This window comes from Helianthus annuus, chromosome 15 (assembly GCF_002127325.2).
Source record: "Helianthus annuus cultivar XRQ/B chromosome 15, HanXRQr2.0-SUNRISE, whole genome shotgun sequence".
Classification (NCBI taxonomy): Eukaryota; Viridiplantae; Streptophyta; class Magnoliopsida; order Asterales; family Asteraceae; genus Helianthus; species Helianthus annuus.
In genome coordinates, this window is record NC_035447.2 from 31,034,794 (window position 1) to 31,106,882 (window position 72,089).

Below are 72,089 nucleotides of genomic sequence, written 5' to 3' on the forward strand. Positions count from 1 at the left end.
GGTGTGAGTGAGGAGGAAGTCCAAGACATGGCGATTCTTCTGAGGTGTAGGCAAGGTACGTTTCCATTCAAACATCTCGGTTTGTCGATTGGAGCTAATATGAATCTAGCACGGAATTGGAAACCCGTTATTGAAATTTTTAAGAGCAGGCTATCTATATGGAAAGCCAAAACACTTTCATATGGCGGGAGAATTACATTAATTAAGTCAGTGTTAAATTCACTTCCCACGTACTATTTTTCTTTGTTTAAAGCACCTATGAAAGTCCTCGAAGCGCTGGATAAGATTAGGAGGGTATTCTTTGGGGGCGGGTCGGAAGAAAAGGCGAAAATGAACTGGGTTGCGTGGGATAAAACAATCGCTCCTGTTGAATATGGTGGGTTGGGTTTTGGATCGCTTAGGGATGCTAACTTAGCCATGTTGGCTAAGTGGTGGTGGAGATTCAAAGCAGAAAAAATAGGACTGTGGCGTCGGGTTATATGGGCTATACATCATAGATCGAGGGCGTGGAATGACATACCAATGAAGGCTTCTGTGGCGGGGCCATGGAAAAATATTCATAATATATGGCAGCAAATATTGATCTGAAAGTTGATTTTTCAGCAGTGGTTGGTAATGGGAAGAACACACTTTTTTGGCTGGATTGCTGGGTTGAACAGGTGTCGTTATACATTAAATTCCCAGAATTGTTCAAAGAGGAAATGGTAAAGGACTGTTTGGTTGCAGATCGCTCGCTGGAGACTAACTGATTCTGGGCCTCTCTTCAGTTGGGCCTGGGCTCGGCCTGGACTCGGTAATGCTGCTGCAAATCAATTACAGCAGCTGTTGTCTGTATTAGATGGTTGCTCCTTGACACTTGGTGCGGACGTGTGGAAGTGGAAGCATGAAACGGATGGAATGCTCACAGTCGCGAGTATTAAGAGGATCCTTAGTTCAGTTAACCGTGTTAGTCCGAGCCGAGTATTTGAATGGAACAATTGGGTCCCGAAGAAGGTCGGAATCGTGGCGTGGAGAGCGGATATGGAGAGGTTACCGACCAAGTGCGCTTTGGCAAGGCGGAATATTCCGGTTCAGAATCATATGTGCGTGTTCTGTGGGGATTATGAGGAGACATGTGATCATATTTTTGTCTCGTGTCATTACGCACAATCGATATGGCAGAATTTGGCGGTTTGGTGTAGGATCCCACCGGTTATTGCGTTTCGAGTTGGTGACTTACTAACAATACATCAGTCAAGCTCGGGACTGAGAAAGAGAAGGAAGGTTATACATGCTCTAATCTTGGTGACCTTTTGGAGCATTTGGAAATCTAGAAATGAAGCCGTATTCAGACAGGTAATACCAAACATGACGAGGAGCCTGGACGAGATCAAATCAATGGCATATCAGTGGGTTAAAAGTAGAGCAAAAGTGGAGACATTATCATGGGAGGATTGGAGTCGCTTTAACTTGGGCGCTATGTGTTAATGTAATTTAGTTTTTGTTTGGTGTTGAATTATGTATCCGGGTGTCAAACATTGTATATGTTGGTGGGTAGCACCTTGCTACAATTGAATAAAATTTCTGTCGGCCGTTCAAAAAAAAAAAAGGGATTCTACGAGTGTTATTTCAACAATTTCAGCACTTCCTTCCTGATGAACCTGCAAAAAAAGAACAAAGATATACATCAGTATTAAAAAGGTTAAAATAAAAGAAGAGACTGCTCAGATTTAGTAGATAGCAATAAATAATCTTTCAAAAACTATAAATACATGTACAACATGAGCATGGATGATAACGTAACTTAAAATAGAAAATAAAAATGAAAACATACTAAATGGTTTGTAGATTTAAAAATCATTAAAAAGTTATACCGAAATATTGTTATCATTATAATGTAATTTGTTAAATAATATTTTCATTATTTCATCCGATCATACTTATTTTTATGATATATATATATATATATATAGAGGTCGATTATTGTATAAATGCCTTAATGTACGATGCGTACGATATGCAGTATCAACGTGCGATTTTGGTTTTGAACATGCGATTTTGGTTTTTGTAAAACAACATGCGACTTCTTTACAACATGCGAAATTTGTATTTTTTAAACATGCGATTTTGGTTTTTTTACAACATGCGATTTTGGTTTTTTTCAACATCCGAGATTTTCCTTTCTGAGTTTATAACGTGCGAACTTGCCATAGCGTATGCTCGTACGTTAAGGCGAATTGTACGATACACTTTCACTATATATATAAAAGTGGGGAACCGATGAACAGTGCATTTAGCATGTTCAATATATCTTATAAAATCAACTTAACATGCTAAAAACTATTTTTTCGGCGTTTTTCCTTATAAAAATGTGTAGAAGTTAATCCAAAAAAAAATCATTTTTGTAAAAAAAAAAAATTAACCGTTTTTTATCCGTTTTTAAACATTTTTTTTACTATTTTTAGTTTTTGAATTTTTTTTTTATTAAAAATAGTTCTACATGTATTTGTAAGGAAAAGCGCTGAAAAATTAAAAAAAAAATTGAATTTTAATATGTTAAATACATGGTTCCCAGTTCCTAGTTTTTAGTGTTCCCCAATGAACATATAAATATTAAAGGACTTTTATGAGACCGGAGGGTATGGGGAGGGTCATCCCCATGAGAATGGGCCGTCACATAGGATGCCACGTCATCGAGAGTAAGGATGGGCCTAAAAAGGATGAACCAAGGGGGTGGAGGATGAGACCCCACACTATTTATAAAAACAATTAAAAAAATAAACTGATTTGATTTTAGAGAGAGAGATGAGAGAGAACGAAGAGAGAGGAGAGAGAAAGAGGCACGTCGCACACGGCCTTGGGGCGACGGAGAAGACGGGACAAGGCATAGGGGGGCGGTGTGGGGGTCCGGCGCCAGGGCTCGCCGGGGCAGGGTTGGCCCCCATACCCTCCAGTATGATTAGGGTTGTAAACGAGCCGAGTCGAGCCAAGCTCGACCCGGCTCGAGCTCGGCTCGAACTCAATTCGAGCCGGCTCGGCTCGAGCTCGGCTCAAACTCAATTCGAGCCGGCTCGGCTCGGCTCGAGCTCGAATTTCAAATCGAGCTGAGATTTGAGGCTCGAGCTCGACTCGATTAAAATTCGAGCTAGCTCGGCTCGGCTGGATCTAGCTCGAACTAACAAAGAACTGCAAAATTTACTACTTAAAAAGCCATAAAAATGAATCTTTTCATAGCCTAAGGGCCATAATTCCAATTATATTTAACTAAATGGCTAAATATGCAAGTATAAATAGTTATATCATTTTGTACATTTTCCTTACATTCTTTTATAGGGGAGATACTCCCTTATTTTTTGTCTTTTGAGCGATGTGGGACAAAAAAAATGAATGATGTAAACCTTATCGACCTGGCTCACGAGCTCGACTCGTTTACAAACCGAGCCGAGCTGGCTCGTTTACAACCGAGCCAATTTCGAGCCGAGCTCTTTTTGAACTTTTTTCGAGCGAGTTTCAAGCGAGCTGCAAGCCACGAGTTTTTTGAACACCCCTAGGTATGATAGAATAATAGAAAGTATATTGGTTTTATATTGCAAAAATTGTTAAAACAAGAAAAATAAAAGTATATGTTGAATTTTTTGAGATAAGAGGTATACCTGAGAATCTTTCTGAGGGGGTTGATTGTACTTGCAATTCTTGCCAAACTTACATATAGCATACTCAACAAAAAAGCAGTCCTTTTTCTGCATGGGACAGACTTCGATTTTATCATTTGTAGAACTAGCCATTAATCATAAACAATGATTGATAGGAGCTCTACCGATGGTCTGATCCGATGATGATCGGATATGGATTAATTGCGGTAGGGATCAGAGGGAGAAGAAGTTTGTTAGACTGGAGGGTATGGCGGTCGGCCCTGCCCCGGCAAGCCCCGGCGTCGGACCCCCACACCGTCCCCCTATGCTTCGTCCCGTCTTCCCCGTCCTCCAGCCGACGCCCAAGCCGGGCCACCTCCTTCACACACATACCTATACATACATACATATACATATACATATACACATACAGATACATATACATATGCATATACATATACATATACATATACATATACATATACATATACATATACATATACATATACATATACATATACATATACATATACATATACATATACATATACATATACATATACATATACATATACATATACATATACATATACATATACATATACATATACATATACATATACATATACATATAGGGTAGGGATATGGTAAAAAGTGTCTAAAATGTAAGAAGGGTAAGAAGTGTTTTAAACCATTGGATATTTGATCTAATGGTTGAGATCAATAGGGTATAAAATGTAAATTGTGTTTTAATTAGAAGGACCTTATGTAAAAATTGAAGGGCAATAGTGACTTTTCCAACATTTCAAATATGGTAACCGTTTCAAAACCACCCATCAAACTCCTAAAGATCAGCGAATTATATGTAACCGCCATCAATCTCCAAAAAAAATCAGCGAATTTCTTCATACTTTAAAACATTCCCAGATTTTTAAAACGTAATCGCAGATTCAAGTCATGGTGTTTTATCTGGAGACATTGTTGATGGCGTGGTGTTTTATCTGGAGACATTGTTCATGGCGTAGTGTTTTATAAATACAAAACATTCCCAGATTTTAAAACACCAAGACTAGGATTCAAGTCATGGTGTTTTATCTGGAGACCTTGTTCATAGTGTGGTGTTTTAAACATCTATGATTCAAGTCATGGTGTTTTATCAGGAGACATTATTCATGGCGTGGTGTTTTATCTGGAGACATTGTTCCTAGTGTGGTGTTTTATCTGGAGACATTGTTCATGGTGTGGTGTTTTATCTGGAGACATTATTCATGCCGTGGTGTTTTATCTGGAGACATTGTTCATGGCGTGGTGTTTTGTCTCCAGATGTTTAAAACACTATGCCATGAACAATGTCACCAGATAAAACACCACGCCATGATTCAAGTCATGGTGTTTTATCTGGAATCCCCAGCAACCTTCTATAATATAACACCATACAACTTAATAGAACACCAGAATAAAACACTATGATACACATTAACCTGCATCGCTGGACTTCATTGAAATTGATATAAAACACCAGAATCGAAAAAAGGCGCAGACGTTAAACAACTGGAATGGGGATATCGATTTGATAATCCTTTATGTATTTATAATTAATGATGATTGAAAGATACGTATAACACAATCGTATTGTATCTTGCAGGAAATTACAAAATTCGTTCAAATCCCTAAACAATCTCATGGACGGTTATTTTTGGATCAGTTATGTTGAATTTGAATTAAATGACAAAAATGTACAATTACAAAACTACCCTTTTGAATTAATTAAGAGGATGGACACTTGTCATTCCAGGAATATTTCTTACACTTCTTACAAATTAAGCACTTTGTACAGGATCCTAAACCTATATATATATATATATATATATATATATATATATATATATATATATATAGGGGAAGGATCCACTAAAGTGGATTTTGCCTAAGTAGCCTAAGAAGAATTGTGATGATAACATGTAGCACTCCTAATAAGTAGGAATGAAGGGCATTTTGGTCCTTATAAATAGGAGTCAAAATGACATGTGGCACCCCCTTTGTTTTTTAAAAATACAATAAAAAATCTGGTACAAAAAAATTTAGCACAAAAAATCTAGTACAAAATATATAGCATAAAAAATGTAGTACAAAAAATATAGCACAAAAAAATCTAGTACAAAAAAATATAGCACAAAAAAATCTTTTACAAAAAAATATAGCACAAAAAATCTTTTACAAAAAAATATAGCACAAAAAAATTCAGCAAAAAATGTAGTACAAAAAAATCCAGCACAAAAAATTGAGAAAAAAATTTAAGACAAAAAAATTCAGCATAAAAAGTTTAGCACAAAAATATAGAACAAAAATCCAGCACAAAAAAAATGTTATACAACATAGAAATACAACACATTTTAGTGGGTTTTTTAGTCTTCATATTTTATATAGCAGTATGGTACTCAAATTAAAGATAAAAAGACGCTCGATTTTACGATGAAATTTTTATGAAAAAATAATGTCGTATAAAAAAGTTATTAACGTTTAAAAAAACGGGGGTGGAATATGCATGTGCCCTGCATGTGAAAAGAGAAAGTCCATAAATAGGATTTTTCAAGATACCCTTGCACTCCTCCTTTCTCCTACACTTTCATCTTAACCATTGATTTGAAAAATAAATGGTTAAGATTTCTTCTCATCCTACTTAGGCAAAATAAATTTTTTATTTGATCTTACCCCTATATATATATATATATATATATATAGGGGACCGCTAAAATGAAAACCACCTCCAGTTGTAAGAACCATGAGAACTTTTTGATTCGGGGCGACCTTGACCAAAATTTTTTTTCATAAACGTAGATGCGTGTATTATAAACACATTTGTAAAAAAAATTCAAAAAAAAAATGTCGTGTGTGTAGTTTTGAGCACCACAAGTTTGTGTTTACGGGTACCGTATTTAAAATTTACGGTACCCGTAAACACAAACTTGTGGTGCTCAAAACTACACACACGACATTTTTTTTTGAACTTTTTTTTTACAAATGTGTTTATAATACACGCATCTACGTTTATGAAAAAAATTTTTGGTCCAACTCGTCCCGTACGGTGTTGTTCTCATGGTTCTTACAACGAGCTGGTTTTCATTTTAGCGATCCCCTGGTTTTCAATTTAGCAGTCCCCTGGTTTTCATTTTAGCGATCCCATATATATATATCATATATATATATATAGGGTCAGGATTTAGAGAAAACGGTAGAAAGTGTGAGAACGGTGAGAACGCTTATTGGTCGTCCGATCAAAACAATCTATGGACTAGATTGGCGCGGTGGCATTTTAGTAAATAACACCAATTTTATTACGTGGACGCGCTTCATTAAGGGTAAAAAAAGTAAAAAACCATTCCTCACATAAAACGCCATTGAAAAATAAAACGCCAAATAAATACAAAACGTCATTTTTATCACTGCGTATTTTTTCGGTGTTTTTATTTAAGCTCTCTGCTACAAAAACGGCAAAAAATATGAAACGCCATTATGTATAACACCAAAACTTACATCCGGATAAATGTTAATTACATTTTTTGTTATAAAAAAATAACATCCTGCATAAACTACGCGCCAAAAAAAATCTATAAATAGAAACGTCTCACCACCGTCCGTTTATCACACCAAAAAAACACAAAAAAACACACAGTGTTTGCTAAAAAAATTTACAACTCAATGTAAAACGCCAAAAAGTACAACGAGAGCAAACATCTTTTCTTTGATACTCAGTAATGTTCTGCATGAAGCTTCATTTAATGATTTGTTACGTGAGTGTAGTAAGATTTTGCTGCATGAGATGGACAAAATTGAAAAAAGAGAGACTGATGACACCCATATGTCATATTGTCATCTTTGTTCCTAAAGAAGGTTTGGATGATAAGAAGAGACCTATACCAGTGTAAATGCTACTTTGGCCTCAATGAATATAATGAAGACCACAGGCAGATAGCATCCACCCACAGGCGGTCGATCTATGTCTACAACATCCACAAAGACACTTCAACACATGAACAAAGAAAATAAACAACGCCAAACCCAAAATGCCATTTATTTGTCACATTTCTTGTAGTTTCAAAAGAAAAAAGAGACCGATGACACAGAAGATTTAAAATCATAAATTGCTTCTATTTTGTTTTTTTTTTTAATTTTCTTTATCTATTGTTTGTTTTGTAATGTCAGTTAATAAACAACAAAAGAATATTAATGCTATAATGAAAAATATAACAAAACGCCAAAATTAGCAACTACGTGTAAAACGCCATAATGCCATAAAAACGCCCCCAAAAAACTACCAAACTATAATAAAATTAATTTGAACAACTAATATTATAAAAAAAGTGCATGAAACAATGTGCAAAGAATATAAAACAAAGGAAGTCCAATAGTTATCTAGCCACCATTGGAAAACAACACGCCATAATTACAGCCGTCAAAAAGATTTGACGTGTTACACAATTAAAACAGTTGAGTCTGAAAACAAAACAAGGTAAACTGCAAAAAACAGTAAAATGAAACGACGAAAAACATAATTACTAACATTTATTATATTAAATTTATTTATCTTTTTCAAAATGCCATAATTACCTGTCATACGCGGGAAAAAAGTCAATATAAAAGAAGACCATGAGAACCCAAGCTCAAACACGCCAAAAAGACTAAAACGCCACATATTCTCCAAAACGCCAAAAAATTTAAAAATGGCTAAGGTTATTGCATGGAGGTTTGAAAGGAAAGAAAAATGATTCATCATAAAGTTCTCTGACAGGAGAAGGGTAACGATAAGGACAATAAAAGCCATGATGGGAATGAATGAAAATGCTCAGAAGGATATCCTGGCCCTTGGGATTCCAATAGACAACGATTATGAAAGAACGAGAACTGTAATAAAAAGACTGGAGAGAAAGTTTCCAGCAGAAGATGATGAAGATGATGATAATATTGAAGATACTCATATACCAAAACTTAACAGTTGGGTATTGCATGAGGAAAAAGAAACACTTGAAGTGACTTACAAAAACGGGGTGCAATATTCAAGGCCAATGGAAGAAATGTTGAAGACAGGGTTGCTATCTATAATTGAACAACTCTGTGATTTAACACATTCAAACGATCCAAAATCCAAAGATGCAGTGATATTCAAGAATAGGCTGCAGCAAAGAAGAGACGAGCTAATGGCGTTATACGCAAAAATGAAATTTGATGATTAGGAATCTGAAGAAAGTGATGAACAAAGCGATGGGTACATCTCTGATGTAATCCCACCTACGGAAGACTATTAGTTTATTTTGATTTTCGTGTTATTGTAGTTTTATAAATATTAATCTATGGTAATGAATTATTAACAAAAAGATACAAACTGCCAAAAATGACATGGAAAAAGCCATAACGCCAAAAAATTAACTATGTGAAACAAAAAGAATTAATTCAACGAGAAGAAACTGAGAAAAAAACAGTAAAACGCCAAATAATTAATAAATCTACATAACGCCAAAATTATCTTGCACGCAAAAAATAATGAAGCATGTCAAACACGAAAATAGTGAAAGGAAAAGAATACTAAAAAGACAAAAAAAACCCCTTGGACCCTGATCATGCCCCACGCCACGTGTTCGGCCAGGATGCGTTCTCACCGTTCTCACACTTTTTGCCGTTTTCTCCTGATCTCGTTTCTCTCTCTCTCTCTCTCTATAAATATATATATATATATATATATGTATATATATATATATATATATATATATATATATATATATATATATATATATATATATATATATATATAGGACAAAGATCCGTTAGGAACCACCCCTTATTGCAAGAACCGCGAGAACCAGTGTGAACACAAACAGTAATTCCTAAAAAAAATCTAAAAAACACCCAAAATTTTTTTTTTATTTTTTTACTATTTTTTTTTTGAAAAAATCGCTATATTTTGTTAATAAAAAAAATAAAAAAAAATTTCAAAAAAAAAAAAAAATTTCGAGTAACATTTATCCATGCACATGTGCATATGTGTCGTTTCTTTGTCAAATTCCGTAATTCATTACAAATAATAGTCAATTGCACTTTCATTTACACTACTACGTGTAATACACTATCTTTTACATTACCAATGTTAGAAATGCACATGTGCATCTATATGTATCAACAGGAAATAAGGTGTTTTGGTACACTACTTTCCCTTTCATCTATCATTCCATCCATAATACACAAGCATGCACATGTGCATTTCTGTCATTTCTTTGACAAATTCCGTAATTCATTACATATATTAGACAATTGCACTTTCATTTACACTACCATATGTAATACACTACTTTTTACATTACCAATATTAGAAATGCACATGTGCATTATATGTATCAACATGAAATAAGGTGTTTTGGTACACCACTTTGAATACACTTTCCCTTTCATCTATCATACCATCCATAATACACTACCATTACCTCCTACCATCCATAATACAATACCATTAACAATATTTTCACTTTATTACATGTATGTAAACACCATTTATACCATCCAATCAACATATTACATAAAAAATTGACAACTATAACCAAACCATCAACCACTAGATATAACTAACCAAAAAACATGTATATGGGTCTACTTCTCCATTCAAAATCACAAACTTTTTGTACCAAAACACGTTATATCATGGTTATACCTAATTATGCACATGTGCATTTTGAATATTGGTAATGTAAAAAGTAGTGTATTACTAATGGTATTGTAAATTAAAGTGCAATTGTCTATTCCTGATAATGTATTACCGAATTTGTTGAAGTAATGATACATATGCACATGTGCATGGATAACTGTTACTCGAAAAAAAAAAGTTTTTTCTTTTTTTTTTTTTATGGAACGAAATATAGCGATTTTTTGTTAAAAAATATTAAAAAAAATAAAAAAAAATTTTTGAGTGCTTTTTTGATTTTTTTTAGATTTTATTTTGTGTTCACATTGGTTCTCGCGGTTCTCGCAATAAGGGTGGTTCTCGCATGAACCTTACCCTATATATATATATATATATATATATATATATATATATATATATAGCCCCATCCTCCACCCCTTGGTCCATCCCCTTTAGGCCCATCCTCACTCCTGATGACGTAGCGGCCCATCCTCTTGGGGATGAGCCTCACCATACCTTCTAGTTTTAAAGGCATGAGTTTTTAGGCTACATGGTATAGTGACTATCCACCCTTGGAGGATGATCCGCCACCTAGGCGCCACATCATAGTCCTCTTGAGGATGGTCCATCCCACAAAAACAATGGAAATGGGAGGACGATCCTACCCCACCATTTTAGTTGTTTTTTAAGGTTCTCTTTTTTTAACATTTAACAAATAAAATAAGAAAATATTTTCATTAATATTAAACAACATTACATAAACTTAAAAAAAACATAAAGTTAAAAAAAACATAAACTTTAAAAAAAATCCTAAGCATTACAAAAATATTAAAAACCTACTAGTCTTCATCCTGCATATGGTCGTCTGGTTCGTGTTTTGAGCATTGTTCCAAATGGTACTCCACCAAGTCCGCTTGTAGGTTATGATGTGTGTACTCGTTACTAGAGAGAACATGTTCAAATCTTGTTCTTCCAAACTAACTAGAACAAAATTTCCGGTAGACGCGTTTCCGTCGTACTCTCATATCGCTCTACCTTCGTCTTCAATGACCATGTTATGAAGGATAATACAAGCGTACATAATGTGTCGTAACCTCTTTTGTATAGCCGAACGTGCTGGATGTTCAATGATATGCTATTTTTTTGTAGAACCCCAAAAGCTCGTTCAATATCTTTTCTCGCACCCTCTTAATACTTCGCAATTTTTTTTTCTTTTATCGTCTGTCAGGTGCGGGATAGTTTTAATGATTGTCGAGTACGTTGGGTATATTCCATCTGCAAGGTAGTAACCCCGCCTGTACTCCACCCCCGAAACAATAAAACTTGTGTCTGGACCTGTTCCCGCCACTACATCGTCAAATATCTGTGACTGGTATATGATGTTAAGGTCATTAAGCGAACCAGGTAGACCAGAAAAAGCATGCTAGATCCAGAGATCCTGTGACGCAACAACCTCTAGAATAATAGTGGGATGACCATGATCTCCCCGAGTATACTGACCTTGCCAAGCACTAGGGCAGTTCTGCCACGGCCAGTGCATGCAATCAATGCTCCCGAGCATTCCTGGAAAACCATGTCTTTGTTCGTGTGCTTGATATAATTTTTGAACGTCGTTTGCGTTTGGTCTTCGCAGATATCTCTTCCTATATAATTTGACAACCCATTCGCAAAACCTGTGCAAACATAGACGTGCGGTTCTTTCGGACATCCTTAAATACTCGTCTAATGCATCGGGTGCGTACCCATGTGCCAGTTGGCGAATGGCCGACGTACATTTTTGTAAATTAGTGAAACCCCTTTGCCCCCTTGCGTCGTATTGCAGTGTAAAAAACGGATCAGACTGGGCCATATCGTCTGCGATACGTAAAAAAAGTCGACGACTCATTCGGAACCGACGTCGAAACATCTCGTCTGTGTACACGGGTTCGTCGACAAAATAATCGGCCACTAGTTTATCGTGGGCGGCTATATATTTAAAATGAAAAATATATCAAATTCATTATAAAATACATTTTTTTTTATTTTAAATAAACATACGGAAAAAAGGTAAAGTACCTTCTTTGTCTCGATTTAATTTTGCTCGTCTAGTTTGCCGTTGGGACGGCGCTTCATCATCCGCCAATGAAGATCTGAGTCGCGTACATAATCATGTTTTCGAAAAATGCGTCATTCTCGCCCGAAGATGATGAATACCACGTTAACGAAGAAGATGAAGAAAGTGAAGGAGGTGAAGACATGGTAAATTTTGAGAGAGAGATGGGGTGGTAGTGGGTAAAAAATGATATAAGAATGTTGAGTTTATATAAAAAGGGAAGAGTGTTTATAAAATGTGAGAGAGATATGAGACTGTAGTGGGTGAAAAGGTGTGAAAAATAGTGTAAAAGTGGTGAATATTTATAATATTTGATATGATTTTGGTAAATTTTTAAAAAATAGCCGTTGAATTTGGTGTGGCAATTGGAATTTTTTTTTAACGGTCAACAAGCATCGAAACCTCACAACTTTTTGTCCTTTTGTGCTCCGTCTCAAACGGCTAGGGGTGACACTCAGGACGAGGAGGGGGGACGGCGTGGTGTTTGGGTCGGCGACGATCCGGGACGGAGGGGAACGACTCCCAATACCGTCTAGCCTTATGCTTTTGTAGTGAGGGATAGGAAGACAAGAGTTAACTTGAAAACTATAACAAACCTCATAGATCACTCAGGTTTTCTCACTCTTCTTTAAATATCATATCTAATAATAGTAATATCATTTCAAACGTAGTTTTGAATTATTTTATTTTATTCATTCTCACACTTTAATAACATCACCTTAGTTTTTCAATTCTATATATAAGATGGTAGTCTACATGCAGTGGCGGGCTCACATAGAGTGGGTCGGGGTTACCGGACCTAAATATTTTTTAAAAAATTCGTAGGTTCGGTATATTAGATGTTGCAAGGATCCCATAAATAGAATTAGATGGACACCATAGAAAGAAAAAGACAGTTGGTCTAATTCAAACCTCGCTCTGACCCGACCCGAACGAGGACCGACTCCAAAATTTTAACGTTTTGTTATTTTTCAATTTTTTTCGTGTTATCAATTTGAACACCGAAAAAAATGGACCCAATGGAAAAGAAATCTTGGGTCCGCTACTGTCTACATAAACACAACCGTCACCATCTTTAATACTATATATGTTTTTATTTGAGATAGGGTTTGATTTATTTATTTATTTATTTTTTTGATGAACCAAATTACTTATACAATTTAGTTAATGGTGTATACTAATATTTGATGGTTTGTAAAAAAAAAATCAATAAAAATAAGGTTTACTTCATTTATTGTTTATCTTTAAGTAACTATTATTATGTTTACCAAATTAAATGCTTTACATAAAATAAAACGAATTAGAATCAAATTGTCTTAGGTTATGTTTACCAAATTAAATGGTTTAGATAAAATTAAACGAATTAGAATCAAATTGTCTTAGGTTAGGTTCAACTGCAATTTTTTTTAATGACAAGGAATATCACGTGTAAATCTACTCTGTTTAGGGCTATGTCCAAGGTCGATTTCCCGATTACCATTAGACCATGCCTTCCTAATACGCGAGAATCGGATGAAATCCGTAAACCCTTGCCCCCATCAGGTTTGAACCCGGAATTAAAACACTGATTCCTCCCTTCACCCAGATGTTCAATTGCAAATTGATTTTAATTTTGGATGACTTTTTTTTTGCAAATTGATTTTAATTTTGGATGACTTTTGTTTTTAACTAGATGTAAGACCCCGCCGCGTTGCGGCTTGGGGCTTACATATTCAGCCGGCATGGGTTAGTTAATAATTAAGGGGCTGTTTGTTTACCTTTTAATGACGGTCTGAATGGTTCAGACCTCTTACAAGTTCAACACTTAATGATTCATACTGTTTGTTTCGTGAGTAAATGTCTGAATGTTTCAGACATTTGCATCTGAATGATTAATTATTATACCGAGTCTCAATGGTTAAGACCTCTAATCTGAATTGGTCAGACATTTGTCTCTGAACGGTTAAGCATTATACTGTCTCTTAATAGTTCAGACCTCATACTGCTTAAGCATTTAATAGTTCAGACCTCTTACTGATTCATCACTTAACCATTCAAAAGTTACCAAACAGCCCCCGCTAAACATTATACATGAGCTCCATGTTACGGTCGGTGTATTCGGTACCGGTACCCACTTTTCTCATTTTTAGTACTGATGTGCGTGAAGTGTGTTATATTTTTAATGTATATTTTAAGCCCTTTTACACTTTTAGCCAAGTTTTAAATTTATAAAAACACGATATTCACTAACACTAAACACACATATGGGCAAGTGCACCCATCGTGGACGTAGTATAGTGTTGGTAAGATACCGAGGTCGTCCAAGGACACAAGAGCTTTTAATACCGGTTTATCCTCAACGTCTAATCAAATCAAAAAGTGAGAAAAATGTTTTTAAACTAAGAAAATAAAAATAACTAAATGCTGAAAAATAAAATAAAATAAAAACAGATAGACAAGATGAATCACTTGGATCCGACTCGCGTATTAGTATAACCTTTGATTATTTTCGCACTTTTGCACTTGTTTAAGAGATTACCTTAGTTATTGTAGTATGCCCCTCTTTTGAAAGCGACGTTACCCTCAACCCAGTAGTTTGAGTCAGCAAGGATACAATCCTAAAGGGTCGGATTATTGGAAGATAATGAATTAAGTTATTAATGCAAATTATGGTAGGCCCCGCTTTTGGCGGTGACGTTACCCTCGGCTAAGTAGTCTGAGTCAGCAGGGATACAGTCCTAAATAGCCGGGTTATAGTATTAATAGTAGTTAACTTATGAGGGGGGTCAAAGAGTTTGGATCCCCGCCATCCAATACCTATGGGCATTGAATGAGATCCTACTAAATTTGACCCAGATCCCAAGCAGGACCTCTAAACGCTGAACAAGGGCAAGACCCTTACCAAACCGTTCCCTTAACCCCCGACCAGGTAGCCAACATACCTCCATATAGACCGTGGAGATATGAATGGTGAAAATCTTTTATTTTATATAGACAGTAAAATAATGCCAAGACACCACGGGCAAACGATAAGGAAAGATCACCTTCAACATAAGCAACTAGTTATTAAAGTCATTAATACAAAACCAAATAAAAAGTGCAAAAGATTAAAAATAAAAAGTATTATACTAAACACTTGTCTTCACCAAGTGATGTAAGAGACTTAGGCAAACATGGCCTTGATTGTCAAGAACTCTTACTATCAATCTTGGATCCCGAGACGACTCACACATTCTACGATGGACAATGGATGATGGTGGTGGATGATGGTGTTATGGTGGTGGTGGGTGGTGGATGAAGTGTGAGAGAGGTGGTGTGCCAAGGGATGAGTTGAAATGAAGCCAAGCACTCCTATTTATAGGCTGAACAGAAGCCTGAGCACGGCCCCGTGTCCGCTGGACACGGCCCCGTGCCCGTCTGACACTCTCTCTCTTCATTAATTGTAATTCGCAATTACAATAAATGCACCTGCAGCACTCTGACCACGCCCCCGTGTCCGCTGGGCACGGCCCCGTGGTGGGCAATAGAAGCTTCTACCACTTTGTCTTTTATGCCAGGGCTGACCATCCTGGACACTGCCCCGTGCTCGCTGAGCACGGCCCCGTGTTGAGCTGGACACGCCCCGTGTCCGCTGGACACAGCCCCGTGTTCAGCTGGGCACATCCCCATGCTCAGCTGGGCACAACCCCATGCTCAGCTTTCTTCTTGTTTTTGCTTTGGGAGATGCTGTCGAGGAGTCGGGCATGCCACGTTTCTTCCTTTTCTTTGTATTTATGTTGGATTTGGCTGCATTTTTGCTTCTTTTGTTCATTTAAGCTCTTTTAACCCTGAAAATACAAAAGGAAGACAAAAGCACACTTTTTCCAACATTAGTACTTAAAAAGGGTTAGTTTTATGCCTCATTTGATGTAATTTATATGTTGCATTTTACACACATCAAATACCCACACACTTGAATCTTTGCTTGTCCTCAAGCAAAACTCGTTAATATGTGGCTTACACTCCCAAATGGAATGGGTAGAAGAGAAGGTTTTGGGCTTGTCTTTGAGTGTTGGGAATCCAAGATCTTTATTGGGTTTTATTTTTATACTATTTACAGTCCTATTCGTTATGATTTATTTAGAACGTTTCATAAGAGAAATTACTTATTTGGGCATAACATGCCTCTTTAAAATTTCATTTATATACAAGTTCACATACCTCACGGGGGATCACTCAACACTCGGCCGAAGGTGTATTTTTAGTGAATCACTCGAGAGCGGCATGGAACTTATTCCTACCATAAGCTTGCCAAGCAATCAATCCTCCTCCTTTTTAACTTTATTCCTTTGTAAATATCAAGAGGACTTTTTGGGTGAAGGGTTAGGCTTGGGCTAAAGGTAGGTGGTTGGGTTAGTGGTTAGTAAAAGGGCGAAAAGCGTAAAAATCGTCGGTTTTCGTAAGACTTTTTTTTTTGACTTTTTATTTTAATGAAGCAATTTTTCAAACAAAGTTCTTTTTGATAACCTTGTTTGTTTATTTCTTTTGGCTTCATTATTATCATCATTTTTCTCTTTTTTTTTTTTTTGACTTTTTATTTTAATGAAGCAATTTTTCAAACAAAGTTCTTTTTGATAACCTTGTTTGTTTATTTCTTTTGGCTTCATTATTATCATCATTTTTCTCTCTCTTTTTTTTTTTTTTTTGATAAGGAAGTCATAAGAAAAACTGCGCTTTGTTACTAAAATAAAGGGTTTAAAATGAAAAAGGGGTTTTGGTGGGAAAAGGGGTGTTTGTTTTGGGTTAAGAAATGAAAAGGTTTATGCTCAAAGGGGTTAACTAGGGGGACTTTAGGTAGGTGGTAAAAAAAAATAATAATGGTGTATAAATAAAAAGGGGTTAGTCCTAATGCCTCCATCATTTACTTATTCGGGTTTAAGTTTGTAAGGACCGGGAATGAATCATCGTGGCAAGTTCTAGAGTCGTAAGAACCAAGCGGCTATTCACACAAGAAACGAAAAATGAGCATTCAGTCTAAAGATGTGTATTTGTATGCTCAATAAAGGCTCAAAACTCACTTTTGTGGGAATGGGGTTTTTTAATGTGATCAAATATATATAACCAAATTTTAACTAGACTTGTTATGCCATTTCATAATTTTCTTATGTTGGTTCTTGTTATCACGACGTTATCGGTTGTAAATTTGTAAAAATATAACCTTTTTAGAATTTTGAAATTCCCAAATTAAACCAAGACAAGTAAAGAAAGAAAAAAAAAGTTTTTTGAAAAAATTTGGGGTGTTTAGCGGTTCCAATAGAGCTTTGTGTAAGGCTTGTAATTAGGACTTGCAAAATTCAAGGTTTTAGCATCCCCCCACACTTAAATTACACATTGTCCTTAATGTGTCCCAAAAATAAGATTTTCGGTTGATTAGAATGTGTAAAAGTGGGTTAAAAACAAGATTTTATGTTACTGGGTAGCTGAACACGGGGTTGTGTTGGCTGAGCACGGCCCCATGTCTAGACTGCCAGTACCAAAAGTAAACAGAAGGCTGGGCACGGGGGCGTGTTCAGTGAGCACGGCCCCGTGTCCAGATACCTGAACTGCGCATTTCTACAGAGTTTTGGGCACGGGGGCGTGTTGGGTGAGCACGGCCCCGTGCTGAACTTGCTGCAATGAAGAAAAATTGTCGAGAGGCTCTGTTTTTGTGCATGGGGTGTTGGTTCAAGCTTCCCTTAGCATCCTTCACCATCCCGAGTGTGTTTTATTCCTGAAAATTAAAACTAAACTAGAAAGCATAAAAGTTCAACTAATCTAAAACTAAGGATAGTTCCGCGGAATGCCTCTGTGGTGCGCCACATTTATAAGGTAGATTGTTGTAAATTTGACCCAGGTCCCAAGCAGGGTAGGCCCCGCTTTTGGCGGTGACGTTAATGAATTAAGTTATTAATGCAAATTATGGTAGGCCCCGCTTTTGGCGGTGACGTTACCCTCGGCTAAGTAGTCTGAGTCAGCAGGGATACAGTCCTAAATAGCAGGGTTATAGTATTAATAGTAGTTAACTTATGAGGGGGTCAAAGAGTTTGGATCCCCGCCATCCAATACCTATGGGCATTGAAGGAGATCCTACTAAATTTGACCCAGGTCCCAAGCAGGACCTCTAAACGCTGAACAAGGGCAAGACCCTTACCAAACCGTTCCCTTAACCCCCGACCAGGTAGCCAACATACCTCCATATAGACCGTGGAGATATGAATGGTGAAAATCTTTTATTTAATATAGACAGTAAAATAATGCCAAGACACCACGGACAAACGATAAGGAAAGATCACCTTCAACATAAGCAACTAGTTATTAAAGTCATTAATACAAAACCAAATAAAAAGTGCAAAAGATTAAAAATAAAAAGTATTATACTAAACACTTGTCTTCACCAAGTGATGTAAGAGACTTAGGCAAACATGGCCTTGATTGTCAAGAACTCTTACTATCAATCTTGGATCCCGAGACGACTCACACACTCTACGATGGACAATGGATGATGGTGGTGGATGATGGTGTTATGGTGGTGGTGGGTGGTGGATGAAGTGTGAGAGAGGTGGTGTGCCAAGGGATGAGTTGAAATGAAGCCAAACACTCCTATTTATAGGCTGAACAGAAGCCTGGGCACGGCCCCGTGTCTGCTGGACACGGCCCCGTGCCCGTCTGATACTCTCTCTCTTCATTAATTGTAATTCGCAATTACAATAAATGCACCTGCAGCACTCTGACCACGCCCCCGTGTCCGCTGGGCACGGCCCCGTGGTGGGGAATAGAAGCTTCTACCACTTTGTCTTTTATGCCAGGGCTGACCATCCTGGACACTGCCCCGTGCTCGCTGAGCACGGCCCCGTGTTGAGCTGGACACGCCCCGTGTCCGCTGGACACAGCCCCGTGTTCAGCTGGGCACAGCCCCATGCTCAGCTGGGCACAGCCCCATGCTCAGCTGGGCACAGCCCCATGCTCAGCTTTCTTCTTGTTTTTGCTTTGGGAGATGCTGTCGAGGAGTCGGGCATGCCACGTTTCTTCCTTTTCTTTGTATTTATGTTGGATTTGGCTGCATTTTTGCTTCTTTTGTTCATTTAAGCTCTTTTAACCCTGAAAATACAAAAGGAAGACAAAAGCACACTTTTTCCAACATTAGTACTTAAAAAGGGTTAGTTTTATGCCTCATTTGATGTAATTTATATGTTGCATTTTACACACATCAGTACCGATACCGAACGGGTACCGTGCTCATCCCTACCTAACAATTTTACCAATTAATAGTGTATAAATAAATAAATACTATAGTACATGGTTTTATCATAAAGCAATGTCTAACTTTATAAGCTAAAAATACAAGTTTTAATGCCTAAGAATGTTACCAGTTAATAGTATGTATATAAATAAATGAGTAAATTACGTTTTTGGCCCCTGTGGTTATATCATTTTTACTATATTAGCTCAAAATAAGAATTTTTAACATATCTGCCCCCATGGTCTCTATAACTATCCATTTTGGCCCCTAAGTCTAGAGATCATGGGGGCCAAAATGGTTAGTTATAGAGACCACAGGGGCTAAAATGGTTAGACTTAGGGGCCAGAATGGTTAGTTATAGAGACCATGGTCGCAGATATGTTACAAATTCTTATTTTGGACTAGTATAGTAAAAGTGATATAACCACAGGGACCAAAAACGTAATTTACTCTAAATCAATACTATGGTACATGGTTTTATCATAAAGCAATGTCCAACTTTATAAGCTAAAAATACAAGTTTTAATGCCTAAGAAAATGTTACCAATTAATTGTATATAAATGGATGCATGCAACTTATTAATATAACAAGACACTTTTTTAATAGTGAGGGTCTAATAGAGAAACAAGCATGTTGTACAAGTGATGAATGCATAAAATAAAAATGAAACACATGTTACACCATTATAAAACCTACACCTATTACAAACTGAAACGCTTCATCCTACTCTACACCATTAATCCCACATTATTCTCATTTGCACTGGTTTAAAAGTGACACCTTGCCTCTAAAAGTCATAAGGCTCTAGGGGCTAGCCTCACAGCTATTTATTGTTAAACTTCCACAAATGAATACTATATATATATATATATATAACTAGGTTATAACCCGTAAATATTCCGGGTAGGAAAATTTAATTTACAATAAATAAAAGTATATAAATAACATTTTTAACCTCTAAAGTATCCTCTTTCCCTTATAGGTTCCGATATAGGTTCCGATTATAACAATACCGATAGTGATATCAGTATCGATTTAACTTGGTTCATCACGCTATTATCTTGAATAAAACTATTTTTTAACAAAGTTTATACAGAACCATGGGTTAAACATTTAAATTTTATTAAACACAACTGTATATATATTATAAAAAATGCAAAATGTGTGACGAATAAGGTATATTAATTAGGAATATTGGATTTTAATAGTCCTAACTATTCGCCATGTGTGAAAAGTTTCATTGTTTTAGCACATATTTTTTTTGAAAGGCCAAATTTTATACACAACCAAAAAGCTTACAATATAAACAAAGGAACCCGTGTTACATATTAGGACCTATATAACTAAATATTTTTTCACCATAACCTGGCTTGTATATACATAAAAGTACTAATAAGAAGTGGTATAATCTCCACAATTACAAATCCAAATCACATAACCATTTGCTATAGTGCAGGAGAGTTTCTCTAAGGTGAAGACAATTGTCTTCCTATTGTATCTCTTAAATAGGATGCACGATATTCCTGCCTCCCTGCAAAATGTGAAAATAATATTTTAAGTAGTTGAAAAACATCCCCTTTTAATAATATTTTCAGTAGGCTGAAAACCAACTCTCATTAAAGTCATTTAAGCAGAAAACACAAATTCTAAAGACAATCACACTCATCTCTTCAGAAGAGATAGTGACATATCAATAAGAAATAAAAGAGGGGTTGAAGTCTGGTCCATTATGTGCAGAATGCGCAGCAATGAACCAGGCGGGACATCTATTCATTCAATGCAAGGTGGAAAACACCAAATGGCCGACAATATCACATTAGTGTGGAATACTTGCAATTTATGCTTTTTCCTTCAAGAACCTCATTAAAATACATAAATACGGGGTGGAGAACAAACAAAAAAGAAAGGCCTTGTATGCAGTCATATTCACGAGCTGTTGGATAATGTGGAGAGCGATATACAAATTACCTTTGAAATGGGTATTGACATCAACATCAAACTTTCCATGATCTATATCCTACAAAACAACATAAAAAATAATTATTTATAATTTTATAATATACAAAAATTAACACTTTAACAATAAGTATATACCATTAGGAGAGAATAATCTGGTAGATCCAACTTATCAACAGCACCATGAAACCCAACTCCTTCTTCAACATCACTCTCATTTGTTTTCAGTTGTGTTTAGACTACAAAACAATAATACTTATTGGTATGATGGAAAAAATAATAAGACATGACAAAACGAAAGCAATACAATGCATGTCTACATAACGTAAAATAAATACAATATGTTACAATGAAAAAGAACCAAATTCCAAAACAAACAGTTATAAAAAAGTCCTTAATAATCCACTATGTGGTTATTAATATATTAGCATCCTCATCAATAGACATGCTAAACCCCATCATCTTCATACTCAGTTTTGCAACATTCCCCATGAATTTAATTATTGTGAGATTAAATATATTATTATTATAATATTTAATCTAGTAGCCTTTATAATCATTTATATTATATAGATCAAAATATATTAATAACCTATTAATAATTAGTTGGTAATTGTTGATGGACCATATTACCCTTATTAACTAATTAGGTTTCCTCTTGGGTGTATATATAAGGAGATTATTAGAGAGTTTAAGGGTTAGACAATTACACAATTCACACAACCCTCATAACATCTATTTCGGCTCTCTCTCCCAACCGATTCTTCCCTAGTCTCGGTTTCATCACCATCATAACTTTACACCCTAAGGAGGAACCAGATCATCCTGACAATCATGTCGAACTCGATGGCTGCATCTCTGACTGGATTCTCTGCTGGCCTGTCTGCTGTAACAGGTATGTTATTCATGTTTTCCATTATGTTTAAACAGAACTGATCCAACATGTGGTAACAGAGCATATGTTGATAAATCAGTTCTGTTTTCGTATCCATTATTATGGGATCAAAAATCTGGAAAACGGAATTTTTAAAGCCTTTTCAATGTCTCAGCTGATTTCGAGTACCATGTGCCGAAGTCACTGTTTTTCGGAAGAATGTTTAAATATTTGACTCGAAATCATAAAGGGTTAAACTTGTTGTTACGAAATCCATTACAAAACCATTAAAATTCAGGTTTCGGATTTCCAGAATTATGTTTATATTTTTAGGGTTCATCATATTGTTCTAAGAAAACTCGAAAATTCATTAAGTTTTGGAATATAATCCAAATTAGTGGGTGTTTTTACTGATTTTGATCTGAATTTTATCTATTAAAATTTTTGAAAACTATTAATAGATTTTCAGTTATTATTTTCGAAATCTTTTGATAATTTAGATCAACAATAAAACAGGAAACACTATCTCACAATCCCTAAAAGTTCGAGTTTTCAGTTATCATCACAAAACAGCTGTTAACAGGGATTCGAGACCATCAGACTGCGACTCGAGACCAAAAGGTCTCAACTCGAAATCATCAGGTTCTCAAAACTTTATAACTCGAGACAACAGTCTCGACTCGAGACCACTGAGATCTCGACAAAGGGCCTAAAATCTTTACAACTCGAGACCATCAGCTCTCGACTCGAGACAAAGGTCTCGACTCTAGACCATAAGGTCACAACTCGAGACCACAAGGTTGCGTCTCGAGACCATAAGGTTGCGACTCGAGACCATAAGGTTACAACTAGAGACTAAGGTTACGACTCGAGACCTCATAATTGACTCGAGATCTCATAACGCAGTCGAGACCTAACTCGAGACCTCACTCGAGACCCCATTACCTTAGGCTGTTTCGTGTGAACTAAATTTCAGCTCGGGGCTCCGCCCCGAACCCCGCGCTAACAGGTGGTTTGCTATTAAATACTTGGTTTTGTTAAACATTTAATTAACTAATCAGAATCAGATAATTTTTACAAAACCAAAATAGCTTAACTTGAATGAGCTTCTGATGTATTAATTCTGGCCAAAGCTGATTTAATACATCTATTTATTGTTCAAGTATTATAAAAGCTATGTTGAGTATGCATTACAAACGTGAAATGTCTTAATTCTGGCCAAAGCTGATTTAATTTATTTATGTTTAGCATGCTTGACAAGTGCATATCTAAAGTGATTGTCTCATTTCTGGCCAAAGCTGATTTCTCACGATTACTTTGCACACATACTTAAATGATTACACTTCTGGCCAAAGCTGATTTGTCTTCGTTTAGGTAGAATTTTTAACTAAGTCTATTATTTTGATGTTAGTAATAGACAATATTGCAGCTTCATAATTAAAATGGTCATTATTTATGCATGCCTTAGTATATCATGCCCTTTAGATCACATTAGGACTTCTTTCTTAGTATCATAACTTGCTCATCTTATTTCCACTATCAGCACCCAATTGCGGGATTCCACCTTTGACTGGTGATAACTTTGCTGAATGGAAGGATGCCCTCATGCTTACACTAGGATTGCTAGACTTTGATTATGCTCTTAGAGAGAATAAGCCAGCAGATCTTACTACTCAAAGTACTGCTGCTGATCAGATAGTTCATGAAAAATGGACTAGATGTAACTGCATGTCTCTCATGTTCATGAAGCAATCCATTCACAATGCTATCAGAGGCGCTATTCCTGATTCTGAAGATGCTAAAACCTATCTGGCTTCTGTGGAGGCTCAATTCAAAGGAACATCAAAAGCACACGCTAGCACTCTTATCCTCAAGCTGGTGACAACTAAGTATGATGGGACGAGCGGCATTCGCGAACACATCATGATGATGCATGACATGGCCAATAAGCTGAAAGGGCTAGAGATGGAAATCAGTGATGGTTTTCTTGTTCACTTCATCATCACTTCGCTTCCTTCGTCCTATGAAGCATTCAAGATCAATTACAACACTCAGAAGGACAAATGGACGATGAGTGAGCTGGTCGCTATGTGCGTACAAGAGGAAGAGCGTATGAAGATGGATCGCACTACTGATGTTGCTAACTTCACCACCTCCAACTCTAAAAAGAGGAAGCACAATCATCAAAGGAAGGATGCTTCTAAAGTTCAAAAACCAAATCCTAATACAAGTGCACCTTCCAGCTCTAAGATCTCCTTAGGCAAACCCTATTGCAAGTTCTGTAAGAAAACATGACATAAGCAAAAGGAATGCCCTGACTTCAAGGAGTGGATGGCTAAGAAAGGTAACAATTTTTTCATGATACTTGAGTCCTTTAATTTAAATGTTCCTGCTAATTCTTGGTGGTTTGATTCTGGTTCTATGGTTCATGTGACTAACTCTACTCAGGGAATCCTTTCAATCCGGAAGCTGGGAAGAAACCAAAGAACACTTAAAGTTGGGGATGATCGGGAATTAGAAGTGAAGGCCATAGGAACATTAGTTTTTGAAAACTGGTTTATGTATTAAACTTTATGATACCTTATATGTTCCTGAGGTAACTCGGAACCTTGTATCAGGACCAAAGTTAGACATGGATGGTTTTGTCGTTTCTCATGGTCATCGCAAACTCTCTATTCTCTATGATTCTGTTGTTTATGGTACTGGCATTCTGGATGGTGGTCTATATAGATTAGAACTAGATGATAATTTTTCCAAATCCTTGTTGTCATATAATATTAATGAATCACTCACAAAGATGGAAAAGAAACAAGACTTAGAGACTTCATCTATGTTATGGCATCAACATTTAGGCCACATTTCAAGAGAACGATTAAGTCGTCTCGTAAAGGATGAAGTCTTACCTCCTCTCGATTTCACTGATTTTGGAACATGTGTCAAATGTCTTAAAGGCAAAATGACATCAGCGAATAAGAAAGGTGCCACTAGGAGTTCTAATTTATTAGAACTCATTCACACTGACATTAGTGGTCCTTACCAAATCGCTGGCATAACAGGACATATTTCATTTATCACTTTCATTGATGATTATTGTCGTTACATGTACTTGTATCTTATTAAGGAAAAGTCTGAATCTCTTACAACTTTTAAAGATTATAAAGCTGAAGTTGAAAAGCAATTAGATCGTCAGATTAAAGTTGTGAGATCAGACAGAGGCGGTGAATATTATGGAAGACATACTGATGTGGGTCAAGCTCCTGGTCCATTTTATGAGTTTTGTAAGGGCCAGGGGATTGTGAACCAATGCACCATGCCTGGTACACCTCAGCAGAATGGTGTCGCTGAACGAAGAAATCGTACCCTTATGAACATGGTGTGCAGTATGTTAGCCAACACTAATTTACCATTATTCCTCTGGACTGAAGCGTTAAAAGCAGCTGTTCATATACTCAATAGAGTTCCTTCTAAGTCTGTCCCTAAAACTCCTTATGAACTTTGGACAGGAAGGAAACCGAGTCTTAAATATATGAAAGTATGGGGCTGCATTGCTGAAGCAAAACTCTATAATCATTTCCTAAAGAAACTTGACCCTAAAACAGTTACCTGTTTCTTTATCGGGTATCCTGATCATTCAAAGGGTTATCGTTTCTATTGTCCTTCCTATGTCACCCGTATTGTTGAAACCAAGCGTGCTGTGTTCCTGGAGATTTCAAGGTCAGTGGGAGCAGTACCAACCCTTACGAAGAATTGCAAGAAGTACAAGACGCGGGGGGGAGAGACTCGTCGCTTACCATTACTCCATTTACTCCTCTTGTACCCCATGCAACTGCACCTGAAGTCACTGCACAAATTCCATCTCCACAACCAGAACCCATTATACCTCATAATGAAGGCACATCAAACGCTCAAAACCAAGACAATGCTGAACCCGATAATCAACTCAGGAGGTCATCTAGGCAAAGAAGGCCTACTAATTGGGATGATTATGTTACCTACCTGACTGAAATGGATGCTGGAAAGCTCAATGATCCTATCTCTTATAATGAAGCCATTAGCAGTGATCAGTCTTCTAAATGGAACAAAGCAATGATTGATGAGCTTGAATCCATGAAGAAAAATGACGTTTGGGATTTGGTAGAATTACCCAATGGTGTCAAACCTGTAGGTTGTAAATGGGTGTTCAAAACAAAACTGGATCCGAATGGGAACGTTGAACGCTATAAAGCGAGATTGGTTGCAAAGGGCTACACTCAGAAAGAGGGAATTGATTATCAAGAGAAGTTTTCACCTCTCTCTTGTAAAGATTCATTAAGGATCGTTATGGCCCTAGTAGCTCATTTTGATTTAGAGCTGCATCAGATGGACGTCAAAACTGCTTTCCTTAACGGAGACTTAGACGAAGATGTTTACATGAAACAACCTGAAGGCTTTAAACCTGAAGGTCAGGAGCATCTAGTCTGTAAGTTGAAGAAATCCATTTATGGGTTAAAACAAGCATCACGTCAATGGTACTTCAAGTTTGATGAAGTCATGAATAGGCAAGGTTTTATGAAGAATCAAGTGGATCAATGCACCTACCTCAAGATAAGTGGGAGTAACTTTACTATACTTGTCCTTTACGTAGATGATATTGTATTGGCAAGTAATAGTTTAGACATGTTGCATGAGTCGAAGCGATTACTCTCGCATAACTTCGAAATGAAGGATCTCGGAGATGCTTCTTACGTCATCGGCATCGAAATTCACCGAGATAGACATAAAGGGATCTTAGGATTGTCTCAAAAGACCTACATAGATCGTGTCCTTACACGTTACAACATGCAACAGTGCAAACCCTCCGTCGCTCCAGTAGTTAAGGGAGATGTTTTCGGTTCATTCCAGTGTCCGACAACAGAGGTTGAAAATGAGCAAATGAGCCAGATACCTTACGCGTCAGTAGTCAGGAGCCTGATGTATGCTCAAGTCTGTACTCGCCCAGATATCGCTTATATTGCTGGAATGCTAGGCCGTTATCAGACTAATCCTGGTCTAGATCACTGGAAAGCAGCTAAGAAGGTCCTTAGATATCTGCAAGGGACGAAAGACTATAAACTGACTTATAGAAGAAGTGATCACTTAGAATTGGTAGGTTATTCTGATTCTGACTTTGCCAAATGCAAAGATGACAAGAAATCCACTTCGGGCTACATCTTTATATTAGCAGGCGGACCTATCTCATGGAAGAGTCATAAACAACAGTTAACTACAACTTCCACAATGATAGCAGAATACATTGCTGTGTACAACGCAACCTGTCATGGAATGTTGCTTAGAAATCTGATCACTGGACTCAAAATCGTTAATTCCATTTCTAGACCATTGAAGCTTTACTGTGATAACTCAGCTGCCGTTAGTTTCTCGAATAGTAACAGTTCGACTGGAGCTGGTTTATATCTCGATACAAAATATTTGTTCGTACATGAACAAGTTGAGGAAAATAATCTTTGTATTGAGTATATTAGTACTAAAGATATGCTTGCGGATCCGATGACTAAAGGTCTCCCACCTAAAGTTTTCGAAGAACATGTATCGAATATGGGACTTACTAAAGACCTTATTTAATGGCATATTGTACTAGCTTATGTTTTAATTAATGAAATTTCCTCAGTTTGATTTTGTATGTCTCTAACATATGTTCTGCCGGTGTAATGACATATAGACAAATATAAATACAAATCAGACGCTAAAGGGCTTATAAGTATTTTGATCATAACTATTAGGTTTTAAATTGAGGCTATAGTATGATTAATGGGGGTCCTGAGTCGAATGATGATTCAACGGCTGTATTTCTCCGTTATAGTTCTTGGTTTAAGGCTAAAATGAGTGTTAACTCCTGGCCAGACTCAACTAATACTCATGATAAATGATTACTCGGCTAAGTGGGAGAATGTGAGATTAAATATATTATTATTATAATATTTAATCTAGTAGCCTTTATAATCATTTATATTATATAGATCAAAATATATTAATAACTTATTAATAATTAATTGGTAATTGTTGATGGACCATATTACCCTTATTAACTAATTAGGTTTCCTCTTGGGTGTATATATAAGGAGATTATTAGAGAGTTTAAGGGTTAGACAATTACACAATTCACACAACCCTCATAACATCTATTTCGGCTCTCTCTCCCAACCGATTCTTCCCTAGTCTCGGTTTCATCACCATCATAACTTTACACCCTAAGGAGGAACCAGATCATCCTGACAATCATGTCGAACTCGATGGCTGCATCTCTGACTGGATTCTCTGCTGGCCTGTCTACTGTAACAGGTATGTTATTCATGTTTTCCATTATGTTTAAACAGAACTGATCCAACATGTGGTAACAGAGCATATTGTAAAAACATTACAAACAATTCATCTTTTAAGGTCTCAGATAATCAAAACTTGAACCAAATGATATCGATAGAGTTTGGATAGGTACCTATCTCTTCAAAACCTGCTTAATTCTACCAATAGCTGCAGCCACCACCATCGATTGAGGGCCCTCCACCGCCTTATGAAGTGCTCTCATTTTGGCTGCATAGTATTCCTAGGCTGCAGCCATCCAAAAATCGTTTTTTTTTTTTGTGTGATTGTTCTTCACGCGCATCTGGTTAAGGAAAGAAACTCATAACTGTTATGCATTTTTCTTCTGTATGTGTTGCAGTGCATTACTTGCCTGGGTGTTACCCAATCAAGAACACCCGTAGGTGGTTCTATTAACCATGCCTCTTCAAAATCACTTTCATTGTCTATCAGTTAAGTAAATCAAACAAATATTATTAGGGTACCTTACTACCTTAATCAAGGCTGCTAAACAACGAACATCTATCCAATGTGGGACAAACCCTTTGTTAAGTTGCTTCCTAACATCTTCTTCTTGACTGTTTTGCGCATTTATTCCAAGTATTCATTCTACCTGTAACCAATACACAATTAGTCATCACACGCCGATACAACTCTAAATCCCATGAATTCTTTTTAAGCAATTGGAACTGCAATTTACGAAGCAACGAATAAGTAGATAAATATTCTCTAACCTGAGCACATTATTGCCCGCCATTCACGACAGAGTGTTGTGAAGAAAACAGACAGAAGAGTCCTTTTTAGAACTTTTTCATTTCATTGCTGGAGATTTCGGGCTGTGCTATAGGCCAATTGGGGAGTTTTGGGACAGTTGTATCGGATTCAATATCGATTGCAAGAGTGCCCATCTGATCCTTGAATCATCAACATATTCAAGTGGAAAATCAAAAGAAATAAGCAAATAAAAACTAAGAATATAAAGGTTAGATGGAATGCTTAACAAACACTTAGAAAACCCATAGGCACCTGAAATAGAACAAATTAAATGTTAACTTAAAAAGCACATCCATACTTATAGTTTTCATCTATATAAATGAACTTTCTGACCCTAAAGATGCCATCTTGCATTTAAAACACAAAGCAAACAAAACACAGAACCAATTACGGGATGGGTCAAATCATCTCACCTGCACTATTGATGATATCCAACTATAACCATGCTATTTTAAAATTTATAGACCGGACCTCTAACTACTACGGTTACTACAAATGGCAAACCAAACCGGGCGGGTTGGTTGGGTCAGCCAGGCCATCGAAAAAGGTTTGGTGTGACGGTTTAAACCGGTCTTTCTAAATCAAAATACTTAGTTTGTAACTTTGTATTATGTTTTTTAGATGATAAAGATGGTTTTCATGAACATTATACATATTTATAAACAAATATTCCAAAAACGGTCGGTTCATTTTACATATCCGGGGCAAAGTTTCAAAACACTGAGAACATTCCTCCCTTGAGGTCTAAATCTACCAAGAACACTAATGGCTTGAGGGGCCAACCCTACATGCCCCATAACTTCAATCCCACCTTCAACAATGTGTTTTGCAGCTGAAATCCTTGATGGTGCACCCCCTTCCAGCTTGATTGCATCCATTCCACCTTCTTGCAGGCCTAAATGTTGTATAAACGGCCTGCTCGTAAGAAAAATCGATATATTAACTAATTTTCTTACAAAATATAAAAAAAACACTCAAACTTTAAAGAATATGCGATTCCAGATTGGTTGACAAAATACAAATGCATTAATGATACCATGATGATTTTGACTCCAAAAAACTCACACACCAAGATTATTGCGCCCCCTTTGAATGATTTGCAATAAGGCATTGCACCAAATCCTTCGTAAGCAACGGCCAACATCAAACACAAACCCTAATCAATGATTTGCAATACAACAGCAACCAAATAGACGCAATAAAGAAAATCCACGAAAAATGGAACATCCCCAAACCTGGGTAAAAGTACTCAACGGCAAAACCGGCAATAATCATCGGTTTTGGTTTCCGTTTAATCTGCAAAACAACATGTCTCCGGCATTAAACCAAGTTTAATCCCTGTAAACAAACCAAGGCGTTGTACATGTTCGTTCATTAAGCATTTACTCAGATATTTATTGACAAAGTACTCTATATATCCAAAAAAAATATTTTATAAAGAGGTTGAAGAATATATAAAAAAGCCGAAATATGAACAACACATTAGATAAGTATAAGATATGGGTCAACCAAACTCAAAGCGACTCAGTTTCAACACTATCCATTTTGACCTGTTATCAACCCATCCGCATAACTCATTACCTATGGACCCAAAAAATGTGAGATGTTCTACCTGGATGTCACCAGCAACTAACAATGTTCCACCAAACTTGTTTAGGACCTACCAATGTAAAGCTCATCCCACCAGACATACTTTTTGCTCCAGCATTGTTATTTGACATAAATGCGCCCAACATATAAAGAATTTCAAATAAACCCTGCAACAGTTTCACACAAATAATCCTATAAACAATCAACAATCCACAGAAACCCTAAGTATCAACTCAATAAGCAAGAACACCAAAAATTACATAAGGTGACTTAAGAACCTTTTAACCCTATCAATTTATACTACTGAGATACTCAATCGGTTATCCAAAGAAACATTTGGAAACATTACCTGGAAATGGTGTACTTCAAAAACCTATCGACTCAATTTTTGAATATGAATCGTCTAGAGCTCCAAGGCTATGGCTACAGAATATCCCGTTGCTTCTGAAACAATGAGAATTAAATCCATTGCTACTCCCATCTCTTCTAGGAGTCCGACTCGAGCTTAATCTTCTAAACGATGGAGAACCTCTGGGCGTCGATTTACCGGATAATTCGGATTTTAAAACCGGCCGTGATGATTGTCTCCCTGAGCTCCTACTATATTCATCCATATTCCCTTGCAATTGACTTCAAGCAACATATATCATAGCACATCATTCCTTAGATTATGATAATGCATTTCAAAATCCAACGCTATTGAAATTAGTGATTAAGTATAGTTCGAGAGCTTCAAGAAACCACTCTTACACAGATCCTAAAGTTGCATCCTACACAATTGGATACACATTAAATTGCTTGCAGATTCAAATATTTTCAGAATACATCTTATAAATCTATAAGTGCAATGAACACTATTAGCATATAATTCAGTGACTCAACACATATCCTAAAGTTGCATCCTACACAATTAATTACACATCAATTTGCTTACAGATTCAATTGTTTTAACAACACAACATAATAATCAATAACTGCAGCATCTAATCTAATTTCAAATTTGTAATATAATCAAAATAATAATAATGAAATTAGAGTTAACTGATTAATGATTAATGTTCGTGGGTTAGCCGGTTCAACCCAACCCGAACCGAACGGTATTATACCATTATTATTCAATTGACACAATTACTTTGAAAGGAACAAAAAATCCCCTTCAAGTTATACACATTGATTTAGAACAGGACAATATGAATACCATAGCAAAAATGCTTCTCAATTTTTAAGCTATACCTCAAAAAACTTAACAATCCGTAACATGTACGGATTCGGAGGCGGTCTAGTAGTAGCACCTTTTGCTCCAACTTCACTTTGAGTAGCCATATTCTTCCAATCACTTCTTTATAGAACCTAATAGATTCAGAAATCATTAAACACATTCAAACTTATTTAAAAGAAAAACATCAACACAATCGTACCAAAAATCGTACCAAGATTCATCTTTTTATTTAGAACTGAAACATTCTGATCAATTTTAGGTTCTTGATCAACTTCTCAACATATGTAAGATCAGATTTAGACTTTGCATGCTTGATTTTATTCACTAAAACCCCTAATCAGTTTTAGATCCTTTCACATCTTCAGGAGCAACTTCACCATCCAATTCAAACTTTTCAATCTTAATTTCTTCAACTACTACAGATTGTTTAACAACTTCTGACACGGGGGCATGACTTAGCTCAGGTGTGGGTTCCACAACTCCATCTTTGACCAACTTATCTGTCCTGGTCACTTCAAGATTTGATTCAGAAGAATCACATATATCAGATTCTTCAATTTTCTCAAAATGGGGATTTGTCTATCAGAAACATCAACATTAGTATCAACTTTGCTAATCTCTACTGGAGGAACGTTTAACACCTCATTATTACCTATATATGAGAAATAAAACTGGCATTAGAAAATATAAATGTAAAAATGGTTTGTTTTCTAGTTTTATTATGTAACAATCAGAATCATATAACTAATTGTAACTGAATGACCATGGAAGATAGTGTTGAAGCATGATTCTTAATATTGTGACAATCAACCGACCCGTTGTTTGAGCAATTGACATTTTGGGATTTCTTGTTATTGCGGGATTAAAAAATATATATAAAAATCTGGATATAAAAACTGTTTTCAAGTAGAGCCGTGGCATATAACTATATGTTTCGACTCGTAACCCAACAAAATGACCAAATTTAACAACTTTAGCATCAAAGATATTACCTCAAACATGATAACTCTCATGATAACTCTGTAAAGTTGTCACTTCCCCGCATTCGCATCAAGCCCAAGCAGAAGCTGCCATTAACAACTTGATTTAATATGCGATGGGTCTTCAAGTTCCTCTTCAAGATAACTGAACTTCATTTAAAGAGGCCAGAGAGGTCAACTCCTTGGACATATTTACCCCATATTTCTCCCAATTTTGAGCTTCGGCCAACGATTCAGAACCCCCAAAACCCTACACATTAGTCGCAGTATTACAATAATAAAAAACAAACATAAAATTCAATGTTACAAAGATAAAATTCGATTCGCGAGAAGCATAACTTACATTGATGAGAAATAAGCTGCAAGATCCAAAATTGATGTATCAAATTTTGAGGACGGTATGCTCAGTATATCCCAGACTGCCATCACCGATGCTCGAAGCACCACCACCAGATCATGAAACAAAAAATAAAAGTTGCATCAAAAGAGCCAGAGAATGATTGGAGATCAACTTCGAAGGTGGCGAAGATTTTATCAACAATTCTCAATTTGATTGCTGATTTTAATAACTATCCTACCCTTTGGCCATTCATATGAGCAGGTAAACCAGTTGAACCAGAGATAAGTTTTTTTCCATGTATGCTCTTTCCAACCTTAAAATGAGCAAAAGAACAAATTTCCACAAATACTACTAACTGGTCACTTATCTTTTGATTGCAATCCAAGTCAACAAACCTACTCCCTTAATTCCTTAAGTGTGCACGTCAAATTAAAAAATAAAGATGACAAAACGGGTGAAACGGGTTTCACTAAAACCCTATATGATAACAAAATTATATTATTTAACTCTTTTAAAATTAAGAAAATAATGGTGGTCACATGAAGGTAGTTCCTACTTCCTAACCTGATGATATCCACTGGCCCAATTGTTTCCTGCACCCCCTCCTTATTTTGTATTAAATATATTCCCGTGACTATAAAGATTTCTGTATTCGCCGGTTTGGATTCCATTAATCACCCTGGGATCCAAATACATTAGCAATGCCCTTGGTATGTAGTGTTGATCATCAGCTTGGTACACATAAATACATAATATTAACTCAAATCATGTAATAAATTAGGGCAAGTAACTTGACTTTGAATAAAGAAACTGAATTTAAAATTTGATAAAATAGAGTTAAATCAGTGAGCATTCAACTGTAACTATCGAACTTTAATTCAAGTTCTCAAACACTATAATCGACCAGAACCATGGTAAGGATTATCGGAGGTCCTCTATTGACAGCTTGTGGTGGACTCAAAACACACAACTAAGACTTAAACTCCTAATATCCTTATTATACCTACAATAAATCACACCAAAAATGTCAAAACAGAATATAACTATAAAGATATAAACTAATACAGATAACTCAAAAATCAAATCCTAAAAACTTGTATACCCGCTGAGAGGTTAGATTCTTCATTGATATGGTGAAATCTTCACCAATCGACTTGAATCACCTTCGTCTTTTTGAATCACCAGGGAGAAAGAGAGAGAAAGCAGATGGGATCGAAATTTTTTTTGAGTTTGTGATGAGACCAAGAAACCCTAATTAGATATCCAAATAAAATGGATGGTGTCACGAAGAAGGAGCATGTTTTTCCAATTCGGTTCACACATTGATGGTGTCACGAAGAAGAATCCTAAAATTTCTTGATGAAGAAGATGAAGTTAGCGACATTATCTGAAGAATTGTTACCTGTTTGTTGAATTGTTTGGAGAAGACAGTGATGGATCCAAGTTTGATTTGAAGAGGATGTAGACAGAGAGAAAGGGCTGAAAGAATGGTTTAGGGTTTGGAATGAAGTGTGAGAAAGAAGATGGGAGTCAGAAGCAATATAAAGGATCCAAAATTAAAAGCCCGATCCAATCCGTAGTCTTCCGGATCCCGCGTCCAATATAGGTTTTAGTTTGTGTTTTGTGAAATCTCCTTTGTGTAGAGTTAATTAGACAAATTCCCTCCCAAAATCAACCTCCCCTAAACCAATGGATGCCACATCATCAAAATGGCTTCATCATTCAAGGACACATAGCCCAAATCATCTCATTTATTAATATATATAGATATAGATTAATTTCCATAAACATGTTTTAAATTTTATCTAAATTCCAAACATTAATTGTTACAAACTATTGAAGCGGAGGAGAATAATTTGTGGAAAAGAACTATTGAAGCCTTTCACTTTAGTCGGCTCGGTTGGGAATGCATTCCGTTCAAGATGTCTCTTAATGGAGTTTGGAATAATATTGCTAAGGTATTTATTAACACTAAGGTAAACGGGTTATCTATTCGGAATTTCCTAAAAGGTGAGATTGGAGACATCAATAAAATATCATTCTGGCTCATGTTTGGGCTACCGACGAGCCGCTCAAACTTAGGTTCCCGAACCTTTTTAGTTTGGAAGTAGAAAAGAGGTGTCTTGTTTCGAATCGGATTAGAAATATCGGTGCTGATATTGAGTTTTGTTGGAACTGGAAGTATCCGCTTATTGATTCTAAGCTTGTTTCTAACCTTCAGCAGCTTCGAGCCATATTGGAGTCGGTCCAGTTTTTGGATCGTGGTGATAGATAGAGATGGTCCTTTGATTCAGAAGGAATTTTTTCTGTCAAAAGTGTGAAAAAATTTCTCTATCCGGCCACACCAAGAGGTAACAACTATTCATTTTTTTGGTGTAAATGGGTTCCCGCGAAGTGTAATATTCTAGCTTGGAGATTGGGTATGGATCGTGTTGCTACTGCTATTGCTTTAAGGAATAGGAATGTTCAAGTTGGTGATACCACATGCTGGCTATGTCAATCGGAAGATGAATCCGCTGATCATTTGTTCTTGGGCTGTTCGGTTGCGTCTAACGTGTGGCACGGTATAAGCTCTTGGTGTAGAATCCCTAACATCTTTGCTTTCGATGTTAAGGATCTCTTTGGCATCTTCAAGGACCTCGGGGCTTCGGAAAGGAAGAAAGACGCGGTTCAAGGTATTATCATGATAGCGTGTTAGAGTTTGTGGCGTGCTAGGAACAAATTGGTTTTTTCCAATACTCCGGTTAGGATAGACAAAATTCTTAGCGAAGTGAAAGCGATTGGGTTTCTTTGGTTTGTTAATTGGTCCAAATACAAAGTGATAGAGTGGGGGGAGTGGTGCTCCTTTGTAAATATGTAATTTTGTTGTAGTGTTTGGCTGGCCCGGTTTGGGTTGGCTTGGTGTTAATGAAGTTTACTTTTCAAAAAAAAATTGTTACAAACTAGTTGATGCCCCGCCCGCGTTGCGGGGCGATAGCCGAATAATTTTTAATCAACTAAAAAAAGACTACTATAATTTTGCTAGGAAGAAAAAAACAAAAACGATGATAAGACCGTATTTTTGGGCTCAGGGCAAAACTGTAAATTTTCAGGACTAATGAGCTAGTGTTAGGCAGCTCCTTGACACGGGAAGAAATTAAATCGAGTAAACCAATTAAAACAAAAAACCTTTATAGTTTTGCTAAAAAAACTAAAACATTGAGAAAAACGTAATTTTTAACCGAGGGCCAAATCATAATTTTAATTCGGGGATAAATCGAAAACTAAATGGACCAACGAGGGAGTGCCAGGAAGCTGCCGGCACGACTGTAATTTTACACTGGGGTAAACTTGTAATGTCACCAGGAAAACAAACAAAAACGATGGGGGAAAATGTAAATTTAAGTTGAGGGTAAAATCGTAACTTGGCTGTGAGAAAAAAAACTAATGGCAAAATTATAAATTTATACGGGGCAAAATCGTAATTTTGAACTGAGGGCAAAATTGGAATCTTTAACTGGGAGCAAAAGCGTAAATTTATTTTTAAGTGGGGGTAAAAACATAATTTTGAACTGATGGGAAAATCATAATTTTAAGGGAAAAATACTAATGGCAAAACTCTAAATTGAAACGGGGCAAAATCGTAGTTTTTAACTGAGGGCAAAATTGAAATATTTACCTAGGAGCGAAAGCGTAAATTCATTTTTAAGTGGGGGCAAAACATAATTTTAAACTGATGGCAAAATCGTAATTTTAAAGCGGGATAAAATCGTAAATTTGTTAGGCCAATAGGGGAGTGTCAGGTATCGCAATGTAAAAAACGGATCAGACTGGGCCATGTCGCCTGCAATACGTAAAAACAGTGGACTACTCATGCGGGGAAACGATGTCAAAAAATATCGGCTGGGTACACGGGTTCGTCGGCAAAATAATCGGCTACTAGTTTAACGTGGCCGGCTACAAATTTAAAACGAAACATAAGTGAAATTAATTACAAAAAAACATTTTCAAATGTATATAAAACATAAGGAAAAAAAAGTAAAATACCTTCTTGGTCTCGGTTATATTTTGCTCGTCTAGTTTGCCGTTCGGACGACGCTTCATCACCTGCCATGAAGACCTGAGCCGCGTTCATAATTATGTTATGCATAATAGCATCCTCTTCCGAAGATGATGAATACCCCGTAGACGAAGATGATGAAGAGACGGAAGAAATTGAAGAAATGGAAGAAGGTGAAGCCATGATAATTTTTGAGAGAGAGAGATGAGGTTGTAGCGGATAAAAATGGTATAAAAATAGATGTTCTTTTATAAAAGGGAAGAGGGGTTATAAAATGTGAGAGAGATATGAGATTGTAGTGGGTGAAAAGTTGTGAAAAAGGTGTAAAAGAGGTGAGTATTTATAAAAGTGGGAGTGAATTAGGTATTTTTTAAATGTGAAATTATTTTTTTTATTAACGGCTAGTTTTCTTAGGGGGGCCCACATGTTTTGGTCCGTCGCAAACGTCCATATTCGGACGGTGAGGACGGGGACGGGGACGGGGGGAGGGGGGCGGGTTGGTGTAGATGCCATCGCCGGAGCAAGACGGGTGGGGTGACGCCCCCATACCGTGTAGCCTAAAAGAGAGGTTGTTTTCCATGAATTCGCCGTTGACATAAGAAGTAATTCGTATTCCAGGAATATAAATTAAAAATGGCAAAAAGTAACACTGACATTTAAAATCATGCTCCATATTCAGTGCTATAGCATTTGTGGTGTTTTTTTTTTAAAGGAAAACTCCATTAACACACGGTCACCCGAAGACCGGGCATCACCCAAAAATTACATATTTACAAACTTACACCATTCATCCCAAGAAATATCTTTATACTTAGACCTATTCTTAAACCACAAATATCCTAACGACCTGATCTCACTAAAGACTTCGTCGACCACCGGAGCTTTTTCGGAAAAAATGAGGTCGTTTCTAGCCTTCCACGCTTTCCAGCAAACAATAAGAACCAACCTCTGATAAGCGACCTTACCTTTGCCCGAAAGACCGCAATACCGATGTGCTTCAATAATATCCCGAAACGAGAAAGCCACCAAAAAGGGAGTCCGACTCCAGCTGCTCACCTTCGTCCAGATAACCGAGACGAAACTACACGCCGAAAAAAGATGGTCTGTCGTTTCATCAGCCGAAGCACAAAACGGACAGGACAATGACGGAATAGGGATATTCCTCTTCCGAAGCTCTACTCTAGTGGCTATCTTCCCCATCTCGGCCCGCCAAGCAAACAAATTACATTTGAGAGGCACCCACTTGCTCCACTCCCAAACAAATCTATTGCTAAAATCCATATTACTATCCATTTGTCTTTTTAATGAACCAACGCTAAACTCACCATCTTTGTCCCCTAACCACCTCCATGAGTCCCTTGAGTCTCCCAGAAACGTGTCACGAAGAAGAAAACACAGGTCGACCCATTCCGCCATCTCTATATCACTACTAGGAAGCACCCTCCAGTTCCATCGAGCATCCGGGTTAGACACCGACCTGACAATACGCTCACTGACTTTGCATTCTTGTCATTTTCCAACCGGAAGAGATTAGGAAAGCGAGACAACAGCGACTCGGCAAGTAGCCACGGGTCGAGCCAGAAACGAACCTCTTTGCCATCCCCCACCTGACCTCTAATAAGATTCGAAATCTTAACCGAACCGTAAATCGGAGCAGCAACCAACTTCACAATGGAACCCCAAACCCCTCCCAACGAAGCCCGACGAGGAATAAAATTCCAGTCATTTCTACTAGCGTGAATCGACGACACCACCTTAACCCACAAGTTATCTTTTTCCGATTTAAACCTCCAAATCCACTTTAAAAGAAAAGCACGATTAATAGACTCTAAGCTTCTCAAACCCAAACCACCAGCGTCCATCAGAGAGGCCACACGCACCCACGCAACCCAATGGAGCTTTTTAAGTAAGCTATTGCCGCCCCAAAGAAACTTTCGAATAATAGATTCCAATTTATTAATAACCCCAGCCGGTGCCTTGTACAACGCAAAAAGGTAACAAGGAAGACTCAGAGAACAGACTTAATAAGGGTAAGCCTTCCTCCAGATGATAGAACCGAGGCCTTCCAGAGAGACAACCTATTTTCGAAGATTTCGAAGACCTGTCCCCAATTGGCCAGCCAATTCATATTGTGCCCAACATATAAACCGAGGTACTTAAAAGGTAAACGATCAGCTTTGCACCCCAAATCGCTAGCAACCGAGACAACGTCTGAATCGGGAACCCCTAATCCCATTAACGAGGATTTCTCCAAATTAATCTTCATACCCAAGCAAACTTCGAAACACCTTAAGATCCTCACCACATTGACCACACTAAGATGAGACCACTCCCCGATAACAACCGCGTCATCCGCGAAGAACAGATGGGAGACCCGAGGCCCTTCATTGGGGAGCCCAATTCCCGCTAAAAACCCCATATCAACGGCTTTCTCCAAACAACAAGACAACATTTCCATTACGATCAAGAATAGGAAAGGAGACAAAGGATCGCCTTGCCTCATATCTTTATGGCAAGGGAAATCGAAGGTCGGAGCTCCATTCACTAAGACCGCAGCACGAGCTGACGACAGCACCCCTTGAACCCAACGTCGCCAAAGCGGAGGAAAACCTATTTGACTCATCGCCATGTCGACAAAGCCCCAATTCACACTGTCGTAGGCTTTCTCGAAATCAAGTTTGAAGATAAATGCTTTTCTCTTACTCTTCTTTACCCAGTTAGTCACCTCGTTCAGCACAAGAGGACCATCTAGAATGAATTTTCCTTTCAAAAAAGCCGATTGAGACTCTGAGATAACCGAATCAAGCACCAACTTTAACCGATTAACCAAGACTTTAGAGATCACCTTGTTGATGGCCCCCACTAAACTGATAGGCCTATATTCGTTCAGCCCGAGAGGATCCTTGTTTTTCGGAATGGGAGCTATAAATGAAGAAGCACAACCCCTACTAATATAGCCGGAACTATGAAATTCATTTAGAATCTGGAGGAAGTCATTCTCAAAAAACTCCCAAAAATGTTTGAGAAACTTGAAATTCAGGCCATCTGGACAGGAAGCCCGGTCGTCCCCACAATCTGAAACAGCGCTTCTCAGTTCTTGCAGAGAGAAAGGAGCAACAAGGCTAGAAGCGTCGAAACTGTTGAGCTTCTTCACATTATCACAAAACATCCTAGGTCGGACAGACATCTCCTCCTTGAACCTGTCTCTAAAGAAACAGAAAACCTGCTTCTTGATTAACGAAGGTTTCGAACACCACGAACCATTAACATTAAGCCCGTGAATCTTATTTGAGGCCCTCCTACAGTTAATCATACCATGAAAGAACCTAGAGTTCTCATCGCCATCCTTCGCCCATCTAACCCTCGATCTCTACCTAAAGTCTTTAGACTTATTCTCCTCAAACTCCAAAATCACCTTTTTATTCTCGGACAAAATCCACTCCTCTACTTCCCCTAAATCCGTATCCTCCATTAAACATTCCAAATCCTCCAACTCCTTCCTAGCTTTCAACACCTCTTCCCCTTCTTTTTAAAGAGCTTCATCTCGCCAAATCTTAAGACGATTCCTGATATGTTCAAACTTCTTCAACAGTCTAAGGTCCGCTGAACCCTCCCCATCAAAGGAATTAATCGCCTCCTTAACAAATATATAAACATTGTATTCATAGAGATAATTCACCGTTCACACGGGGAGTAATTTACATTTTGGCACTATAGAAAAAGGGCAGAAGTAATTTACGTTATCTCTATGAGTAATTATATTATGTTACCTTCATTCCAATTTACACAAACACTATTTTGATTCCTATTTCTAGCTAGTTGTTTTGGTATTAGTATGCATATTCTATTATTAGTTTTTGCTATTAACATACAAATTATTTTATCATTGCTATTAACATGTAAATTTTGCTACTAACATGGGGTATTACCAGCCTTTTTTTAAAGGCATATGGAAAACTTATTACAGTTACACCAATAATCTTAAACTACATCTTTGCCCATGTTTGAATACACAACCTTCTCGATGAGACACTACCAAGTGAGGGCCAGACCCACATTGGTATTTACTAGCTTTGTTAGACTATAGGGTGTGGGTGGGGGCCGCGGATTGGCTTTAACGCTGGCTACACTATACCGGCCAAGTGTTGGGCATGGCATTGCCCGCTTGGCGTGGGGCGGGGGGCTGGGTGACATGGCGTGCTTTGGTTGGGTGGTTATTTTTAGTAAATGAAATTTTAAATAGTTTAAACAAAAAAAAAAATTCCACATGGCTAGCCACGCCCAACTAAGGGACGCCCCACCACACCCCTAATTTTTTAGTTTTACCTTGTGGATTCCATCCTCGTTACGTGTCGAGCAATGCCCCAACCCAATCCCCTCTACACCCCCATAGTCTTATGCCGGAGGAAGTTGTGAGCTAAATATCATTAAATAGAGCTAGATAGGAAACATGCAAATTGATTCTCGACACATTTAATTCCATGTCCCAACATTTCATCATTAATTGATTTTGGAAAATGTCAAAACTGGGACACATATGTACATCATAGGTTTCTAAATGTTTGTATCTGAAAGCTATGATATTGTGAATATTTTCCCTTGCCTCCTTCTCATTCAGTAATCCAATATATACACATAATACATGCCCTATGTTAGGATAGTTTCCAACTAATTTAGAGATATACAAGGTAATTAATATGTGACAAATATACGAATGCTATTACACCCCCGCAGTCGAAGCGGGAGGTGACCGAATGCTTAGACTGTTCCGAAAATCATCGAATAAAACGCGTGGAAGACCCTTGGTGAAGATGTCCGCAATTTGATATCTAGACGGAACGTGCAGGACTCGAACAGCTCCCCGTTGAACTTGCTCGCGTACAAAGTGAATGTCAAGTTCAATATGTTTGGTGCGTTGATGTTGCACCGGATTTCCGGTTAAATAAATGGCGCTGACATTGTCACAATAGACGAGCGTAGCACGTGTAAGCGGGCGACGTAATTCCAATAACAAGTTTCGAAGCCAACAAATCTCTGCAACCACGTTGGCGACACCCCGATATTCAGCCTCGGCACTAGAACGAGAGATCGTCGCCTGTCTTTTGGACGACCACGAAATTAAATTATCACCAAGATAAACACAGTAGCCACTCGTGGAACGACGCGTGTCGGGGCACCCCGCCCAGTCAGCGTCAGTGTATGCAAGTAAGCCGGTAGGGGTGGAAGAACCAAGAGTGAGACCAAACGATACCGTACCTTGAATGTAACAAATAATACGCTTAAGCGCATTCCAATGATCAATATTTGGCGCGTGCATGTGTATGCAAATCTGCTGAACCGCATAACTAATATCTGGACGTGTGAGTGTTAAGTATTGCAAAGCGCCTGCGAGACTCCGGTACAGGGTTGGGTCATGAAAAGCTTCACCCGAATGAGAACTAAGCTTCGAACTAGTGTCAACCGGTGTGGAAACCGGTTTGCAAGTTGACATCCCGGCCCGTTCAATGATGTCACGAGCATAGCCTTGTTGAGAGAGGAACATAGTGTCTTTGGTCCGTGAGACCGCAATGCCGAGAAAGAAACTAAGCGGGCCAAGATCTTTCATGGCAAACTCTTGTGCCAGCAAAGTCATGAGGCGTTGTCGAAGCCGATCCGAAGAAGTGACAAGAATAATGTCATCCACATATAAGAGCAAGAAAGCCACATCCTTACCTTGATGAAACGTGAAGAGAGAGGCGTCGCACTTACTTTGATGAAAATTCAAAGTGAGAACGTAATCAGTAAACCGTTGATACCACGCACGTGGTGCTTGTTTTAGACCGTAAAGTGATTTCTTTAAGCGACACACATGATCCGGAAAACCCTTGTGACGAAACCCCATGGGTTGATACATGTAGACAGTCTCGTGAAGCTTACCATGTAAAAACGCATTTGTAACATCAAGCTGGTGAATGTGCCATGATTGAGAAAGCGCAATGGACAAGACTGTTCGGATCGTTGCAGGTTTGACAACCGGGCTGAAAGTTTCTCCACAATCAACGCCCACTTGTTGAGATCTCCCATCACACACTAAACGGGCTTTGTATCATTCTAACGTGCCATCAGACCTGAACTTATGTTTAAACAGCCACATGCATCGGACAATGTTCATATTAGGGTGCTGAGGGACTACTTCCCACGTCTCATTTTTAATGAGAGCATGAAACTCGTTAGTCATGGCATCGTGCCATTCCGGTGTTGACAAGGCATCAACCGGGTTCTTGGGTATAGGAATAACGGTGGAAGTGTGAAGGTTAAGGAATCGTTTAGGTTTACGAATGCCATCCATGGCGCGAGTACGTATGGTGCGACCCGGAGCCGCTTAGGTGGCTGGACCAGAAGTAGTAGGAGACGGGGAACGAGGGGGAACGAGGAGTAGTATTAGGCTGTGGAGAGTGGGCCGAAGAAAAGTAGTGGTTTGGTTGGGCCGAAGGGGAATGGTTTGGTTGGGCCGAAGGGGAGAGATTGTGGGCTGAGGTGAGAGGTGAGGGAGGGGATATGGGCAATGGGGCTGTAGAGTGGGCTGGCGAGTGTGGATGGACTGGTGAGTGGGCCGTGAAAGGCTTGGAGTAAGTAGCTGGGCCATATGGTGAATTGGCCGGTTGTGGGGTGGGTTGGGCCGAGTGTAGGTGGGGTGAGGTTTGAGAGGTGTGTGATGGAGAGTGAGTAGGGGCAGTAGGTGTAGGGCTTATATGATGCCATAATTGCGGGTGAAAGGGAGTGGTAAGAAAGTCGTAGGAGGAGGAAGGGCTGACGGGTATAGTATTGGCGAACGGGAAGGTTTTTTCGTCAAACACAACGTGCCGAAAAATAATGATTTGTTTGGTTGTTAAGTTGAAACATTTATATCCCCGATGGGTAAGCGGATACCCAAGGAAGACACACGGGTATGACCTGTGGTCTAGTTTGTGAATAGAGGTGGAGGGAATCAACGGGTAGCATAAACAGCCAAAAACACGTAAGTGGTCATAGGCCGGGGTGCGATGGTATAATAATTCAGTTGGTGTTTTGGGTTTGGATTGTTTATTTGGCAAGATGTTGAGTAAGTACGTGGTGGTTTCAAGAGCATGATGCCAAAAAACGTTCGGAAGAGACGCGTGAGCAAGAAGGGTTCGCACCATATTATTTATGGTACGTATTTGTCGTTCAGCTTTGCCGTTTTGAGAGGAGGTGTGAGAACACGACAAACGAAAAACCATGCCATGTTGGGTAAAAAATTGAGTGAAGGAGTTATTTACGTATTCCTTGCCATTATCACATTGAAATGATTTTATGTTACGAGAAAATTGGGTTTGAATTAGTTTATATAGGTGACAGAAAATGGAAAAGACTTGTGACTTCTTAGAAATAGGAAAGGTCCATAAGAAATTGGTCAAGTCATCTAAAAACAAAACATAATATCGATGCCCTTCGGAACTCAAAACAGGCGATGTCCATAAATCACTATGTATTATGTCAAACGGTAAATAAGTACGAGTAGTAGAACTAGCAAACGGAAGTTTAACACTTTTTCCCAAAACACAAGAAGAACAAACATGATTATTCAAGTTCTTAAAATTAATAAACGAAGACTGTTTCAACGAATGTAATGACGCTTGGCCCGGGTGACCGAGTCTTTGGTGCCAAAGGGATGAAGAAATAGCAGCAAATGCGGAAGGTGTGATGGAGCTCCCGGATCCAAGAATGAGTGGATATAAGTCACCGCTGCTGTTGCACCAGAGGATAGGGATCCGGGTCTTGTAATCCTTCACAAGAAAACCAAACCGGTCAAACTCAACAGACACAGAATTGTCAGTAGTAAAACGACGGACATAGATTAAGTTTTTGAGCAGTTTAGGTGCGTATAGAACATCTGTAAGTATAAAGGGGGGATAGGGGTGGGGGTAAGGTTTGAGTGCCATGTCCAACGACCGGGATGGTGGATCCATTTCCAACAATTATGTGTTTTAGCATGCTATCATTAAAAAAAATGAAAATTAGAGCCATTGTTTGTCATGTTACCTGTCGCGCCCGTGTCCATGTAAAGATTCGGGTCTGGTTGGTTAAGTTGCATAGTGTAGAGCGCCTGTTCAATATCAGTCGGGGTATAGGCCGTGTGGTGAGCCTGAGCCTTGTGAGAAGGCTGATTGGGTCGAGGACCTAGAATACCATTGCCACTCGTGTTGTTAGTTCGCGAAGGTGTAGTCGGGTACGGGCATGGAGGAACGGCCCACATCGGCCACTGGTTATTGGATTGATTAGCCCACTGGTTTACGGCCCAAGGGGGTGGGTTGTTGAACCACATCGGCCACCCGAATTGTGGGATACCGCCATTGCCCGACATACGATTGCCCTGACCGCGACCATAATTTCCACGTCCACGACCTCTGCCACGGGACTGTCCGCGCCCCCGGTTCTGATCCGAACCTTCAGTTCGATAATTAGGTGCGGAGGTGGACCGATAATCAGGAGTGCTAGTAGTGTTCGGTTGGGGCCGAGAGGTGTTCACGTTGAGAGCGGTGCCTGCGGCTTGAGCCGTGTGAAGAGCCTGTTCAGCCTTGCGACTTTCTATCATGATTAATTTTGAACGGGCGTCATAGAAGGTCGGTAGCGGGTCTTGTTGTTGGATGATGGTGGCAATTCCTTGATATTGTTCGTTGAGCCCAGAGAGTAGTTGGAGAACTAGGCGTTCATTGTCGACCGGGGATCCAACATTAGCAAGCTGATCGGCAAGTACCTTTAGTTGTTGACAATAGGCAGACATGTTCGGGTAACCATCTAGGCGGGTATTGGAAAACTTTTGTAGCAGATGAATAGCACGGGTACTTTTATTATCTTGAAAAATATTTTCGAGCGTCTTCCAAGCCTCGTAGGCGGTTGTGTTGGGCTTAAGGATAGTGTGCAAGAGATCGTTTGAAATAGTGTTGTATATCCATTGTAAGATAATGGCGTCAAGACGATCCCATGAGGACTCGGTGGGCGGTGTGGTGGCCTTTTCTTTATCGACAATAGATGAGGAAGAACCAGTGGTTTAGGCTGGTTTGGGAGAGAGGTGATCAATCACAAGAAACGTCCGACATTGTATTTTAAAGAGCTCGCTCCAGGATGCGTATTGGCCGGTTTCCATCTCCAAAGTAATGGGAATAAGGCTTTTGATATTAGAAACAGTGGAGGCAGGATGGATTTTAGATTCCATGGTGAAAGATAAGGTGAGGAAGGAGGTTGAAAAGAGGGGAGGCTGTAGGGAAGGAGAAGCAAAGTATCGAACAGGTGGGGTAGGGCAGAAAGAAAAAAAATCAGTAGGGCAGAAGGTGGAGATGGCGGCTAGCTTGATACCATGAAAGCTGTGATATTGTGAATATTTTCCCTTGCCTCCTTCTCATTCAATAATCGAATATATACACATAATATATGTCCTATGTTAGGATAGTTTCCAACTAATTTAGAGATATACAAGCAGGGGCGGACCCACATTGGTGCCACCGGGGTCCCCGGACCCCAATCTTTTAAAAGAAATAGTAGATTCGGTATATTAAATTGTATATGGACCCCATAAATATAATTAGGTGGACACCATAGAAATAAAAAGAAAGCTGGTGTAGTGGTAAATCTCCCTCTTTTCCACCAAAAGGTCATGGGTTCAATCCTTGATAAGCCCATTTTTCTTATTTTTTTTTTAAAAATCTAGTTCAAACCTCACTATAACTCGACCCGAACGAGGACCGACCCGAAAATGGACCCCATTGAAATAAAATCTTGGGTCCGCCACTGTATACAAGGTAATTAATATGTGACAAATATACAAATGCTATTAGTATCTTCTGAACATATGAGAAACCATGAAAACCTGTAAAAGCCAATTTCATATTGCATGGACATAGATGTCGATGTCAAGACCAAAACAGAGGCCATGTAAACCCAACCGAGCAACAATTCAAACAAACTAGTTATGACCAGATAAAGAAGTTCGTGTAATGCCTGTTAAAACAAAGGAGACCTTGGAAGACTAAGAAAACTAAGAATATTTGTAGGTTGAAATGAAATATTCATGTGACTAAAATGGAAGTTGGCCGTCCAAAAAAAATGTAAAATGGATGTTAGTCAACCATCTCTAGTAACTTTTTCGGACAAAGCACCCATCTTAAATTGGTCCTCGCTGATACATAACTCACACTAGTACATAAGATGCGGGTCTTGAACTGCATCTCATAGCCAATTTACCCGCATCATTTGATCACTTTTGTACTAGTGTGACAATGTCAAAAGTCTATTATTGTCGTTTTCCAGTGATACATGCTTGAAAACATGTTGGTGCACTTGTGTCTGTACTTTGTCTGTATTCGGTCACGATGTAAACGATGTTCTGTTCTTGTGTTGTAAGTTGACCAAGTCAACCATCCTCCGGTTTGACTTGGACAACAGTTGGTAAAAGTTGAAAGATGTACTGTCTCGAAGGATAAGGGATCGAAGGATGATGTGGATCCTTCGATCTCATCGAAAGATATGCTTCGAATGATTAGACCTCGAAAGGTGATCTTTCGAGGTCCCTGCTGATCTTTCGAGTGACTTGTCTTCGATAGATGATCCTTCGGACCATCTATCGGATCCTTCGGACTGCACATCATGAGCTGGGTATAAATACCCATGCAGTGTGTTGTGTTAGACAGTTCTGAGAGTTTACATAGTTGCACACACCGAAAGAGAGAGAGACTTCTTGAGAGCTTTCTGTCCGGAACTCACACACACACTTTGAGAGTTTACAAGTTAGGTTTGTAAACATTGTGCTTGTAACCGAAACCTTCATTTGCATTAATACAAGTTGTGTTAATCGGTGAACCCTTGTGTGTTGTGTTTGTACTTGCTTAATCTCGGTTTGCCTACTAGCTTGGATTCCGCACTCGCTAGTGGGTTAGTATAACAAGGTTTGAGGTTCGTCATCCTCCGACAAAAAGGGACCTACAATTGGTATCAGAGCCATGGTGCCCGATTTAGTAAAACTAACCGTTTACTAAGTCACATGTGCTCTAGATCTGTGATTTTTGTGGGTTTTTGTTCAAGATGTAAAAATGGTGAAAATGAGAAAAACTCAGATCTGGACCCGAATATTCAGATCTGTGATAAAACGAGTGTTGGGTTTTATGTTTTTCTCCTAAATCTTCAAGTTTCCTTCATCAAAAATCGTTTACAAAGTGTTTTCATAAATCTGCAGATTTGAACAGTTGCTGTGTTCTTGTTGTTCATATCATCTTCAAACTTCGAAAGATCAGAAAATTCTGAAGGATCACTTTTCAAATTTTCGAAGGATCACCCTTAACCCCAACCTGTTTTCGAAGGGTCAACTTATAAATTTTCGAAAGGTCAACTTTCTCTTCGAAAGATCATTCTTTGTTTCGAAGGGTCAAATGTTTGAAAGATCAGTTCTGATAGCAGCATGTTTGTCAGATCCAGATCTGACATGTGCCAGAAAAGTCAACTTCACGATTTTGAAAGGTCACCTTTAACCCCAAATGTCTTCGAAGGGTCATCTTTTCCTTTTGAAGGATCAGATTCAAATGTTTTCGAAGGGTCAGGCAACAACTTTGAAAGATCAACTTTTCCTCACAACTTCGAAAGATCAGGCTACATCGAAAGATTCCAGTTTTCGAAAGAGATCTGGATCGGTTTCGAAAGATACCTGGTTTCGAAGGTTCATCAAGATCCGAAAGATCACTTTTGTTGTGTATGAAGGATCAGAATCGATAGATCAGATGTTTCTTTCGAAGGATCAGATTCGATAGATCATATGTTGTTTCGAAAGATGAGATGTTTCGGTTGCTGTTGTTCACTGATACGAAGAATAGCGGCTGAACTTTATTTTGTGGGGTTTTTGATTTGAGTTGGTGGCTGATTGCTGTTGTCATCACAGAGGAGAAGAGACAAAACAACTGATGTCGGCTGTTGTTGATTATTATTAAAAAAAAAAAATCAAAATGATAACTTCGAAGGATGTTCACATGGTTTAGCGACAGTTTTTTTGTCTTCTTTCTGATTGATGAGGTTATGGGATCTTGGGATTGATGGGATAATTAATGCTCACATGGGTTAACTCTTGGGTCCATTAAGATGTCGGCTGTGATGTTTTCTTTGAGGGTTGTTGACTTTTGAATGCTTGTTGTGTATCAAGAAAAGTGAAGCAATGGATAAGACAACATGAAGTTGTCGGCTGAATCTTGGAATTAAGATTGTTGACTATTGGACCTTTTGTACAAAGAATTCTAGTGGGCCGCATGGAATTTGGGAGGTGGACAGTATGCTTATATAATTGATTTTTATTTCAATGTTTAAATTGTTTTAGGCAAACTGCTCATTGATTGGGCCTACATGAATTAAAAGTGGGATCGGGTGTTCGCGAAGATGATTTGAACCGCGCTTCGAAATTTCAACGTCAAAAATTCGTACGAATTCGGGAGTGCGCGGGATGATGCGGTATGATGAAAACAAGAGATGATGAAAACTTGATTCTTGAAAAATGTGGGGTAGTCACGGTTACCGATGCAATGGCAAAAATGGTAACGCGACTATTATGGGCCAAAAACAACACGATATGTTCGCTTCCGCGCATCAGTATTTATGATTGTTACCGGTTATTCGGAAATGTTCGAAAGGATTTTGTTTATTGTCATATTCTCGCATTTGAAGACGTACGTATAAACCTGGAACGTCTATACCGGTCCTAACGAGTTCACAAAGACTTTGGTCTTTGGGGGGATACAAGTCAGATCCTACGGGGTACCAGGGGACGTTCTTATTCAACTAGTTTATGCAAAGAAGAAAGTCATGTTCGTGAATTTTCGGAACCGAGAACATTCAATGAAGATTGATGACAGTTCCGCTCAGTGGAGGGAATTGGTGAACATTTGACGACAGTTTCTTTGAAGTGGAAAGAATCTGTTAAGGTTTAGAGATCTTACCAAAGAAATGGGGGGATAAAAATTTTCAAATGTTGAATTTCTTCGGTAAATTTCTAAACGCAATCACAGGTGGTAGAGGTTGTGATTTTCAGGTGATACAAACGGTTCTGCGTGGAATGTTTTGTACAGACGCTTGAAGATCAAGACTTGATGCAGTTGTTAAAGAATGGAACCCTTATCAAATGCCGGTTGGAGTATTGGAAGATCAGCGGAAGATCGGTCAATTGAGTCCTTTGAGGAAATTGCACAACACTCAACTCGGATGCGCGCACTCTGAGGGGGAAATATTATACAATGAGCATCAAGATACTACTTACCTGGATCATCGGTCAAGGGGGAATTTGTCAACTCAGAGAAGATGAATACTTGACTGAAGATTGATTGCAGTTGCATTTTATTGTAGGTCCCGGTTTCGGGTTCACAAAGTTCTACATCATCGACTAAGCGATCACATGATACTTCGGGGTTTGTTGAACGAAGATCATGTTTTGAATGTGGAACCATTGGACATATTATTCGTAATTGTCCATATCTTCATAAACAAAAAGAAAAGGTTGATGATCCCCGTGGCAAGACTGATCGTAAGCCATCTGTTTCCACAAAACAAGATCCCCGACTTGTAAAAGAAAGGGAAAAGAAACAGAAACGCCAACAGGTCAAAAAGATTGTAAAAGCAATTAAAATCGATGAGGTTCAAAAACAATCTGTTGCTGTAAAACCAGAAAATTCTAAAACTTCAAACAATCAGGAAGTTAAAATTTTAAAGAAAGACTCTGGTAAAACAAAACAGACATGGAAACCTAAATCGGTTACTGAATCAGGGGGACCATCACAATTCACCAACCATCAAAGACAAGAAGTTATTGTCATTGATGAAAATGGAAGACCCAAGACCACAATGGCTTGGGTCCCCGTCTCCAACTAATAATTTGAGTTCATGTGCAGGGTGCTTCAGGAGGAACTATCAGTAGTCATTGGATTGTTGATAGTGGGGCATCCAGGCACATGACAGGCGACATGAAGCTTCTCTACGACGTTAAATCTATTAGAGGAGGTTATGTTGCTTTTGCTGGAGATAAAGGTGGATATATAACGGGTGAAGGAATGATATCTAACGGATTGTCAGCTTTGACAAGATCAATTTTGTGCAACAACTTGATCACAATCTTCTTAGTGTTTCTCAAATCTGTGACAAGAAATTTTCAGTACACTTTGATGCTAATGGATGTTATGTGCTGAAACCCGGCTTCAAAATTCCAAAAGAATGGATTCTCTTGTCGGCTCCAAGGATAAATGATTTGTACGTCCTTGACATGAGCCAAGCTATTACTACGTCTGCACAAGCAACATGTTTCGTTTCTAAAGCCACAGAAAAAGACACTATCTCTTGGCACAGACGAATGGGTCACATTCACTTACGAAAAATGAATCATTTGGTTTCAAATGAATTGGTGAATGGTGTTCCTCTCAAAAATTTCCATCTTCAAGACGTCTGTGTTTCGTGCCAGAAAGGAAAGCAAACAAAGAAGAAGCACCCTACAAAGAAGATCAACACAGTGGCAGTTCCTCTTGAACGTTTGCACATGGATTTGTTCGGTCCTGTCAAGCACAAGAGTATTCGGGGTGATCAATACTGCCTCGTGGTTACTGATAATTATTCAAGATTTTCTTGGGTTGCGTTCATGGCACACAAGAGTGAAACCTTTGGTATTATCAAAAACTTAATCATTCAGATTGAGAATTTGTATAAGTTGAAGGTTAGGCGGATACGTAGCGACAATGGTACTGAATTTAAGAATCATTCCATGGCGGAGTTCTGCACTTCAAAGGGTATTCTTCATGAGTTTAGTGCAGCTTATACTCCTCAACAGAATGGTGTCGCTGAACGTAAGAACCGCACATTGATCGAGACTGCTAGGACAATGTTAGTGGAGTCACAGTTACCCATTCCATTCTGGACTGAAGCTGTGGCCTCTGCATGTTACACATTGAACAGAGTCCTTACAGTCAAAAGGCACAACAAGACCTGCTTTGAGCTTCTTCAAAAACGGAAACCAGATTTGTCTTATCTAGAACCGTTTGGAGCTCCATGCACAATCATCGATCCTAATGGAAAGTTTGGGGCAAGAGCAATTGATGGATACTTTCTTGGGTATGCCACCCCTAACTTACGAGTCTGGAATCTAGAGACTAAAAGGGTCGAGGAATGGTCTGAGGTCAGAGTACAAAGGCACACCTTGCCAGTCAAAAATCCGGGTCAACCTTGGATGTTTGAGTACGATGACTTTTTCAATTCGATCAATGTTGAAGCCGTTGAAGAAAATGCTGCGGCTAGGATGTTTTTCGAGAGTGACAATGCAACAGTTTCACCGGTGGTTCGTCCAATTCTTGTTAATCAAGAACCATCTTCTTCGGTGAACAATAATACTCTCAACAATGAGGATTTTCATGATGCAAACGAATTGAACGAATCTTCAGAGGATGATGAATTTCTAGATGCAGATCAGGAAGCTCCTACAACAGCAGTTCATGGTACTTCAGAGGGTACTCCTCCAGTGGATGCCCATAGAACAGCTGAGGCTACTGCATCATCCTCTTCGTCAATTCCGGGCCTTGATTTGGTTGTTGATCTTAATCTGAACAACCTGGGTATAAATGTTCCAGTTCCAGATAATCCAGAAACAAGGATTCATAATACCCATCCTCAACAAAACATCATTGGAAATGTGCAAAGTGGCGTTCAAACAAGAAACATGTTGCGAAACAACAACAATGCAGGCTTGTATGCAGCTATTCGAGAATCCGGGCAACAAAACGATTGGTCTTTCGCGTGTTATGTCTCACAGGAAGAACCAAGAACGTGGAAAGACGCCTTGAAAGATAACGCTTGGGTTGAGGCAATGCAGGAAGAACTGCAACAATTCCAGAAGCTGGGTGTCTGGAAACTAGTAGAGAAACCTGCTGGATACAAGAAGATTGGTACCCGTTGGGTTTTCAAATGCAAAAAGGATGACCGCGGAGTTGTTATCCGAAACATAGCTCGTTTAGTCGTTCAAGGTTTTCGTCAGATTGAAGGGATCGACTACAACGAAGTCTATGCACCAGTGGCACGTCTCGAAGCAATTCGAATCTTTCTAGCCTATGCATCCTTCAAAGGATTCAAGGTTTATTAGATGGACGTGAAAAGTGCATTCTTACATGGTGTGGTTGAAGAAGAGGTATATGTCGAACAGCCTCCAGGTTTTGAAGATCCTATCCATCCCGATCGGGTTTGGTTGCTCAACAAAGCTCTTTATGGTCTTCATCAAGCACCACGAGCTTGGTATGCAACCTTATCTCACTATCTGCTGGAGAACGGTTTTCGTAGAGGTCTTATCGACTGTACTCTTTTCATCAAAGAACAAGATGGAGATCTTCTTATGGTACAGGTATACGTTGATGACATTATTTTTGGTTCTACTAATGATGTCTTGTGTAGGGAATTCGAGCGCATTATGCAGGATAAATTCGAGATGAGTGCTATGGGGGAAATGACTTTCTTCTTGGGCCTACAAGTACAACAAACAGAGTCTGGGATATTCATCCATCAGACTAAATATGTTGGTGACATCTTGAGCCGGTTCCAGATGTCTGATGCAACGCCCATTGGTACCCCATTGCCAACCAATCACGGAATTACTCCTGACTTGAAGGGAGAAGCTGTTAGCCCTTCAAACTACCGCGCTATGATTGGATCTCTTATGTACATCACAGCATCAAGGCCAGATATAATGTACCCAACGTGCCTGCTTGCTAGATATCAAGTTAACCCGAAGGCCTCACATCTTGCTGCTGTTAAAAGGATTTTTCGTTATTTGAAGGCGTACCCTGACACCGGTCTGTGGTACCCTAGGGATAATAACTTTGAATTGGTAGCTTTCAGTGATTCTGATTTTGGCGGATGCAAAATCGACGGTAAATCCACAACGGCTGGATGTCAGTTCTTAGGAAATCGCCTAGTCACATGGCAGTGCAAGAAGCAGACGTGTGTCGCTACATCAACATGCGAAGCTGAATACATTGCTGCCTCAAGTTGTTGCTCCCAAGTTCTTTGGATTCAACAACAAATGCGGGACTACGGTTTTGAATTCCTAACTACTCCTATTTACGTTGATAATTCTGCTGCTTTAGATATCACTAGAAATCCTGTGCAGCATTCAAAGACCAAACACATCGAAATCAAATATCACTTCATACGTGATTGCTTTGAGAAAAGGCTAATCGATGTTGTTAAGGTCCACACCGATGACCAACGTGCCGACTTATTTACCAAAGCTTTTGACAAATCAAGATTTGACTTCTTATTATTGGTAAACGGCATTAAGGTCAAGCAAGAGTAAAACCAACATCGGAAAATCATTTTTGTAAATACCTTTGTGTTTTAAATTTGTCTTAGTTTATTGATTTTAGGGGGAGTAAATCCAAAAATCAGAAAATCCAAAAACATCGAAAAATTTCAAAAACACAAAAACAATAGAAAAACAAAAATGAGTTTCCTGGCGAGCAAAAGAGAAAGTGATAGTACATCAGTGGTCTATCCAAGCCTCTTTAAACCTTAAATGAAAAACGATAAGCAGCTCTATATAAGATGTATCGGTAGGCTCACAATCATTTTAAAGTGTGCAGGGTGATATAAATCTTAATAGACTGAAGACCAGGTGGGAACCATTCATTGGCATATGGTCTTAGTACCGAAATTTCGTTTGATAGATTGCCGAGGTTCTGAGATATTCGGTCTTTATGCTGCTTATCATCTGGGTATCATGGTTGTATCTTTTACCGAAAAATAACGGGGACGCAAGTCTAGATCTTCCATGATACCATACATACGTGTACATAATACATACTGCATTCGACCTCAATAAGTGATAAACAATCACATGTCCAAACAAATAAGTGATAAAAATATCACATTTATCCGGGTGTCAAGTTCGTCTCTCTGCTGTACGGAAGTACTGACCTGTTCACGGACTTGCACCTGTGCCCTCATGCATACGAAAATCAAGTTCCTCATCAATAAGTGATTATATCACATAGGGCTTGTTTTCAAATCAAAATAAGTGAGTATCTCACAATTTATACGGTCAAACAGATGATAATCGGTATACTCACCGGTAAGATGAACCCTCGTGCATACCTTGATACGGGAATGTGTCGTGATGTGGATGAACACCGGTCGGTAAGTATAAATCATACCTTAACGTATCCCCTCGCCATGATTACATCTGATAAGTTGAGCTTAAGTGGACAACAATACCGATAATTGTTATAGGATGCTTATCTTAATGTTAACTAACTGAACAACAAGAGTGTTTTGGCATGACCGTACACTGATATGATTCTCTTACCCTCGAAACTCGCAAAAAGATTGTCTGTGTATATTTATTTATTGCTTAACTTTTATTGTTTTCTTTTAAACAGTTTCGTCGTTTGGTGCATATCAGCACGACATTAGCGGTGATGTCGTTTGATAACACTCAAAGGATTTTAAATTGTTGTCTTTTAATTTCAAAAATACCAAAAAAATTTTAGGCGTGTTTTAATATAAACTTTATAAAAGCCAAAAAGATTTTATTTCTATTTTATTTTCGATCGTACGATGTTGGAGCTCGAGTCTTCGTTACCTGAAACCTGACTGAAAACCGAACCGACTAAATCTTCATAAACGGTCGAAATTTGCATGTTTTGAAAGTTAAAAATTAAATTGTCAAATTTATTAAACTTTCAAACTGTCGGACGGTGGTTGATTATGACATGGTCATTCGTGTGTCACTTGGTTATACTAACTATATTCCAAGCAGTTGTTCTCATTACGCGTTTAGATTTCTTGCATGTGCAGATTCTAAAGGCTAGGAGAACATGGTCGATGACAAGCTCTGGAATGAAGACACGACGAGAAGGCGCTCAAAAGATGAAGATGATCGAGTTGCCGCTGGCCATCATCAACACCACAAGGATCTCACTTCATAAAGATAAAGTCTTTTCACGAGCATAACTCAAGGGGGAGCTTATGTTAAGGGGGAGTTTGTCAACACACTTCCTACATGATACGGGTAGTTTGTTGATACACTCTCTGCTTTCAAGACGTGAAGACTTTGAAGATCCTCCGACTTTGAAGACTTGAAAGGACATCAGAGTTTTGAGAACTCGAAGACCCAAGACCGTCGAAGTTCGAGACGAGTCTACAACTATAGAAGATAAAGACAAAGCTACAGCCAAGGGGGAGTTTGTTGGTGCACTTGTGTCTGTACTTTGTCTGTATTCGGTCACGATGTAAACGATGTTCTGTTCTTGTGTTGTAAGTTGACCAAGTCAACCATCCTCCGGTTTGACTTGGACAACAGTTGGTAAAAGTTGAAAGATGTACTGTCTCGAAGGATAAGGGATCGAAGGATGATGTGGATCCTTCGATCTCATCGAAAGATATGCTTCGAATGATTAGACCTCGAAAGGTGATCTTTCGAGGTCCCTGCTGATCTTTCGAGTGACTTGTCTTCGATAGATGATCCTTCGGACCATCTATCGGATCCTTCGGACTGCACATCATGAGCTGGGTATAAATACCCATGCAGTGTGTTGTGTTAGACAGTTCTAAGAGTTTACATAGTTGCACACACCGAAAGAGAGAGAGACTTCTTGAGAGCTTTCTGTCCGGAACTCACACACACACTTTGAGAGTTTACAAGTTAGGTTTGTAAACATTGTGCTTGTAACCGAAACCTTCATTTGCATTAATACAAGTTGTGTTAATCGGTGAACCCTTGTGTGTTGTGTTTGTACTTGCTTAATCTCGGTTTGCCTACTAGCTTGGATTCCGCACTCGCTAGTGGGTTAGTATAACAAGGTTTGAGGTTCGTCATCCTCCGACAAAAAGGGACCTACAAAACATACGTCATCAATGTGTCGATGAGTTAAAGAAACATACATCTTTATTTAAAAGTTTATAAACACATAATGACCATGTATGAGCTCGATACATGCCATTATATCACATTCTAGCTAACTACAAGTTAATAGACCTACGTTAACATTATATATTCCCCACCACCCCACAGTTTTGCGTGTGTCTACTATTGACGACCACTTGTAACGAATATACAAATCATGAACGATTTTTAGTATGGACATGCAACACAAGTATCAAGATCTCATCTTTATGAGCACGTATCGTTTTCAAAAATAGTGTTTATAATAACTCACATTTGCTTGACGTATCTTGAATAATCAGAGATAGAGTTTTTTCACAAACTAGTGTAGCTACAAAAAAATATTTACCTTTTTGGGTATTTTGAAATATTTACCTATTAGGGTACTTTTCTATATCCCTTTAATTTTTTACCTAATTTATACATTTCTTTTTATTTTTCTACCCAAAGTAAAATTAGATTACTCACAGAATTAGAATCAGCAAAAATATGAGTAATTATTTTTTGTAAAAAAAATAAAAAATCTGCAAAAATTCTACAAAAAATCTGCAAAAAGTCTACAAAAAAATCTGTGAAAAATCCACAAAAAAATCTGCAAAAATATATTAAAAAATTCTACAATAATTTTGCAAAATTAAAAAAAAAACTGCAAAAAATATTATAAAACAAAAACTATCCAATAATCTCAACCATAAAATTAAAATAATTGTCTTTTCAACCAATCAAATACAAATAAAATACCAAATAAAGTCATTTCGTTCATAATATCAATATCAAATACAAATTAAAATGTCAAAATGACTTGACATGTTTAGGCGTCCATTCTTCTAGGCTTTGAGGGGCACGTTACTCGATTATGACCACGTTGTTTATAAAGTCATTTTTACTATTAGAATGTGGTGTCATCCAATTGTCATCAATTGTTATATTAGTTTCCTCTAAATTGGTATATGTTGAAGGTACTTGAACATTACCATATGAAGTTCCATCTCCATCCATTTGAGTTTCATCTCCAATTCCATCTTCTAACTCATCATCCGTTTCACTTTCAATGCAGTCTACAGGCTCTTCTTCTAAGACATCTTCCACATCTTCATTGTTTGCAATAGCAATCCGAGACATCATGTTAAAATCCTCATTTTGAATCATGTCTGATATTGCATTAACCCTATTCATCCTGAATGATAACACAATAACTTTAGATACAATACAAGCATGATAAACAACAAGATAAATATCATAATTCAAAAATTTATATTTGAAAAATATGACATGCTACAAGTTATAAGTATAACCCTAATAATTTGAATATAATAAAACTAGAATATGTGAATATAGTTTAGTTCTTTAATATTAATATTAATTCTTGGGAAAATAACTCATCAAAAGTCCCACTAACCAACTTCTGCCAATCAAAACTATCTATGAGAATTGATATAGACAAATAATGGGTGTTGGTTTGTGGGTGTCGTATACATGCTATAATAATTAAAAAAAAGATTGGGAATATAAGCACTATTGTTGACGCAAAACCTGATGGACAGATGGACAGTTTTTAGGGATGGTGATATCAAGCCTTATGATGTGCCGCCAGTTGATGTCGATGGGGAGAAGAATAGACGCGCCCGCAGGGAGAAAACCCTTAGCTTTGTGGGTTTGTTTAACAAAAATAATAATAATACTTTAAATCCACCCAAATAGGTAAATATTTTTCAAAGTACCCAAATAGGTAAATATTTTTTGACCTACAATAGTTTGGGAAAAAACAGTTGACTCATATATACATGATACTATTTCGAGACCATCTCATCAAATAGCATAGTTGGCTCATCACTATTGTCAAAACCGCCTACCATCGTCACCAGAATCTTTGATGACTGCCTCTGTTGATCGAAGCACTACCACATGTCGCATCTGTCTGTCACTATCCTTCTCTCTTTAGAAAATACTAGAAACTTTTGTGACTTAGGTCACCAATTTATACTCCATTTTCGAAGTGTTAGCCAAGTATTTGAGGTTAGAAATAAATGAGACCAAAATTGGTCTAGTGGTGTGGTATCAGCTGACTTATACAATTACTCTGTAAATCTCCTTTGAGATGTTAGAACTCAAATGTCACTGTAAGTTTTCTGTATGTGATGAATGCTTACGGATTTACGGTAAGCTTCACGTAAACATTGGAATTATAAGTAGCATTTCTCCCATGATTGATGGTTCTAAAGTACATGGCAAAGAAAGTAAGAACATGGGCTTTCACTACTTATTATATTCTTTCGATTTTTGTTGTTGTTGCTTCTCCCTTTTTTTGGTGGTGGTGTAGTGGGGATTGCTAGGGGTTTGTTGTCTAAGCATGAATTGTAATGATGACATCCCAGATAGGTAGTCATATGTGTCATTGTGTGAAATTGTGAATTGATTTGTATGAGTTCACAAATCACTAATTATTAGTTTGTTTTTATATGTAACACGGATTTAATCATATGGTTTATGATTTTGCTTTGTGTGTCTAATGTTCATGTTCATGCTTTTCGTATTGGTTCATGAGAAATCTCTTATTGTGTTTGATATGTTTGTTAATTTGTTTTAATCTAGTCTATAGGTGTTAAAATCTGATACCATGTTTATCCCAATCAAAATGGTGTGGGTTTAAATTTCACAAAGTGGCCAATGGTTGGGTTTTAAAAGTAGATTTTGGAGGGGTGTGTGTATGCTTAAAAAGTTGTGTTCAAATCTAATGCATATGTTTACCAAATAAAATGAACAATTTGATTTTAAGAAATTTGAATCTTAATACTTTGAATTGGTTGTTTTTTAGATTGAAAGGTTGAATGTGATTATCCAAGAAATAGTGAAAGAAAAGGAAGAAGAGAAAGAAAGGTTAACGAAATTATTGCGGAGTTAGTGACGGAAAAAGAAAAGGATAAGGCGGAGAAAGAGGCTATGAACGGAAGGATGACAAACATTGAAATGATGCTAAAAGTTAGGTTTTAAAACGTCTAATCAATATGTTAGGTTATAAACACTTTATTTTGAATATGTATTTGTTATCATAACTCAAATATATTGGATGTTATAAGTGGAAAGTTTTATGTAATTTGGAAAATTTGAGAAATGCTTAACTTTTAAAAATATGACATATAAGTAGGAGAAAATAAACAATGGCTTAACAAGCTAAAAAAATAACTAACATAGAACATTTTGCGATCACAAAAACGGTCGCAAGTATGTGAAAGGCAAGAGGTCACAAAACTGTTGCAAGGTAAGCGGTCGCAAAACAAAGGCAAGTCATCGCAAAACGGTTGCAAGGCAAGTGGTCGCAAAACACTCATTGGCTTGTTAGTTGCAAAAAAGTAGCAGCGGTCGCAACTCAGTCGCAACAAGGCAATTGTGACTGTTTTGCGACCGGAATGCTAAAAACCCATTTTTCTAGTAGTGTAGTGAGTTTCATTGTGATATGCTTACGTAACACCTGTGTAGATTTGTAATCACTCATATTTATCAAGATTAAGAAAAAGATGTAATGAAGATCACTATGATAACTTAGTGAGATGATTATAATGGTGATCACTACTCATGGTGAAATGTTAATATGGTAATCACTACCAACTTAGTGAGATGTTGAAAATTGATGATCACAACCAACTTAATTAGTGAGATGTTAAAATGATATTCACTACGAAGTTGAAATGGCGATCACTCCTTACTAGTGAGATGCTTGTAAAATTTGATGACTACCTTGAGTATTGACATGTTAACCTACAATAAAGATAAACTTTCGGTTAATTTCAACGATTGAATGTATGCTTAATTAGTTAACACTCACCCAAACCACTATATATCCTTGTTTTTATATGTAATTCTCTTTTTATTTTAAGCATTGATTATATTGATTTTTGTAACACCCCAAAAATATAAGTCCTTATATTAGAAAATTAAAGATTTAATAAACAAGAATTAACCAATTAGAAATTTTAACCTAGTTAAAATTTCAAGTCTCGAAATAGCTTGCACCAAGTTAAAACAATAGTAATTAAAAACTAGGTGATAAGTGAGGGACTAAACTTGCCAAAACATGAAAGTTAAATGCTGAAATAGTAACAAAAATTACCAAAGACACCATTTGGTGTGTCTGGTCGATCAAGGGAAGGAGGGGGCGAGCAGGGGTTTGTTCCAAACCCTAAAACCTTCATAAAACTCAAAATTGAAGCTATAAATCTGCTCCACATCAAGTTCTAAACACGAATTAGTGATCACCTCATCATAGGGATCAAAAGGTATGTATAATTTTGATATTTTGATTCACTATGAATTCTAGGTCAATGGTGAATAATTGAAATTGAACCTAGATATATTATGCATGAATGAATCTTGAAATAATATGATGCTTAGGGTTAAACCCTAGATGATTAATTGTGAAAATCATTGCATGATACTTGAAGAAACTACAATCACCATTGTAGGTGAATTATGATATTGTAAAGACTAGACAAACACTAGAATTATGAATTCCTAATCTAGTGAAAAGCTGAATTGTATGAGGAAATTCAGTAATCTGAATGTTTAAGTGTGTACATTTTGCTTAATTAAAGTGAAATTTGATGTTAAATGGCAAGTCATGAACTTAGTAATGATTGTAGAAAAATTTGACCCGTTAGGTGTTCGTTGAAATGCCTAAGTGAGGTTTTAAATGTTAGAATAGGATGAAAACGCAGATTTTGATCATGTCTCACAAATGATGTGAATACGGTCATGAAAAGAATTCTAAACAAGTTAAAAACTGAATTTTCTAGGCAAGGAGTCCGGATCATCAAGCGGACAAGCCGGCGAGAATTCACGGGGAAAAGGCGTGCTCTAAAGGTATGAAATTTATCGTTTCATTACATTATGTTTATGGTTAGTCACATGACATTATTCATACATGATAATCGAGAGTTACCTTTATGTCATGAATTCGATTATAGTCTTAAGCAAGTGATAAACATGGGGATTGAATGTCCGTAAGGTGCTTAATTTAGTACCCAACGGGTCAAAACAAGTTTGGTAGTAAACATGAAGTTTAACAACATTACATAAGGCATGGTTATGATTGTTGTGTAAGTCGTATGTTGAACACGCTAAAATTTTGTTGCGAAGTTTAACTCCTAGTACAGGAGTTAAGGTCATGAAATGGTAAACATGTCAAGTGGTATAGTTGACAAACACGAAGTCTTGGATTCAAACATGTAGATGATTACGTAAGCGATCCCTCGTGGGAAAGCGAAATATGATAGCGAGTAATAACTCCGAACATGGGTAATTAACCTTGGGTAGGTGATAAACATGTTCAAGGTTAATTCCCTGCAAAACGGAACTAGAATGACTAAAATCACAAAGCAAGAAAACATGTGCAGAGTCTACCGTAAGTTACGGTGATACCGTAACCGTAACTTACGGTAGCAAATAAATTGCTACGGTGGGATTCTTCTGCCTTACGGCAGAACATTAAATTTCCAGGTGCCACCGTAACTTACGGTGGCTGGTAGCCCCCAGTTCCAAAAGCTGAAATTCATATTTCTTGATTTCTTTAATTGCTTTTTACACACCGTTTTGTTTATATTATTGGTCAAGGACCATAATACTAACATTGGTCTAAAATGCTCAGTTTTCAGGTTTTCTAGTAGAAGGGTGATGATCAAGCATATGTATCCGAACCGAACACTCTAACAAACGCTTCCGCACATGATCTTTTGTTTTAAAACTATATAACAGTTGTAGGTTCCATCGTGAATATGGTTTTGTGGAATACTATAATGAATATTATGTGTAATTATGGTTTTCAAATCTTGTGACTTTTTTTGTAAACTCTAAATTTTGGCATCAAATGTAAGGTTCTATGTTGTTAAATCTAGTAAAATAAACTAGGTCTTACAATTTTCAACCATTGTAAGAATTTAAGGAGAAATACATTACCAACTGCAAAAAAAATCTTGAAAATTGTCATTCATTTAAAAACCTCTCTAGGTTTCTATTTACGAGATGAAATTTTCATATGCAGTTACGAAAGCCAAACGACTTGTAGTCTAGGGGTATCAAAAAATCTAGTAAAGGTGTTCATTCCCCAGGCGGTATAGCGTTCAGTCCCGTAGAAGACATTCGTGTAGATTTAAGACTAGATTTAGTGGGTGTAGTAAAGTGGTTGAGGGCTCTTTTAAGAACTTACACGTGCCATTTTACGTGGTTATTTGTTCTTGAAATCATGGGTCTTATCAACATGAGAAAAGACTACAATTCTAATCTTGATCCTGTATGTTGTAGTCTTTCTTAGATTACATCTAATATGGATGCGCTAACGGTTAAGTTGTTCAAATGCTCATTAACTAATTATATGTTGCATTACTCTACAGTCTAAATGCAATATTCTTTTAAAACTCATGCATGGATCCCAAGCACTACTAAAAAGGGGATCAACCACCAAAACCATTTAATGATTGTCACAATGCTTAACTTGTGACGGTTTTAAATGACACAAAAAGCCTAGTTGCTAATATATCTTTTGACGGTTTTAGATAACGACAAAAGGCTCGTAGCTAACATTAGATTTGAAACTCATGCGTTAAAGAGAATGCAAGGAAACAAATGTTTCCATGAACTAACATTCAATTATTTAAAAGTTAGTATAGCTAAACTCCAAACATAATCTCAACAAGGTTACACATAAGGAATATATTGGTCATTATTTGACACCAAGTGTGGAGAGCTTACAATGATTATTGGATAGTATTTTAGATCCATCATTAATGGATCCTAAAGTATGAGTCTAACCAAAAGTATAGGAACCATACGAGAGATGAACTTTTTAGCTTTGAGAGGTTGAAAATGCAGGCTCCTTAGTAGTCACCCCAAATATACAAAGAACATACTCGCTCATTAAGCTTCACAAGATGAAAAACCAATTGTATTGCATTACGCCAAAAAAAAAACCCATAGTCTTTGGTTAAACTGTATTTATAGTTTAATGTCACATCGCTCTATAGCCTAGTTGCAAGATTAATCTTGCATAGAATTATGTATGGATGACAAGCACTACTAGTAAAGGAAAAAAGAGAGTGCCAAAAACTGTCAAAAGTATAGCTTAGAACGTTTTGGTTAAGGCCAAAAGTTGGGTCGCTAATGTATTTGCTATGGTTCTAAATTTAGAAAAAAAAACGTGGTTAAGATAAAATCTGAAACTTTTACACTATAAAGGAGAAGGCATGCAAAGAAATATCTCAAGAACTATAGGGAAATTTTTGTGACATAACTTTCTAAAGTCTGGTTGAACAAAGAATAAAAAAAACAGTGTTTATTCTAAAACCTAGTCTTCAAGGTTTCTAGAATTCAAAGCAAAATTTCAGACTTTAGTTAGAACTTGTGAACCTGTAACTGTTGTGATCTTCAAACATGATTCTAACTTGGATTGTTTCTTCAATTCTACTGTTGAATAAGAATACAACAAGAGTTGAATCAATTCTCAACTTTGATCTTAAAATGGTTTATCCGGTTTCTTCTCTAGTAAAATCAAGCAAGATCAAAATTCTCCTCTTTGTGGATTCTATTTTTTGGGTTTCTTTGGTGATCAAGAACACGAATCCCGAAAAAAATCTTCGAATCCATTCTTGATTGTCCTCTCATTGGTGATACAGACAAATCAATTGCTTGGGTTGAAATCGAAATCAATGAACAAATTGATGTGGGTTCAAGTTTTAATTAATCAACCAAAATTTAAATGGGACTAACATAAAACGATTGCAATTATGGGATTGAATCGAGTAACGTTCTGAGAACGAGGATTGTGATTTGAAATCAAAATAAAAAACAAAACTGAATCCAAGCTCTGATTATTAATCAAAGATTGAAAAACAGAAATCAATAATCCAAGTAACTTGAATTGAAATTGTTATGGGTTTGTAACATTCTTGCTCCTCGTACTCTTGAGGGATGAAGTAGTTTAGCTCTGTGTAGTAGAAATTGTAATGCATTACATCTAAGAAAACACCTTATCTTTGGTCCAATAGTATTTATATTCTCTCCAAGATCTTATACCCAAGTTTTAAGATCTATTACTAAGAGGGTGTGCATAAATTGCCATATTTAATGAATTTATAGACCTAAAGATTAACTGCAAAAAAAATAGATAAAAATATATATAAGAAATAAATAACCGATTAAGTCCACAATAGTTTCAATACTTGTAAGATCTTGTGGTTGATAGATTGAATGCAATCTTACTCTGTTTCTTTTAAGAACTAACATAGGCCTTTATATTTCTTTTTGCTTATAGTAACTATCGGTCTTCTCTACATGACATAACTGCAATTTTTTTCTTGATCGCATATGCCCTAGTTTTTCATAGATTGCTTCTAATAGAAATGCTCTAAATGTTAAGTTGTTCAAATGCTCAACAACCAATTGAGTGTCACATTACTCTAAAGCTTACGTGCAATAATCTTACAAATAATCGTGTGTATGGGTCACAAGAATTACAAAAAAGGGGAAAAACAACATCCCAAATCTTTGAATAACCATCACAAAGCTTAGCTTGCAATTGCATTTGTTGAGACAAAAAAAGCCTCATCGCTAATATATTTTTGACGGTTTTAGTTTTAAGGAAAAGCCTCGTGACTAACATTATCTGAAACTTGGGCACTAAAACGGAGAATGCAAGCAAAGAAATGTCTCCATGAACAAACATCCAATTATTTAATCGTCAACATATTCTAACTCCAAACATAATCTCAACAAGGTTGCACATAAGGTATATATTGCTCAATATGTATAGCAAGTGTGGAGAGCTTGAAATGTTTATCGGATGGTATTCTCCGTTAGTAGATCCTAACACTCTGTCATGATCTTCTTGAGCTTGACGCTTGACCAAAATTATGAGAATCGTACACTTGAGGGGATTAATTATTTTAGCTTTAGGTGGTTAAACTTGCTGCTTGTTCTTTTGCCACCCCAATAATTATACATATAGAAAGAATACATTTGCTCACTCAGCTTAACAAGATAAAAAATAAGCAAATGTACTGCATTAGGACTAGCAAAAATTGTGGTCTTTGTTCCAACATCATTTATGGTCTTTGAATGTCACATTACTCTATAGCTTATGTGCAAGAATATTGTATAGAGTTATGTATAGATCCCAATCACTGCTAACAAAAGGAAAATGAGATGGTCAATGTTGTCAAAAATAATTGTCGTAAAAGCATTGTTTATGGCGTTTCGGTTAAGGCATAGAGCTAGTTCGCTAATGTATTTCACAACTGCTTTGGTTTTAGACTAAAGAACCACATCGCTAAGATAAAATCAGAAAATGCGGCACTAAAAAGGAGCATATAACAAAGAACTACATGCACAAACATCCAGTTGTTTAAAACGTCAACATATCCAAACTCCAAACATTAAAGTCAACAAGCTTTCTTATCAAGCATATATATTTACTCATATATATTACTCGTTAATTGGAAGAAATTCTCCATCAGAGGATCCTAACAGTCCATCATTAGATTCAAATGGTCCATCATGATACTCCTGAGCTTGACCAAAAGCTTGAGAACCTGCATACTCTTGAGGGGCGTAGTAGTTTAGCTCTGGATGGTGGAACTTGCAGCCTTCTCGGTAGCCACAACGACGGTAACTGACATAGAAAGAACATACTTGCTCACCCTGCATAATTCACAAGATAAAGTAAGAAATTGTATTGCCTTAATGTTTAAAAAAATATTATCTTAATTAATCTAATAATGAATTTTTAAGATCTAATGATAAAGTAAGAAATTGTCTTGCCTTAATGTTTAAAAAAATATTCTATTAATTAATCTAATAATGAATTTTTAAGACCTAATACTAAGATGGTGTGCTCAATGGCCTTCGTTAAAGAATTTATACGCCTAGAGACTGATCGAGAAAAAGAACAAATACAAAATATATTACCCATCGCATCGGAAGTCCATCAGAGTTGTACTGAATTGGGGGAGGTGGCATTGAGTGATTAAATCCACAATAGCTTCCATACTTGCAATATCCGGCATGGAAAAACTGTAGCCAGAATCATTTGAACCATTGCCATATCTCCTTTATCAGAATCTTACATTTATATATTCTTCTAAAAAAATTTATAAACAAAATTATGTGTATAGGCTCTTAAAATAATGTTCACATCAGTTGTCTATGATAATGTTCACTCCTTTGTTTTAGTATGCTTCATAATTATCATATCATGTAAGCTTATGATATGTATTCACCTTACATATCAAAGATGCTCAACTACACATTCCAAGAATTCATATACCAGAATTATCCAGATTAAGTTACGCCAAGGAATAATATTTCAATTATTTCCTTAGATTTTATATGGGATGGTCATGTATATTCAATACAAGAACATTTGCCAAGCATGTCATTAGTAATATAGTTTGTCCATACCATAAAGATAATGATTAATTAATAATGTTAGTGTTTATAAATAAAGCAACCCACATAATACCTATTATTGAACAAGCCAAAAACTTAACTACAAAATCCAACCTAACCACAAAACACAAATTACGTTTGGGTAGACGACGGGCAAATCTACATGGAAATGGACAAGTACAACTTAAGAAAAAAGAGCATTGGTTTTTGTTTTATAACAAAAGATTATCATCTTTATGAAGTAATTGTTTCAAACAATAGTCATACATATAAAGTTGGATTTAAATATATATTAATTACTAAGAAGATCAATAACCTTGAGATTAATACCAACAAATTAACAAACTCATCAAAATCACAAAATCTACAAACAAAATGCCTATCATAGAAAGAATGATTAATTAATAATAATCTTTACTGTTTATATATAACCCAACCCACATAATATACAACTTTTATTGAACATACCAAAAACTTAATTACGAAGTCCATCAAAACCACAAAACACAACTACGTTTGGCAAATCTACATGGAAATCAACAAGTACAACTTAAGAGAAAAATCATTGATTTTTTTATAGCAAAAGAATAAGAAGTTACTATAATCAGATTACAGATTACCAAATATCATCTCTAACAATTTGAAATTATTGTTTCAAACAATAGCTATACGCATAAAGTTGGATTTAAATAGAAATTAATTACTAAGAAGATTAATAACCTTGAGATTGATACCAACAAATTCACAAACCCACGACTATATAATTTATAGTAGATATCTAATTGAGCAGTTATACCTTGCAAGGGATTCTACGAGTGTAGTTTGGATACACGATTTCTTCACTTCCTTCTTGATGAACCTGCGAAAGAAGAACAAAGATAACAAAGATATACATTAGTGAGAAGGTCAAAATAAAAGAAAAGGCCACTCAAAATTCGTTGATAATAATAAATACTCTTTCAAAAACAATAAATAGGTATACATCATGAACATGGATGACAACGTAACTTAAAACAGAAAATAAAAATAAAAACATAATAAATGGTGTGAAAATTTAAAAATCATTATAAAGTTATGCAAAATTATTTTTACCACTACTATAATGTAATTTGTCAAATAATAATTTCATTATTTCATCCGATAATACTTAAGTGATATATTTTTTCTTTAATGTAGCTTATTAAAGGACTTTTATAATGAAAAAAAAAACATAAACTATGTTGGTTTTAAATGTGTAAAAATTGTTAAAATATTAAGAAAAAAAGTAAGTATGTTGACTTTTATGTGCAAATAAAATGTTAAGTGATTTTTACGAGAAAACAAAAAATATATTAGTTTTTTATAACCCTTTATACGAAAAGTAAGTAGTATTTGTCATAACCCTTTATACGAAAGCAAATATAGTGTATCAAGATAACCAATTTATAGGGTTTGTTTGTGTTGAAATCTATAAGTTGCTTTTTTAGAAACCTAACAAGAGTTGAAATCTGTAAGTTGCTTTTTTAGAAACCTAACACGAAATGAAGACATAACGGAAAGGTAAGAGGTATACCTGAGAATCTTCCCGAGGGGGGTGATTGTACTTGCAATTCTTGCCAAACCTACATATACCATACTCAACAAAAAACAAGCAGTCCTTTTTTTGCATGGGGCTGACTTCGATTTTATCATTTGCAGAACTAGCCATTAATCTTAAACAATGATCGACAGGAGCTCTACCGGTGATCCGATCCGATGACCGGATATGGATGAATTACGGTGAGGATTAGAAGGAGAGGAAATGTGTTATAAGCATGGGTTCCTTATCCTTTTATAGTGAGAAATGGGAAGACAAGAGTTTTGACTTGAAACTATAACAAACCTCATTGATCACTCAGATTTTCTCACTCTTCATTAAATATCATATCTAATAATAGTAATATCATAATATTCAAACGTAATTTTGAAATCCATCACTTCTGGTCTAGTGATTGAAAGGACTTGGGTTCTCTTTAGAGACCCAAGTTCAATCCCCACTAGTGTCATATTTGGTGGATAAAGGTAATGAAGGCTAGTTCTCTCAGACCCAAGGTTAAGAGTTCGAGCCCGAGCCACCCTGGGTTTTAGTCCACCGTGCGTTACACCAAAGAGATTCTCCCTTGTGGCGGCGTAACCCGCTGCTACTGGTAGTGGGTGGTATGGTTTCCCGTGGAACGCCGTTAGCCAAACTCTGACGCCAACATGGACCCGGTTAAGACAACATAGTCTGTTCAGAGTAGGGTTAGGGCCCTCTGTTTAGGAGGGTGCGAGATCTCTTTAACAACAAGTTAAAGATTCTCAAAGTTAAAAAATGTAATTATAAATAATTTTATTTTATTCATTCTCGTTCTCTAATAACATCACTTAAGTTTTTTAATTGCATATATTATATAATACTAGGTTTTTTTTTTCCGTCGCGCGTAAATGTAGCATGTTGTTTAGAAAGTCAAACCGTTATAATCGGTTTGGTTTAGTTGATCATCGTATTATTTTACGATATCAAATAAATACTTTTATTTTTAAATATAAATTCTTCTTTAATAAAACTTATACTGATCGAGGGTAAAAATTAAGTACAACTACGTGCTTAAGTTTTAGAAAAAAAATAACGAACATAAGTTATTAAATAAATATCAAATTAATTGATAAAGTAAAGATGATTTAAAAAAATTATTAAAAAACAAAAATAAATGATAAAGGAAATATGGTTTTAGAAAAGGAAAAAATGAAAATACGTTAAAAACTAAAAGTAAATAGGAAAAAATGAAAATATGTTAAAAGTTAAAAGTAAATATTAAAAATAATATATTGATAATAAAATATTAAAAAAGCTATATATTATTTTAAATTTAAAATTACTATCACTACTAGAAAACTACATTTTTTCCTACAAAAGTTTCCTACAAATTTCCCACAACTCAATTTTTTTTTACAATTTTCCTACAATTTTTTGACAAAAAAGAAAAACAAAAAAAAAACCCAAAACTTTTCCACAAATTTCCTACAAAATTTCCACACAATAAGCATTTGTAGCAATTTCGTTACATAACCTTTTCGACAAAATTCCGACAAAAATTATAAAATTCTATATTACTTGTACCTACAACAAAATAAATAATTTAAAAAATATAAAATATTAAATTTGTCAGAAATTTGTAGCAAATTGACACCAATTGCTAGATATTTCCTACAGAAAAATGTTGTTTTATTTGTTATTTATCAATTTTAGAAAAATAGATAATTTTAAAAAATAAAATGATAAGTCTATCGGAAATTTGTAGCAAATTAACAGCAGTAGCTACAGATTTCCTACAAAAAGGCTATTATTCAACAAATTAAGAAGAAAACATAATTTAAAAAAAAAATATTAGATTAGTTGAAAATTTGTAGCAAATTGACACTAGTTGCTACATATTTCCTACAGAAAAAAGTTATGTTATTTGTTATTTATCAATTTAGAAAAATAGATAATTTTAAAAAGAGTTAATTACATAGTTAGTCCCTAAGGTTTGCACAAAGTAACATACTTAGATACTAATAGTTTAAAATCACATTCTAGGGTATTAACATTTCATTTTGTAACGTTTGGAGGTATTAACGTTATTTGTAGGTTTAAAATCATACTCTATTAGTACCTAAATATGTTATTTTGTGCAAACCGCAAGGACTAACTCTGTTAATACCCTAGAAGTTAATACCTCCAAATGTTACAAAATAAAAAGTTAAAACCCTAGAAGGTGATTTTAAACTATTAGTACCTAAGTATATTATTTTGTGCAAACCATAGGGACTAACTATGTAATTAACTCTTTTAAAAAATAAAATAATAAATTTGTTAGTAATTTGTAGCAAATTGACAGCAGTTGCTACACATTTCCTACAAAAAGGCTATTATTCATCAAATTAAGCAGAAAACATAATTTTGAAATATAAAATGTTAAATTTGTCAGAAATTTGTAGCAAATTGACACAAGTTGCTACAAATTTCCTA

General features: G+C 37.0%; 1 protein-coding gene and 2 long non-coding RNA genes across 15 annotated transcripts; all 3 read right to left on the bottom strand.

Moving 5' to 3' along the window:
• Positions 1-20,863: 20,863 nt before the first annotated feature.
• On the bottom strand, positions 20,864-21,803 carry LOC110909536. The gene is made up of 3 exons (XR_002575429.2): positions 21,703-21,803; positions 21,577-21,625; positions 20,864-21,139 (listed from the first exon to the last, which is right to left on the bottom strand). It is a non-coding gene; the product is annotated as an uncharacterized LOC110909536 (long non-coding RNA).
• A 7,784-nt stretch (positions 21,804-29,587) lies between these two features.
• On the bottom strand, positions 29,588-35,197 carry LOC110911192. Of its 13 annotated transcripts, none has more exons than XR_004881309.1 (11): positions 34,780-35,197; positions 33,681-34,680; positions 33,350-33,587; positions 32,569-33,009; positions 32,372-32,488; positions 31,488-31,908; positions 31,161-31,305; positions 30,784-30,844; positions 30,618-30,670; positions 30,360-30,463; positions 29,588-29,682 (listed from the first exon to the last, which is right to left on the bottom strand). It is a non-coding gene; the product is annotated as an uncharacterized LOC110911192 (long non-coding RNA). The 13 variants fall into 13 exon arrangements; XR_004881306.1 differs by having other exon boundaries at positions 29,601-29,688; XR_004881307.1 differs by lacking the exon at positions 29,588-29,682 and having other exon boundaries at positions 30,183-30,463; positions 33,681-33,990; positions 34,242-34,680.
• A 3,281-nt stretch (positions 35,198-38,478) lies between these two features.
• On the bottom strand, positions 38,479-39,132 carry LOC110913509. Its single transcript, XM_022158334.1, has one exon. It carries the CDS (start codon positions 39,130-39,132, stop codon positions 38,479-38,481), a length of 654 nt encoding a protein of 217 aa, XP_022014026.1.
• Positions 39,133-72,089: the final 32,957 nt, after the last annotated feature.

Bases quoted from the DNA above. Each gene is read 5' to 3' on its own strand.
- LOC110913509 (XM_022158334.1), bottom strand. From the start codon at position 39,132: ATGGCGGAATGGGTCGACCTGTGTTTTCTTCTTCGTGACACGTTTCTG.